The sequence below is a fragment of the Brachypodium distachyon genome, chromosome 2, assembly GCF_000005505.3.
Source record: "Brachypodium distachyon strain Bd21 chromosome 2, Brachypodium_distachyon_v3.0, whole genome shotgun sequence".
Taxonomy (NCBI): Eukaryota; Viridiplantae; Streptophyta; class Magnoliopsida; order Poales; family Poaceae; genus Brachypodium; species Brachypodium distachyon.
The window spans coordinates 26,890,604-26,962,226 of NC_016132.3; the positions used below are offsets into that span (position 1 = coordinate 26,890,604).

Here is a 71,623-nt window from a genome sequence, read left to right on the forward strand (position 1 = left end):
AGGAGTATGGCTTCTGAAAACTTGTGTTACATCATGACAATGATGAACAACTTAGAATATATGAACATGGGACAAGATATAATTTAGAGTTGTATATGTTGGTAGATTGTTCTATGAACTTGGTCAAACTTTAAAAGTTTGACTTAATTAGGACAAAACTAGAACATCTTACCCATTTAATTTAGAGTTGTATACGCCGCTGTCAGCTTAGATTGAACAATAACAAACTACCCTAGACAACAGCCAAATACAATCCAGGTCAATCCTTGTGATGTTTCTATAGCACAAGTTTCATGGACCACTGCTTAGTCTTATTCTGCTAATCCGATATATAGAAACAATCAAATTCTTAAATCACAGAAATCAAACCTGCGTTGTTTCAATGGAGCACGGGCAATTCACATCCAATCTACGATTGAGATAAATTTGACTGCCAAACCTACTCACCTGTACAGGGAACTTGAGAAACCATGGTGAGCACGCAAAGTTATGCACGTCTCAGCACAGGAGAACCCCAATGACGGCCACCGCCATAGACGTACTGTTCAAGCTGCGCCGCCGGCCCGCCGGGGTGAGGAGACGAAGTAGCGCAAGAGGATCATCCTCGGAGCACGGTGAGGAGGTGTTGATAGGAGCGCGAGGATCATCGGGCAGCTGAGTGCCTGGCGGCGGTGACCTGTGCGCCTCACGCAGATGGATAGAAAAAAAAGCAAATTACACATATGGCCTATTTTTTTTACGTGGCATTGGTGGGTAATTTTATCGAATCACACGCCAATTCTGTTTGGTGAAGATCTATTGGTTGTGATTTTATAGGACGTGGAATCGATGGTCAGATATTTTGCGTTTTTATGGGATTTTCTAACGGCTCTATCTTTTTTATGGTTGATCGTCATGTATTTTTTTTAGTATATAATAATAGATAGATTTTGGTTGTCAACATGAATCACCCCAACTCTCGCACATATTCTTGCCAAATAATGGACAAAACGAGGATCTGAAAATCCTTAACCAAAAAATTAGCCAGCCAATTCTTGACTTGTTTGGTGGGACTAAATGGAAATAGAACCAAGCACACCCTAACTTCCCTGTGGGATGGAAGGATAACGGGCCGGAGTAGTCCTAGGTGCTTGGGCCTGGAGCCTGCCCAACCTTTTTCCTTTAAGCTGCTTGGTGTGTGTGTGGCTAGATTGATGTTAAGTGTTCTGATCCGTCGATCATATGTATGATGCAACTACCAATTCAATTGGTTTCAGGTCACCTGATTTATTGTGATGTGGCTAAGAATGGTCACGTCTTTATTCTTCCATATAAATATAAGGGCCCAGGAAATTTTTGCTGCCACTTTGAAAAACCAGTTGTCGTGAAAGAAAGACTGCAACACACCACAACTTGTCATTCCATGTGCATTTCGCTGAGTCATGCATATTTGCAGACAGTCGACTTTTTTTGTCGGTGTATTAGCTCACCAGCAAACGTAGAGAATCAAGAGAGCACGTGGGCAATCAGATGCAGGAATAATCTTTGCACAAATCTATGTCCACGGTCTGAAAACCTGCGGGAGTTCACGGAAAGACGAAGGAGATGCAACATGGATGGGTCTTCTTTTTTTTTTGCCGTGAAGGACAGGAGCTCTGCCATGCAATATTAGAAAGGGAAAACCAAATATATGTACATGCGACCGAGGTCGAAAGAAGAAAAAAAGCCAAAGACGAAACAGAGAAAGACTATCCCAACAGACCAAACGCAGCTGGCCGGTAGGACGGACAGAAAAAACCGAAGAACCACAAGAAACGTCACGGCACGGTCACACAATGGAAAGCAAGCCTATGGGTATCAATTGCGTCATGGGCAAGCGACGCGACAACAAAAGCAGGAGCTGCCACGGTCTGGAAGATACGGCGGTTGCGCTCCTTCCAAATGTTCCACATGATGTAAATGACCACCCCATTGAAATATTGTCTTTTTTCTTTGTCAATCGTCTTGGAGGCTTGAATCCACCAGGCACAAGTGTCTCTATAGTCAGAAGGCTTGACCTGCTAAAAGATGTTGAAGTTGTAGTGGTCAAGGACTTTATCCCACACCTGGCGGGCAAAGGGGCATCGAAGGAAAAGGTGTGTCCCGGTCTCATGAGGATCAGTGCAAAGGGAACATCCAGGAGTGTGCAGCCAGCCCCTGACGGCGAGATTGTCGGCGGTGAGGATCTTGTTCTGCACAAGAAGCCAGGCGAAGAATTTCGGCCTTGGCTTTCCAGACAGTGTTTGCGTGTTGGGCATGGATGGAGCCGAGGAATTGAGCCTTATACGCCGAGCTGGAGGTATAGGAGCCATGTGAGGTCCAATGCCAAGTGATGGAATCGAGGGAGTCGGGGTTCAGAACCACACCTTGAAGTCTCAACCAAAGGGAGACAAACTCATCGAGTTGAACCGCATTAGAGATCTTGCCTCTTAAAGCACAGACCCAAACCCCCTCGGTAATATCATCGTGCACAGAACGGTTCTTCCTCCTAGTGATGACAAAAATGGTAGGTGCGATGACATTGGGAGCCAAACCGTCCAGCCAGGAGTCATGCCAAAATTTCGTCTTACGACCATCGCCAATCTGCACCGTGGTGGAGATGGATGGGTCTTCTTGCTGAACAGAAAACAATCTCGCAAGAACTACCTGTAATATTCTAAAATCACAACTGGGGTGATGGATGTAATTGTGGCAAATATGTTGATTGCAAGCTGGGGTAGGAGGGAGACAAACATAAGAAGTTCGTTCAACAGCAGGCTTGGGACAGAGGATCGCACAATGCTTGCAGGAAATACTCACGAGAACACCCAGCCACATCAAATGGAGCGACATTCAACTACAGCAGAGATGTTGAATCTGCCCAGTTGAAACTTTATTTCATTGAACTCGACAAGTAAGATCACACCATGTGTTTAAGCAGAAAGAAGATTCTCCGGTGAACAAATTCCGTTTTTAGTTCCCAAGCTCATCATGATGCTGATTACAGTGCTGGTACAAATGCCTTGTCGATTGTCTCTCCCTACATGCTGTCTGAGATTGACCTCAGCTTCCCGTCACGCCACCAGAAGGCGGTGTCCTTCTCCTAGGCCAGCAGCTCCTTAAATGAAATCTCAGGGAATTCGTCAGCGAGGCCTTGTTCCTGGGCTTCCGTCTCTGTCACATTGTTGAGCTAATGGCTCGAGTTGATGGTCTTTTTCGTGTGTTAAAAAAGGCTAATGATAAGCCTATAGGCTGGAACTTCCAGCAGATTTTGGAATAGCCCCACCTTTAATGTTGTAGATTTGAAGTCATATTTAAAAGCGAAGAAGAGATTGAGTCGTGGACGACTTCAATTTAAGAAGGGGAGGATGATGGGGACATGAATATTGTCGGTACAACCACCTTTCCATCGAAGCCACCGATCACCAAAGGCTACACACGAAGGGCTTACAACCTAGTCATGATAAGCAGCCAAGTCAACAAACAACCTATATCTTGATTTTTTTTTGTTGCAGCCATTTTTCTATCTTGGTTGACTATCCACGTTCATGGACAGGCACCGTTTCTACAGTTGCAATGTAATAATAATTATTGTACCATCTTGTTAGTATTGTAGCCACCGCCATTGTGGCCTATGAAAGGGAGGGATACCTGCATATGTAAAGGGAGTGTTTTTTAAGTTTAGTTTAGTATTCCATTGTGAAACTACTCCTTGAGTTGTCTCTTGTGTTGTCTAAACCAACATACCAACTTATAATTCAGAACTCCACCTTAAACTATACATTCATATCTGCAATTTCCAGATTGCTTGCACCATTCTTCTTGCCAGATTTCTTTCAATCTTGCAGGGACAGACCTTGGAGGTCAGGTCCGCTTAGCTTGGGCAAAGCGGATAAAATCTCGAGGCCGTGGTTTAGCGAATATTTGGCTAGTTGGTCCTAGTGGCTGATAGCCCGAATCGTGAGAGTCACATCACATTGGAAGATTTAGGAACTCATCGAAAGATCGGAAAAAAGTTTCCATCAAGTGGTATCAGAGCAAAGTTTATCCATGATGTTTTAGCTTTACTAATATAGGATCTTTTTCTACCTACTGTCCATCCTCTAAAACAGAAAAGTCACCCACAAAAAAACAGTTAGGTTAGTCATCCTCTACCTAAAACCTCAGAGCCTTGCATTTTTCACTCAGTTTTTGCATGGTTGTATTTTTGGTTTGTATTGTCATTGTTAAGTTGCTGGTCATAGTTCTTGGTTCTACTTTCTCCTGGTTACCGTGTGCCTTCTTGAGAAAGAAAGAAAAGAAACCAACTTGCTTTGGTTTATCTCAAAGTGTGAAAACTAGAAAAGGAATAGCAAGCTGTCCAGCAACAATTTTTGACCATATTCAATATTGCTGTAGTGTCAATATGTTGTGGAGTGCTACTGTAGCATTTTTTTTTTAAAACAAGAGACAGTCGGTTCCTTTCTGTCGAGATTTCTAGTTCTATTATATCATGTAGTATTTAGCAAGTTCCTCTTTGTTTGCAAACAAGTTTGCTGTTATTATTGTAACAAAGGGACATGCTCTTAAGAAAGAAAGGAAAAAAGAAAATCGCAATAAAAAGTCAAATCTGAAGTGGCACTTTTCCTTGTAGCTTTTTGTAGCGCGATTCCAACTTGTGTTAACTAGTTCTTATAGAGCCAGCAACCTTTATTTTTTGCGGGGAAAAATGGCGTTCTATTAGAATCACAGAATAGTTTGGTTACGCTTCGTGTTTAACACAGCCAACAATTCGACAGTACCCGAACTCAGCCAAACGACGGTCCTCACATCACTCCTAGCAACATTGGCGAGAGTATGACCTGCTATATTCTGAGACCTAGTAATCTTTTCGAACCTGAACGCCCTTCGGTCTTGCGTCAGATGCTTGATTTCCTGACCAAGGAACATATAAGGAGAACGATCCTCCTTGCTGCCGCAGGCCATCGTGAGAACCGACGCACAATCCAGCTGAACTAAAATGGGTTTGTCTGTCCAGAGCTATGCCCTCCATGCAGGCCACAAGTTCAGCCTCCACAGGATCGCCACTCTCCTAGAGCACCCTACAAGCAGAAAAGATGACGTGGCCCTGCTCATCCCGGAGGATCATACCTGCCCCTGCACCTTGCGTCTCCTGGGAAAAGGAGCCATCACAGCACAGGGAGGTCCAGCCCGTCGGCGGCTTTGTCCAGACTTTAAGCTGCTGAGGTTTGCTGCTTCGTCGTGTCACATCGTTAGGCTTACCAATCTGCACCAAGGGAGACTTCTCCTTCGACCAATCTGCTGCCGGGTCCTTCTCAATGAGCATCAGGGAGGTAAGATAGCTGTCGAGAAAGCGCCGAGATCCTGCAATTGCAGGCAAGGGTTTATCATGAATGACCTCATTGCGACAAAACCAGATACGCCACAGTAACATGATGACAGGTGCCCGCATGACCTCCTTTATCAAACTAATGAGATTCAGGAACCACTCCGTATCGGTCGGCTGAATATCGATGCGTTGGGGAAGCGGCCAGATCTCCTGCATAGCATTCCAAAGATTAACAGCATGCGGGCAGCGGCAGAAAGTATGAAACGAGGTCTCCGCCTCCATCCCACAAAGTTTGCAGGTATCAAAGTCATCCATGTTGCGGTGGTGGTGGTTGCTCCTTGTGGCCAGACCATTCATTGCAAGGCGCCAAGCAAACACTCTCATCTTAGCAGGGACAGAGCTTTGCCAAATCGCTTTCCAAGTAGCACTCATGCGGTGTTCAGAAGAACTGGACTGGCGGTCATGATGAGCGACTTGAGGCAGCCGGCGAGCTAGATGATATGCACTACGCACAGTAAAAACACTAGTCTTTTCCGGGAACCACGCAATGCAATCATCATTCCGGCGAGGAGACGGCCTTATCTTGAAAATCAAGTCACAATCCATTGGAAGGAAGTTTTGTCTCAGGATCTGGACGTTCCAATTTCCATTCTCGTCCAACAGCTCTGACACTCGCCTCAATCTGCTGCGAGCCTTCAGGGAGATAGGGCGCCTTGAGGGTCCTCGAGGTAACCATGGGTCACGCCACACTCTTATCTGCTCACCATTCCCAATTCGCCAAATTAGACCCAGCTTCAGAAGTTCCAGCCCATACGCTATAGCTGACCAAGAAGAAGACGGATTACCAGTGAATACCGTGTCAACTAGTTGGCCTAGTTGGCCTGACGGGTAGTATTTTGCCTTCAGAACACGCGCACATAAACTTTCAGGAAACTGAATGATACGCCAGGCCTGCCGAGCTAGAAGCGCTTGATCTCTAAATCCGACGCCCCCTTCAGCTTTCGCTTTCACCATTTTCTCCCACGCAGTCCAGTGTGTTCACCTCTTACCTTGTTCAGTTCCCCACCAATAGTTGCGGGTTAATTTGGTAAGATCTTCACAAACGGAGAACGGCAACTTAAAAACTCCCATCATGTAAGTGGGAAGCACTTGGGCCATTAATTTAATCATCACCTCCTTACCGCCTTGTGAGAGATGATTATCGCCCCACTCTAGTAACTGCTTGCACAACTTCTCTTGGAGGCCCTGGAATTTGCCAAGCTGCATACATCCTTTAGGGATCGGCAACCCCAAATATTTTGCTTCGAAGGATGCTTGAAAAATCTGCAGAATTCCTTTTATAGCTTCTTGCCGCGCAGGGGGGCATGCATCTCCAAAAAAGATGGAACACTTGCTAGGGTTAATCAATTGCCCTGTTCCCATAGCATACTGATTCAAGACATTCCTCACATTAACCGCCTCATTAACAGAAGCCTTGAAGAAAAGCAATGTGTCATCCGGAAAGAGCAAGTGTGAAACTCCAGGTGCCCGACGACAAACTTTCAAAGGGGAAATACCATCACTATTACATTCCCTTCTGAGAAGTGCAGACAAACCATCAGCCACAAAGAGGAATAAGAAGGGCGACAAAGGATCACCTTGCGGAAGACCGCGTGACGGAGTAAAAGCTTCCAACAGGGCTCCATTAAATTTTATGGAATGTCTCACAGTGGTAACACAAGTCATAATCCAGTTTACTCAATAGTGAGCGAAGCCCAACTTTTGCAAAACTCCTTCTAGGAAGATTCAGCCCACACGGTCACGGTACTACAAAACAGTGTATATGTGACGAGTTATCAGTGACAGACCTTTCGCGTCCGTTGATCAGTGGTCATCAGTGACGGTCTCGTGCTCAACCGTCACTGATGACCCCTTATCAGTGACGAGCGTGGTACGCCCCCACTGATGAGTGGTCATCAGTGACGGGCATACCACACCCGTCACTGATAAGGGGTCATCAGTACTGAAGCGACCGCCCCCGTACACGGGTTCGATCTCTGTGCTTTAGTGCTAGTCCCTGGATCGACTCACTAGCATACACAATTTCAAGACGTAATATCATAGAACAAAGGTCTCAATATTACAACGTATCATCCAGAATTTAAAAGTACTTACAACTCGCATAACCCCACGGGTTAGCTGGAAATAAAACAACTGTTTAGCAACGGAAAGCGAAAGATACAAGGGCTACATCAACACTATGGGGAGAGCGTGTTGGAATATAGGCCCGTAACCCAAACAAGCAGAACGTACATCTTACTCATGGTCGGAGCTTTCTGCATCATTAAAAGATGCAGCCACTAGGGTCAATACATTGAATGTATTGGCAAGATTCACTAGGAGTTATATCAGAACCTACCAAGTATATGCATAATGTGGTAAAGTGGGGTTCAAGACTATTTGCATAAAAGCTTAGTTGTTTAATCCTATCTTTTAATCAAATAGAATTTTATCACTATTGGACATGGGGTAAACACACCCATGCTCCTATTAAACTAAGGACATTGAGTAGACACATCAATGCTCCTAACCCAAGTTCAAACCATTCATTTTATTAAGAACTTAGAATGAGTGAGACTTTCCTTACAGCTCCATATCTAGTTGCTCAAATTGTCCATTGCCGGGGACACGGCTAAGTACTTAGTTTTGACGCTCTCGAGAGTTTGTACACATTCTCCACAAGAAACCGATGGGTTAATCCCTTACTGTCCTCAGGGTAGAGTAGCAACGGCATCGATTACGAGATTTTCAGAGGTAATTCCCTAAACCACGAGAGAATCACGCTCCCCCTACACATTCTACCTCAATACAATTTCTCGGGTCTAGGTTCATACAACTTACTCTTGTCTCGCTAGAGCCCATATAGCATTGTGGTTGTACTGGAAGCTACTAAATAGGATACTAGTCCAGTCTCAGTTACCCTAGGTGGCATTCCACATTTGCAACGCAGGCGCTCACATAGACACGGAGAGACGACTCATAGAGATGGACCCATAGAAATGGACCTGACGTCACATAACCTCAAAATCCTCAAAGCAGCCCACCCAGGACGGTTCATTTAGTTAATTGTTTTGCCTTAAACTAACAAAACATTTCATATCACCAAAGGCATAACAATATCATAATGTAGCCCACGATACTACCATAGCCTAGCATTTAATTACAAATGATGAAAATTTGGTAGCAAGGTAATGGCAAGGGTAAACTATACTACCTGGGATTGATAGCTAGCATAGAGGTACGAGTAATATTCCTAATGCATCTAATAAAACAACTAGTGCATAGTAAAAATATTTGGAAATTGATCAAAGTGAACTTGCCTTGTCCAAGGTTGTGGTAGTTCTCGCACTCTTCGCAACAACAAGGTTCACAATCCACACAATCTAAAATAAAAGAAAGCATACACACAATAAACACAACATTCAATACAAAAACATGCTATGATGCATATGCCATGACGATGCACACATAGGTTACTTCTAAATGTAACAAGTTTAGTTTCTATTTTGAAAAGCCTCACAAAAGATTTGGACAAATTACACTATAATAAAGAGGTAATTATTATGCGTGAAACAAAGATATACTTTAATTAAAAGCTTATATGATTTTTGCAAAACATAGAGCAAGATTAAATTTGTATGGCAACATCATTTATAAAATAATTTCTCCTCTGGTCCAAATGGACAGAGAGCATACTTAAATAATTTTACAGCAGGCTAACATGCTCAAAACTAATTTGAAATAATTCATTTGAAATTTAAACCATTTTCAATCATTCTGTAATTTGCTTCTGGCAAAGTTGTTCAAAATCTAAATTGGCCCTGTTGTGAGGATTCCAGAAAGGTGCGGATCATAATTTTTGGACAAACGGTTTAAAAGTTATGATGGTTTGAATAATCGGGGGCTTTTCTGCAAAATTACAGTTTAATTCGGCCGAAAGAAAAAGATTAAATTTGCTTTGCCACGTGTCAAGATTTCATTGGACAGTACCGGTTCGGAATTAGGGTTTCACTGTGGCCTTTTGATTGAGATCCAACGGTGGAGATTAGGGGGAGGGGCTCACCGGGCGGCGCAGCTGCCGGCTCGGGAGGAGAAGACGGCGGCGGCGGTGGGAGATGACGGCGTGGGGTCTTCGGGCGGTGGTTTGGCTCGGGGATGGGCGGGGCCGACGCGGCTCGAGGAGGCGGTTCCGGGCTTTGCTTGTGGGAGCTCGGGCGGCTCGAGCGCACGGAGACGGGCGACGGCGCGGCGGCGGACGGCAGCGAACACGTGCAGCTTCGCTGCGGCAGCCAAAAATCAAAAACAAACTGCGTCACGAGGTTCGCACGGAAGAGAGGAGTGAGGAGAGGAGGTTGGTGATGCGGGGACTTCACCGGAGCGGCGGCGGCAGAGACGAACTCCGGCGAGCAATTTCGGTGAGGTGAGAGCGAAATCGGACGAGGGAGTTTGGCGAAAAGAGAGAGGAGGTCATGGGCTCCGATGTGACGCGCTCGATTTCGAAGATGGGGTCTTGGGTGCAGAGAAAACGAGTGGAGACCTGTGCGGTTCGGACGCGAGTCGTGGCCGGATTCTTCGGGCTGGGCAGTTGGGGAAGAAGACCCTGACAGGTGGGTCCCACCTGTCAACGGCACGGGCGCACGGCCGGGCTGGCTCGGTCCGGTCGGGCTGGCTCGGTTCGGTGGTTCGGCCGGTTCGGCCCATTAGGCCGGGCCGGCCTTGGTTTTCTTTTCTTTTTTCTCTTCTTTCCTTTTTCTTTTTTTCTATTTTCTGTTTTTGAACCTCAAAATTGATTCAAAGCTCCAAATCACTCCAAATAAAATGCAACAAAATTTGTAAAATCATATTTTCATATGACCTAACTTTTGGGACAAGAATTCCATCAAAATAAAATATTTAAAATTACATTTGCCTAAAAATGGCTTTTAGGGCCTTTTAGTTTGGAAAATTGGGATGATGCTAAATGAAAGAGTGGCATGATGCTTATGAAATGCAATGCATATGATGAGTTTGGAAAATTGGGATGTTACAAGTAAGGGGCACGCAGAGGCCGTCACTAATGACCACTCATTAGTAACGGGCACGGGAGGCCCGTCACTAATGGTTCGATGTGAAAAATAACAAAATTCACAAAAACACACATTAGTGGCGGGCCTGAAATCTAGGCCCGCTACTGATGAGCCGTGAAGACATTTGAAGATTGAAAAAATCATAACTAATTCATAAAAAATCAGAAAATTTTGATTCTTTTTTGTAAAGTCTTATTTTTTATTGATTAACATATTGGAAAAATAATATCAGATGGTAACATTTGAAAAATGACCTGTGTAGTACGAGCTTGTTATTTCCCATAGTTGAACTTTAGGTTTTTAAGCCAAATGACCAAAGTTTTGTCCATTTCTATGCCCTAGTTCATGATAATGTACCTATTTTTTGCACAAATGTGATTCTTTTCACGACAAACAATATTTCGAAAGAGGTTTACAATTTTTTGGTTATAAAAAATGATTTTATTTTCCAAATGCAAAAAAGGGGGTATTTTGTGAAGCAAGTATACTTAATATGGTTCCAAATGATATCTATCCAATTTCCAAACAAAGTAGAACAATATTGTGAAAGATGTTTACAAATGTTTGGCTTAAATTTATTTTATTTTCAAAATGCAAAAGAATCATATTTAGTCCATCAGTGGCGGGTTTTTTGGCCAGACCCGCCACTGATGCTGCTCTGGGCCAATCCATATTCAGGCCCAACTGCCCAAGTGCCCAACCCACCACATTGCTATAAAAAGCAACTAACCATAACCCCCACCTCATTTCTCTCTTCCTGCCCTTCTCCCTCCACCGAGCCCTCTTTTCTCCTCTCCCTCTCTTTTGCTCTTCCACCGAGCGCCTCCCCTCCCCGAGGCCCGAGCGCCTCCCCCACTCGATCTCCACCTCCCCATCGCGGATCCGGTCTGGAGGCCACCAGATCCGGCCTCTCCTCTCCTCCCGCGCGCGTCCCCCACCCTCGAGCTCCTGCAGCAACGGCCTCGAAGGACCATAGAGCAGCGGTGCTTGGAGGCCTTCACCGGCGCCGCCGGATCCATGCCCCACCTCCACCCGCCAGTGCCAAGCGGTCGGATCCGGCGTCCCTTGGCCCAGCACCGGCCGGATCCGGCCTCAACCGCCGACAGCCGCCTGCTGCATGCGCCCCGTGGAGCCGCCCGAGCCCTCCCTTCTCACATCACGGTTCGTCTTTCCCTCTATCTCTTCTCTCGGATCTCTCTCTCTCAGAAGGCCCCTTTCTCTCCCTCTATCTCCTCTTGGATCTCTCTCTCTCTCATAAGGTCCCTTTCTCTCAGTCTACTGCAGGCCCTTTCCCCCGTCGGCACCGGCTCCGGCGCCATCGTTCACCCCCGCATGTGGAGGAGCAGCAGCACGGACGGCCTGGAGCACCGGCGGCGATGCGTGGAAGAGCACCGGTGGCGATTAGTTCGATTTGTTGTAACATTTGATTAATTTGTTTGATTTGTGATTTGGGGAATCAGGCATGTGGCCTGTTTTTTTAATTGAATGGAATGATATCCGGCCGTCGGCTTGAGGATTAGGGATTTGATATATGATTTGCGATCAGGGAACATGAGGGCTGGGAGGGCCATTTCTATTTATTTTTTATTTTTCCAAAAACAACATCAGTGTCGGTCATGTTTTGTTGCCCGCCACTGATGTGTTATACATCACTAACGGGCAGGCCGCAATGCTAAACACATCAGTGACAGGAAGTTAGTGACGGGCGGCCCGCCCATTACTGATATGCTTTTTTGACCGTTACTGATAACCGTTTTTGTAGTAGTGTCATAAGCTTTCGATAAATCCAACTTATAGGCACAGAAGGAATGATTAGGATTCTGATCATGCTCAATGAAATACATACACTCAAAAGCTACCAAAGCATTATCAGTTATCATATGCCTAGGAACAAAGGCACTTTGTTCTCCGATATAATGTCTCCCAGGATAGGCCGCAAACGATTAACCAAGCATTTGGAGACCACCTTGTACAGAACGTTGCACAAACTAATAGGCCGAAAGTCCTTCATAGAAGCTGAGTTGTCGATCTTAGGTATAAGTACAATAGCCGTATCATTGACCCCAGAGGGCATAATGCCAGAACAGAAAAATTCCTTGACCGCCAATATGATTTCTCCCTTCATAATTGCCCAATTGCGCTGAAAAAATCTGGCCGGGAAACCATCAACGCCCGGAGCCTTGAGCGGGCCGATCTGAAAAAGAGCTAGCGAAATTTCTTCGTCTGTGAAATCCTTGCAAAGATCATCGTTCATCAGATCCATGACAGCCGGTTCAAGCAAATCAATGATATGGTCCAGCTGCAGCGACAAATCTCTCATAAACAGCTCTTTAAAGTATGCTGTAGCCATGTTCTCCATGCAAGTACGATCGGTCTGAACCGTGCCCGACTCATCCACCAAGCTCGAGATTTTATTTTTCCTTGCACGCCACACAGCCTGGCTATGGAAATATTTGGTATTACGATCTCCTTCTTTCAGCCAACTTATTATTGAGCGTTGCAGCCATAACATCTCCTCACGATACAACAATTCATTCATCAGGTCTGTGATCTGACGGATCTCTCGGGCATCCGCATTACGGTCCTGAAGTTCCTGCAGATTAGTGCGCAGCCGTTCAAGTTCCTTCAGAATATTACCAACTTTTAGTTTCCCCCACCCATGCAATTTCAGCATCACTTTATTCAGAGAAGCACCAATTGCACCCAAGTCTCCTTTGGCCCCAGAATCAGCCCATGCATTTTTGATAATTTCCGGCAACGCTGCCTCCCGTTCCCAGACTATCTCATATTGCATGCATCAGCGATTCTCCCTCCTTCTCACTTCCTGGGCCAAGCAAAGCAAAAGAGGGTTGTGGTCAGAACATGGGGACACAAGATGGACTACCTGCATGTCAGTGAAAATATCCCTCCATCGATCATCTGCCAGAGCACGATCAAGCCGCACTTTAACGTTGGATCTGCCTGACCTTTTATTATCATAAGTGAAAGGGACTCCTGAAAACCCCATATCAGTAAGCTCACATAACTCAAGAACATCATGGAAAGCTTGCATCTATGGTTCAGCCCTAAGATTTTCTAAAAAATGCTCAAACTGCCATAAAGTTTCATTGAAGTCACCGAACACACACCATGGCAGATCAGAGGTAGCACGCAGATCACACAAGGCTTCCCACACAAGATGTCGATTTTCAACCCTTGGCTCCCCATACACACAGGTGATATGCAGCAAGGGGTTCGAGGGAGAAAAACGAACATGAGCATCAATGTAACGCGAATTAACTTCCTTTATTTCAACTTCGCAAGACTCTTTCCAAAACAAAGCTAAACCACCACTGAACCCAAGTGAATCAACACCTACAAAACCTCTCATACCCACACGACGCTTCAACCTACAACTCATACGGCCTTCTGACGGGTTTCACACAAAAATAGTAAACTAGGACGGTGGACCTGCACTAGGGCCGCGATCCCCCGAACTGTCACGGCATTGCCACCTCCATGACAGTTCCAACTCAGGCAATTCATTGCTGCTGACGGGCCGCACCGTGCGGTCCCGTCAGTTGACCCACAGCGCCAAGGCCGGTTGCTTCCATCTTCCCACGCTTCGATAGGTTGTCCTTCCTCTCCTTCGGATCAACAAGCATCAAAGCTTGATTAGTCCCAACCGGAACCTCCTCCTTCTCCTGCGTCGATCTCTTCCCAAGCACCGAATGATCCATCATCTAGACAGCAGAGGATTCACCTAAATTCTGAGATGAATTTGGGTGGCGTAATGGCGGAATCATATCTGAGTTTGTTGGTTGCTGACCGAGGACTGGTGTAATTCCCACATTGACATACTTCAGCTTGTTTGCCAACTCCTTATCATCCACATGTGACCCAGACTTCTCATTCACATCCTCCGCGTTTCTGGATTCCGCTTGCTCCATTGGATTAACAGGGCGATCTTTTGTTCTCCCTGACGCTGAGCTGGTGCTGCCCACCGTCCTAAAAAGCTCTTTCTTAACCGATGACTCAGCTCTAACGATCCCAGATCGATGTTCTGCTAATTTGAATGGAGAGTATCTAATTTGGCGAAAGTCCAAGTTCAGGGAGGGTAGCCCTTCCATTTCCCTCTCACATTCATCCTTGGTATGACCCACTAGAGACCACAGTGCTTGCAGAACCATGGGGCTCTTTCATATTTGATCTCATACCGACGAATTTCCTTCCCTTTTCCTCTACTTTCAATATGCGGATGCAGATGCTTAGCAACTGGCCACTCTAAGCGAACACGGAGGAACTTGTGCCTACTACGCCCATCGGCTCCCACGTCCACCTCTCTCACCTTGCCTAGCAATCCCCCCAGAGCATGGCCGACTTTCTCAGTTTGAAGACCAAATTGCAGATTAAAGATTTGCACCCACACAGGGAAGGAATTCAAGGTCACATCAGACATACGTGTATTGTTCCCCATCATCGCCACAATTACAGCATCATTACGATGTAGCCACGGTCCTCCACGAAGCACATGGCGAAAATCCTGCTCGGATCCAAATGAAAACAGGAACAGACGATCTTCGAGCTGCTGGAAATTCACATCTGATCGTAGCCGCCACATGAAGTTTAGATCATCAAGCATGGCACTAACAATAGGAACCTTCGTTGAGTAGTACCTCATGAATACTGACCACGGTTCACCAACATCCTCCTCAAACTCATCCATATCCAGATCAAAAACTCCATCTTCAATAATAGGGTTCCCACCATGCAAAAGCTCCTCTGGATCAACTTGCTTGTTCGTATCTCCACTATCATAATTCTTATCATACCCTCTTCACCAGTTGCCGCCATTTATATTGATTGCATTGATGCCCTTGAAGAGTTCGGGAAGGTTGTTATTGAACATTGTCCGAGAGAAGCAAACCAGGTTGCACATGAGCTAGCTAGAGTAGCTAGGGTTGATCCACCGCATGTTTGGCTGGACAATCCTCCAAGTTTTATTAATTCTCTTCTCATCGATGATGTTACTCTTGTTTAATTATTAATAAAGCTAGCCATGATGGGGCCGATGGATTTTCTAAACCGTTAAAAAGCATAGAAACCTGAAGTTGGCGGAATGGTTTGAGTTGCGCGTTAAAACCGTTCGTCGTGCGTCCAATTGACAAATTACACCGCCAGGGGGGTAAGTGCAATATTCCCCGTGGGCCAGTTCTTAACATCATCATCAACGGACCATTGTAATTAGAGTTTGGTTAGATAGCAATGGGTCCCACGAGAACTTGCCACGTGCCATATGCTGACATGCGGGCCATGAACTAGTTGCACAAGACGCCATTCTTCCTCTGTCTTCTTCCTCGTCGCAGAGCTCGAGCCCACCACGACAGTCCCAAAGGTGGCGGCGCAGTTATTCTGGAAGACACCGGCGGCGGTCCATTCGGGAGTGGCATTGTCATGGGCAAGAGAAGATCCGGTACCCCCAGCCCACGAGCATGATTTGGCTTGAATCGAGTCCAATGTCACTGATTTCATTCGTTCCCCTTTTCTAGGGTTTGGCTGGGGGGCTGGATTCTACCTTGATTTGAGAGATGGAGTCACCCGAGGAAGCTCGTACTGAGTAAGTTTATTTCTCTGATGCAGTAAATTCATTCAATTCTCGCCGATTTAATTTCTTTCGGGCATTTTTGGTTGCAGGGGGAGGAAATTGATTTGGTTCTGGTTGGGATGAATGACCCCGCGACGGCAAGGAGCCAGTGATAGTGAGGTTTCGTCCGTGCATTGCGAAGCTAGACGACGGCACTGTGAAGGTGATTCTGAGGAATATGCACCTTGAGTTGAGAATCAAGGTGGATGGCGTCAGTGTTCAAGATTTCATACGGGAGTTGGGTAAGAAGGTGTTTTGGGGCTCAAGGCAAGTGGTGGAATTATGTAGCTATGTGGAGAGGCAGAGGGGGCAGAAATACCGAAGAATCACGACAGTACCGCAGCTTGTTGAAGCGATCGTACATGGTCGGAGAGCAGACGGGGATCCAGAACAAACAATTTATGCAGAGCTAATTGATGGCAGCGAAGACTCACCTGTAGGATTTGCTCGGTCGCAAGCTGTAGATGCCCTCCTTGATGCATCATTTCTTGCAGAGAGTTATCCTGTTAGGAATGTTGCTGATTTCGGTCCGAACAGTACAAATGGGCCATCTGTTGATTATAGTCAAGTAGATATTGATGAGCCAACAGATTTTGCTCCGCAAATTTTCTCCGAGAGAAAATGGGCCAAACTTCTTGGCATTCCATTAGCTGATGAAGAAGAAACTTTGCCACCGCCCCCTCCTCAACTGCGTGTGCCCCCAGAGCAACGTGGTGCTGACGAAGATGAAGTTGCCAGGATGTTTGAAGAAGGGGGAGATGTAATAGATGACATACATGATGAAGAGATGGGCGCGGTGCATGACGAAGATAATCCTGATATATCAGTGGGCACGTTTTGGTCTAGTATGGAGGAATTGAAGATGGCTTTCAGGTCTTATGCTCTGAAGAAAGAGTTTCAAGGTAGGACTGCATGGACTGACAAGAACAGGTTCACTGCGAAATGCAGCGGTAAGGATGGCAATATGTTGCCTTGTCGATGGTATATGTCCGCGAGAAGGCAACTGGACGGGAGGCTCATCAGGGTCAATCAGATGCCACACAAACACACATTTATGTGATCCTCGAGGAAAGTTACAAAAATGACTTCTCAAGCCTGGGTTGCAGAAAAGGCTAAGCCCATTTTGAGGAAAAAACCATACACAGCTGCAAAAACACTTCAAGACAACTTGGAAAGAGATTACAAATGCACAATGAGCTATAGCACTATGTGGAAAGGGAAACAAAGAGCCATGAAGGAGTTGTTTGCTGACTGGGGCAATACATTCATAATGTTGTACAACTTTAGAGCCGAATTGCAATTGAGGTCACCTGGCAGTGTATGTGAGATAGACACCTATGTACAAGATGATGGAAATGTATTCTTTTCTAGGTTCTTCATGGCCATGAAGCCTTGTCTAGATGGTTTTAAAGCAGGGTGTCGTCCATACTTGAGCATAGACTCCACTACATTGAATGGGAAATGGAATGGGCAGTTGGCTGCGGCCATTGCTATAGATGGCAACAATTAGATGTTTCCAGTTGCCGTCGGCTTGTTTCAGTTTGAGACAGAGGTAAATTGGACTTGGTTCATGACTCAGTTGTATATGTCACTAGGACATATGAATCCTTTGGCAATATGCACTGATGCTTCTAAAGGTCTTGAGTATGCAGTGAAAATTGTATTTCCACATGCAGAGCGGAGGGAGTGCTTCGGCCATTTGTGGCTCAATTTGGTTAAAAAGTTTCAAGGAAAAGTGTTTGGAAGAATGTGGCCAGCAGCAAGAGCCTATAGGCATGACACTTTCAAGTACCATATGGATAAGATGTTGTTAGTCTCTGAGGGGGGTTTTCCTAAATTTGGTGTATATCTGAAGACCTATCATTCTTTGTTGTGGTACAGAAGTGGCTTTAATACAGATATCAAAGTTGATCATATCAACAACCACTTGGCAGAAAGTTTTAACAGTTGGATAAGAGATCTGAAGGACCTGCCGGTTCATGAGCTCGTTGACAAGATCAGGATAAGAATAATGAATCTGTTCAATGTCAGGAGACAAATAGGTCATAAATTGCATCATGACAAGCTACCAACAGTCGTTCAACAGCTTGTATGCAAGAGTAGAGGACTTGGACACTACCATGTTGTGAATGCCTCAACTAACTGGGCTGAGGTTCTGAACAAAACGAACACGAGGAGGCATGTGGTGCAGATTGATTTACACGAGTGCTCCTGTCTTGAGTGGCAAGCAACATGGAAACCTTGTGAGCATGCTATTGTTGTGTTGTCAGCGAGAGATCAGTTGATGATGGGGGATTTTCTGCATGAATATTACTCAGTGGCCAGGTTTAAAGCAGCATATGCAGGAATTGTGCCGCCATTTACAGATGCATCACAATGGCCTGAGGTGGAACTAGGAGTTGATATGCATGTCCCAAACATAACTAGAAAAGCTGGCAGGCCTAAACAAAAACGTTTCAAAAATTTCTTTGAGCGTGGTGGTAAACCTGGGACGAAAGGTCAAATGAAAGGAGGCAAAGGAGGCAAAAGGGACAATGAGAAAGAAGAGAAGGAAAAAGAGGAAGAGAGACTAAAAACAAAGGCAGCCATAGGCATCAAGCACAGATGGAAGAAATGTCTAGAAATAGAACATCGTGTGAAGTTCCCTCTCTGCGTTTTCACTCCACCAAAACCTAGAAGGCAAGTTTATGTCCATTTCACTTTGCTTTTATATTGTTGTCCCAATTTCAAATGATTTTGACATAACCTTTTACCAGGGGTCGTGGAAAAAATAAGACTAACCTGGGATGAAGATGCCCCTCATCTAGAGAAATGCAAGAGTTGTCTAGAACCTGGACATCGTGCTGGCTTTCCTTTCTGTATTTTGACTCCACCGAAACCTAAGGGGCAAGTTTTTGTCCATTTAATTATGTAAATTTCCTATTGTAATGTTTTGATTTCTGACATTCTAATTTTGCAGGGCTCGTGGAAGAAAGAAGAAGAGTGCAGCCCCAGCTGAAAATGCTGAAGCTTCAGCCCCACCTGAAAATGCTGAAGGATGGACAGATTCAGCCCCAGTTGATAATGCTGAAGATTGGCTAGAAGAATGGACAGCTCCAAATGCTGATGTTGCTGCTGAAAATGTTGATGTTGAAATTGAAGTTGCTGCTGGTGAAGTTGAAGTTGATGATGAAGTTGAAGCTGAAGTTGAAGTTGAAGTTGCTGCACAAAAGGTGAAGAGGGTGAAAAGGCTAGTCAGTAAAAAGTCTCCCGTTAAAAGGACCCTTAAAAGGAAGAGAGCAGCATCAAAACTTTATTCTAAAGATGTGTGGCAGATGTAATTGGTACCAAATTTGTATGAGAACTATTTGTGTGAGCTATATGTATTTGTAAGAGAACCATTTGGACCATTTGTAGGTAAATCTTGTGTGTGTTAAACATTCGGATTTGTTGTTATTCATGTTTGTTGATATTCATGTTTGTTGGTATTCGCTGTCAACTAACTTCATCTGCTCAGCCACTCAGGCACACTAGTTGGAGGTGAAGTGAGGTAAAAAATGGGGCTCAAGCCTACCAAAATGACCCATTTTGTAGCAACCCTCCAAAACTCGACATTCTCTAAAGTAAAAAGTGAATGACAAAATGGAATCTCGTTGCAAAGTTATCAGCACAGCCGAAATTTCAAAACATTTTGACAAAATTAACTTGCTCAAAAGCACATTTTAAATTCCTCAAAAGCACACTTAAACCGCCTCTTAAAACCACACCTTGACATGAAAATTGAAATGCGAATGCAAATATGGCGTCTACTAACAAAGTTATTGCCATCTGCCAATTTTCAAATCATTCAGAGCAAGTTGATTTTGAAATAATTTTCAAACAAATTCGACCGTTTTCAAAATTTCATACCTTTTGGCATATTCATTTTTGTTTTACATCCCACACATAAATCAGCACATAAATTACCCTACTCCATGCCAAATTTCAGATCATTTCACGAAGAATTTAGGTCTCTATTCAAATTTGGTGCTTTTCAATTGAATTTCAAAATGTTTAAAAATAATATTAAACCGAAAACTCAAATTTTATTTTATTTCTCATAAATACTATCCAAATGGAGGAAGCGTATCAAATTTGAAGTTATTTGGATAAAGTGATAAAATGGAAATTTGAAAATGTAACTGGATCCGGAAGAATCAAGTGAGTGTTTCTAAAACATCTTAGAGAGATGTGCTACTTTGAACACTAGCCATGTTCATACATATTCAAAACAACCTGAAAATTTGCATGATATCAGAACATGCCAAACAATGAACACATGCAAGTTTTCGGATTTTTCTGCTCATTTTTTCATATTATTGTTATTTTTCCAAAATCAATAAACCTAAAAAGTCCCAAAAACATGCCTGACAAGTCTCAAATCATGAATTTTGTCATGTATGAAACTTCTATCACCTTTCGATCAATCAAATGAAACTTTCATACCACTGGTAGAAGTGCATTTGACAAGTGTAGCAACCATTTTTGAATTTCCTACCGAAATCTTGATTAATTCAAAATATGTATGATATATAGTTTCCTGCATCCAGAAATTCTGAAATTTGTACACATGACCCAAGTATCACGCAAAATATTCTAGAAAAAGTTTCATTCCAAATATCATTTAACTTGTACACATAATTGCCTGCTGATGAATTTCTGCATCAAAAATTCCTTTCCTTATCAGTGGCGGGCCCTGCTTTCCTGACCGCCACTGGTAAGATAGCACCATTCTACTCCAAGTGGTGTGTCATGTTATCATTGGCGGGCGCCGCGTCACTGCCCGACACTGATAGCATCTATCCCCTGCTTCCCCCCCCCTCCCCCGCGACAGCGCATGGTTTATGAAGTGAAAGTTGTTATTTTTTTACTTTCTATTCCTCATCTCCGATTCCTCTCTCTTCTATTATTCACTGTCACTCCCCTTCTCCTTCCTTCACTGCCAAGCTTCCACTCTCTCTTCTCCACACCGAAATCCCCAAATCCCTAGCTCAAATCTCCCATTCCTCTCACCATTGCTCACCTCAAGCTCGGAATGGAAGCAATGCCGGCCGAAGAGGAGCTTGTTGCTGCTTTCGAGCTCCTCCACATCGGGGATGCTCCAAATCCGCCCCAAGCGCTGGCACCGACGGTCATTGGCATCGTCATTGCTGCGGCCGCCGATCCACAGCCCGGCCTAGCTGCGCCGGTGCTCGGTGGCCTGCCCCCAGGCTATGGAGATTATGCCCCCGTTGTCGGCCTTCTTGCCGGCCCGGTTGCAACACTAGCTATAGCGGCTAGGGTTTGTAGCCAGCTCCGCGGCCTAGCAGCGGCTGGCGGCCCGCTTGCCATTGCTCAGGGCGCGGATGGGCGAGGCGGCCCACTCGCCATTCTAGCTCAGAGCATGGATGGGCGAGGCGGTCCGCTTGCCAGTGCGGCTTCGGGTGCGGGGTCTCCTCCGGCCGCTGCCCGCCGTGGCCCACTCGCCCTTGAGGCTCCGGCCGGTGCCGCGCGTGCTGGGCCGCGTCACGCCTCGCCGACCGGGGGAGCGCGCCCGCCCGTGCGCCAAGGCCCAATCGGCGTCAGTGTATGAGCTATCATTCGCGGGTACCCAGTACGCTACGATGGCTTAGGATTGGCCGTGGTTGGCTGAGTCAGACAGTTGTTGCCACCATTGTAGCACTAGTTGGCTTACGATTGGCCGTGGTTGGCTCCATTGTGCGGCGCCGTATGCCTGCTTTCTACTGGATTTCTGCAGGTTCTGGAGTTCAACAGGTGGCCGGAGGAGGTGAAGCACGGCCACGAGGCACAATCGTCGCCGAGGACGAGGGCCTCTTGCTGCTTGCCATCACCGTGCGGCATGAAGTACGTATTTTTGTGATGGGAGGTGAGCTTGATATCTTCACTGCTGCTGTCATGATCACCACAGTGTTGAGTTTCATTGCTCTATTGTGCTATTTCTTCTGGCCCTACTTCGTCTGCCTCTACAACAGAGCATGAGCAGCGGTAGTGCTCGGCGCCAAAGGAGAATATGGCGACTACGGGATGCTCGATATAGTGCAAGCGTCGTCCCCCATTTTGTTTTGGATAAGCCCGACTACATATTTCGTTTGGTTTCAACCTTTTGTTAATTTCACCAAGTGAAATGGGTTGCAAATCAAACGCCTCTAATATTAGAAATGTAACAGTACTTAAGAACAGTACTTGAGCTAGAGATCAGTTATGACATGCACTTATTCAGATATTTCAGCTTCATGCATTACACCATTACGTGACATGAATCTCTTAATCTCAAATGCTAGACTAAACCATTAAGCCATCTCCTAACTACAGCAACATCCCCTCTACATGTAGGGGTTTCTCACAGTCAAAATAAGACCCAACATCACAACACAAACAATTTGTAAACATGAATCTCTTCTTTCTTCAATTCCACATTCTTGGTAAGCTTCTCATTCATGATCTTCACCTATTCCAAAAACGGCAAAAACTCATTTCCAGCACTTCCAGCACCTATGCCATCATGCCCTTGCTCTCCTATCTTCTTCACCTCTTCCTTCCTCTCACCCATCTCACGGGCTCTCCCCATCTCACACCCCTGCAACAATCCATCTACTTGAAGCTTCTCCACATAAGCATCCATCCACATGAAAAAGGTACACTTCCTCAAAACCTACAACAACAACAGAAAAGCAAATCAATTTGAGAGCCCCATCAATTTCGGCCCCAAACATTGCAAACCCTAGAATTCTCAGAATGCAAATTAGAGCAAAATTGAATCAAAAATCTGTGAAATTGAATCCCAAATCAGAGTAACAACCTCCTTGCTTGTGGGCCGCTCTCACATTTCACGAATTCGTGCCCGAAATTACCGTTCTCCCGTTTCTTGCACGTCAAGCGCACCACCGGCTCCACCCGTGGGCAATCGGGGCACCAAGTTAGGGGAACCGGGCCATACCTCGGCCACGGGCTGCTTGGAGAGGCGGAGCTCGTCCTAGACATCTTCTCGACCCAAGATTGACGGTGCCTTGACCTAGTGACGGCGACGCCCACGAGCGGCAAATGGCGGGTGCGGCGATCCTCCGCGGGCCGCTGGCTGGGGCCGGCACTGGGGGCGGCCACCTAGATAGCCGCGCTAGAGCAGCGATGGACGAGAAGGAAGGCGAACCAGCGGCGGGGATAGAGACACGACGGGCGCGGCGGTGGGTTGTCGGAACAGAGGAAGCAGAGGGGCTGAGCAGAGGGGGCTCTCGAGCAGAGGATGGCGTCAGGGGATGGGGACGAACACGCTGCCCCTTTTATTTTTCTCCACGTGGGACCACATAACAGTCAACAGCTGACAAGTCGGGACCACTAAAAATTCTCAAGTTCTTAAATGTCGGACCCCACACGCAACGGTTCAGTCCTGACATGTAGGGCCCGCAAACTAACTAACAATCTCCAGACTGCATCTTAGAACGCCCCGATTTGGTTTCTTGCACTTTAACCCAGATGGTGCAGATTGTGACCGCAGCCGTCGCCCAACGATTCAACATGTGCAGTGAGACGTTTGCGGTCATTGTTTTGTTCCTTCCACCTTTGACGGTTTTCAAAAGCAATTATATCAACCATGATGGCCTTCCCTCAAAAATAAAACTGCACTTGCTGAACTTAACCGAGAGATTCTTGGAGGCTAAACCCGCTGCAAGTTATGCCACTTGCCAGTTTGGATCAAAACTTGTAAACAAACAATCAGTAAAAGCTTGACTGAGAGTGCAAATAATTCCAGCATCCTAGTAGTTCACAGGAACCAACATCTTTCGTGCATTTTCCTCTATTTTCTGTTAACAATGGCAGACAATGAAAGTCAGAGGGATGAAGCTCTCTCACCAAGGAAATAGAAAACCAGAGATTTCTCTACACGTTTGTTGAATGCGTATTACAATAGTGGTGAACGAGACTAGAGAAGCCTTGAACAACACCATTCCTATTATTGAAGCCTTAGATGCTCGCCTTAAGCTGTTGAACAAGCTCAATCTCCTGTCTCATCTGCTCGCCCTGCGGCTACAACCAATGGACCACAACACCGTGCACTAGCTGGTCCTATTCTAGGAAAAACAACGTAGAGCGGACCTATGCTGCAGATGCAGAAGTAGAAGACCCTCTACGCCAACACCACAACCACCATGGTACGAAAAGAGAGCCACCACAGGAGGTGCGTGACCGTGATGATCCTTTAATGAAAATAAAATTTTCAATACCTCCTTTCGCTGGTAAATATGATCCGGATGCATATCTCACTTGGAAAATGGCCATAGGACAAAAATTTGATTGTTATGATATCCCTGATGATAAAGGAATACAAGCTGGCACTTGTTACTTTACTGATTTTGCATCTATCTAGTGGCAAGAATATCGACGTACTAACGTAGATGTACCTACTACTTGGGAGGGTATGATAAGAATTATGATAAGCCGTTTTGTACATTCATACTACTCTCGAGACTTATTAAATAAACTGCAATCTCTAAAACAAGGTAAACATTCAGTAGAAGATTATTTTCAGGAATTGCAAATTGGCATGCTACGATGTGGATTAGAAGAAACACCTCAAGCTAAAATGGCTAGGTTCTTTGGGGGGCTAAACAGGGAAATTCAGACCATACTTGACTATAAAGAATATAATTCTATCACCTGTTTGTCCCATCTTGCTTGTAAAGTTGCAAGGGAAGTGTAGGATAGGCAAAGGACAAGAGGCCTTTGTGGGGCTCCTTTTGCAGGTTGGCAACGACAAGACAAAACAACTCCACTGTCCTCCAACTCCAACTGCACAACTGCACCAAGCTCCTCCAACTATCGTGCACAATATGCACCCTCGACTACACCTACCCATGCACCTGAGGTGAGTAAATGTACAGCACCGGCCCCTGCACCAAGTGCATCTTCAGTTAATTCAACAAGAAGATCAAGAGATACACAGCGCCATCGCTGCAAGGGTGTTGGGCACATGATGAAAGAAACTCCAAACAAAGGCTCTTCTAGTCAAGGATGATGGAGAGTACACCTCGGCCAATAATGTGGAAGAAGAATATGCTATGCTTGCAAATGACGGTAACCATGATGATAATGAGGATGAGGAAGAACAATATGGAGTTTTTTTTTTACGGAAAGCTTTAGGCCATAAGGCCTATTGCATATATTAAAATAAAATGTTATTTACAAAATAGTGAAAAAAAGAGTTATCTAAATCTCTCAATCCAGGCATGAAGCCTCTTGTATTTCTTTCTTTTGGCTCTATGGAAGACTAAATTAAGATCTTCCTTGAAAGTTCTTCTGCATCTATAAAATGATGGAGTAATTCCATTAAAGATGAAGTCGTTTCTAGCTTTCCATATGCTCCAGGTTACCAGAGTACTGATCTCCATATGGGATGGGGCATTTAGCTCCTGTTTGATAGAACAAAGATTTTCATGCACATTGTCCCTTGGAGTGAAATCTGGACAAATGTATCTCCAGCATGAACAAGAGAATTGGAAGTGAAAAAAGAGATGATCCCTTGTTTCCATGTGAGATTGATTGCAAAGAACACAAGTGTAGTTTGGGAGGAAGAATTGCCTCTTGAGTAACATTCCCCTAGTATTCAGCCTATCAATCAGTAGAAGCCACATGAATACCTTGTGTTTGAGTTGATTGCAGGATGTCCAGCTCCACTTGAATGACTGGGAGATGTCAATATGAGTGATGACGAGTTTGTATGCTTTGGCAGTGGAGTATCCAGGAAGCTTCCATAGATATGTCCATATATCCTGATCTTCATTTTGGGGCAGGGATTCCATAAAATCAATGAGTTCAATGTATTGCTCATGTGCCTCCACAAAGAGAGGGGTGTGGAATTGCAATATAGCCTCTGGAAGTAGCCTCATATTTGAAAGGGAGACATGTGGATCTTTAGCAAAAGGAATGCAGCTGCGACCATGTATCCTTAAGGGGGGCGTTGTGCCATTTGTCCTGCCAGAAGATGACAGTGGTACCCTGGGCAACAGTACATTGTGCAAATTCTTTGAATTGATCATGAAGTTTCAATGTGTCTTTCCACCGGAATGATGCATCAACGTTTGTGTGTGGTGGGAGATTAATGGGATAGTGCTGCTCCCAAATGAAGTTGACCCATGGAAGGTCCATTTTATTGTAAAATTTGTGGAGGTTCTTCATAACGAGCGATTTATTTTGGAGCTCAAGATTAATGACTCCAAGTCCTCCTTCCTTCTTGGGCTTGCAAACCATTTCCCATGCCGCAAGTGGTGGATTTTTCTTGGTCAGGTCACTCCTCCTCCATAAGCAGTGTCTTACGTATTTGTCGATCTGGGAAATCACTTTTTTAGGTAGGACAAAGGTGCTCATTTGGAAAGTGGGGAGAGATGACAGCACAGAATTAACCATCTGCAATTTTCCATCATATGATAGCATTCTAGAGAAGCATGTTAGCCTTCTTTCAATCCTTTTGATCATGGGCATGAACTCTTCAATTTTTGGTTTTGTGGTACCCAAAGGCAGTCCTAGGTAAGTGAATGGAAGTGTTCCCATCATGCAATTGAGAATGTCAGCGAAGTATTGACCTCTTTCAGGTGTCATATTCAGTGGAATAAGGTTTGATTTCTGGAAGTTGACCTTGAGTCCAGTTGCAGTGTGGAATTGGTTTAGGATATCTTGCAGGGACTGCAACTGAGCTTCATCTGTCTTCATGATAATCAAGGTGTCATCGGCATATTAGATTATGGGGAAGTCCGGGCAGGCATTGGACTGGATGGGGCATGCTAAAAGGCCTTGGTGCATAGCAGCATTGAGTGGTCTGAAGTAGGTCCGCCACAATAACAAACAGAAGGGGTGATAGTGGGTCACCCTGTCTCACACCTCTTTTGCAGTGAATCAGTTTTCCTGGGACTCCATTGAGGAGAATTTGTGATGTAGCTGTGTGTAAAATCTTGGTAATCTACTAACACCATTTATTTCCAAAACACATGGCCTGCATAATTTGAATAATTGCCTTGTATTCCACTTTATCAAAGGCTTTTTCAAAGTCAAGTTTCAGAAGGACAGTCTCTTTTTTGGTTTTGTGACATGCATGAATATACTCAATGCCAGAGCAGTATGGAGTTGAAGTTGCAGATAAGTATATCGGTCTCATTGGGAAGCATGTGCTTAGGGCGCAAATGGAACAAGCAGAACAAAGTCAGCGCCAGAATCTGTTTCAAACTAAGTTTGTCATCAACAACCATTCATGTCGGGTGACCATTGATGGAGGGAGTTGCAACAATTTGGCCAGTATAGAGATGGTTGAAAAGCTTGGCTTGGTCACAAAACAACACCCAAGACCATACTATATCCAATGGTTTAAGAATTTTGGTAAGCTAAAGGTAACTCCCATTGTGAGGATCCATTTCTCGGTTGGTTCGTATCACAATGCAAGTTACCTTTAGCTTCCCACAATTGTTAAACCATTGGATCATCATGGTCACGTACCTCCCATTGGTGGCTGTCTTCTCATACCACGGTGGTGAGATAATTTATAAGGTAAAACTTCTTCCGTGGGAGGCATTAAGGTAAAACTGTGAGAAGAATTTATAAGGTAAAACTTACTTCTTCCGTGAGCCCTTTGTGATTGCAATTTTGAACTGCTGCAACCTTCTGCTCACTGACATGTTGGCATGCATAGCCCTTTCCTCCTTCTGTCGTCCCTCTTATCTGCATGAACAATCCCCTTCGCACCCTGCCTGCAAAGAAACCACATGGGTTTGAATTTGAATTTTGATATGTTTTTCAAAGACACGACCGATTCGATTTTAATAGCTAGGGTATCCTTACTATGCAAATAAATCATCGAAATAGAATCATAAGCATCAGGAAATCCACCAGCTGGGCATCGCGAGGGAGGGGGAGAGGATTGGCTATGAGGCGCTCCTGACCTACATTGAGCTCTTCAACAAGCCTCTCTCCACCGAGCACATCTCGGCGTTGTTGTCCCTGTTTGGCTGGGAGAGCGTGGCCTCGCCCCTGGAAGAGGGTGAGCGGGATGAGGTGCTGGTTTAGCCAGCATCTCCCCTGGTTCGTGGTGCTAGTGGGTGGAACTTCTCATGGCTGACCCAAGCATTAGTGTTTTAGTGTAGAACGTGCGTGGCTTAAACTCTCGAGCCAAACGCACCGCGGTTCGTCAGGTTGTGGCTTCTTCCGGAGCATGTATTGTGGGCCTGCAAGAATCTAAATTAAACTTGGTTTCGTGGTATGTTGTTGAGGAGTGCCTAGGGCCTGATTTTCACTCCTTTTTCTTCTTGCCGGCGGACGGCACTCGTGGCGGCATGATCCTTGCGTGCAAGGGGGCCGTAGTCCAATTAGCCAACCCCCATATTTCCGAGTTCTCTGTCTCGGCTAGCGTTTCTTCTAGCGCCGGTCCGACGTGGTGGATCACCGTGGTTTACGGTCCCCAAGAGGACGGGGATAAGTTTCGTTTTCTTCGGGAGATGCACGACGACCGGGATCTCATTGCTGGACCGTGGTTCATTGCGGGTCACTTCAATCTCATTGTGGATCCGTCAGACAAGAGCAATGAGTTGGTCAATAGGAGGCTTATGGGAAAATTCCGAAAAGTGTTGCGGGAGCTTGAGCTCAAGGAGCTTTACCTTAACGGGAGGCACTACACGTGGTCGAACGAGAGGGAGCGGGCCACACTTGAGAAACTCGATCGGGCCTTCTCCACGGTGGACTGGGAGACGGCCTTTCCCAATGCCTTCCTATCGGCCCTGGGCACGGCGACCTCGGACCACTGCCCCTTGCTTGTGGTTCTTGAGGCCCAACTTCTTAAAGGGCGTCGTTTCTACTTTGAGAGTTTCTGGCCCAAGGTGGACGGCTTCTTGGATGGGGTCAAGTCAGCGTGGGATGCGGCCGACTCCCCTCTAAACCTGTTCAAGCGGCTTGACGTCAAGCTTAGACGCACGGCGAAGAGGCTTAGGAGCTAGAGAGATCGCTCTATTGGCAATGTTAAGCTCCAGATTCTTGTGGCCACGGAGCTCATTCTTCGCTTCAATGTGGCTCTGGACACTCGTTGTCTGTCGTTGGAGGAGAGGGGCCTCCGCAGAACCCTCAAGCGAAAGTTGCTTGGCTTGGCCTCTTTGGAGCGTTCCATTGCCAGACAACATTCTTCGAGAACTCTTTGGCTCCGTGAGGACGACGCTTGCACGATATTCTTTCATCTACATGCGAGCCATAGGAGGAGGAAGAATTTCATATCTCACCTCCTCGTGGATGGGGTCCTTGTGACGGATCATGACGAGAAAGCCGTGGATGTGGATGATTTTTTCTTCGGCTTGTTGGGCTCGGCCCAAGACCGGGAATTTTCCCTCGATTTCAAATTTTTGGATATCCCGGGCTGCGATCTTGCGGAGCTTGAGAGGGATTTTTCCGAGGAGGAGATCTGGGAGGTGGTTAAGGCTCAAGAGCTTGACAAAGCTCCGGGGCCGGATGGATTCACTGGTCGTTTCTTTTTGTTATGCTGGGAGATCATCAAGCGTGACGTGGTGGAGGCTTTCGCATCCTTGGCTCGGCTGGATGCGAGGGGGATGGGGGCCATCAACTCAGCCCTCACCACCTTGCTTCCCAAGAAGCAGGATGTGCGTGAGGTGCGGGATTTCAAGCCGGTTAGCCTGATTCATAGCGTGGCCAAACTTTTCGCAAAGGTTTTGGCTACGAGGTTGGCCCCGGCCCTCCCTCGGTTGGTGGAGCCGCATCAGAGCGCCTTTGTGAAGGGTCGTTGCCTGCACGACAACTTCATGATGGTCCAAGGCACGGCAAGGAAGCTGCACCAGGCCAATTGATGCGGTTCTTCTTAAGCTCGACATCACCTAGGCCTTTGACACTGTGGATTGGGCCTTCCTGATGAGACTTTGGTTCGTCGTGGGTTTGGCCACCGCTTCCGGGCGTGGATTTGTGGCCTGCTTTCCTCGGCCTCGACGCAGGTTTTGCTCAACGGTATTCCTGGTGAGTCCATTGAGCATAGGAGGGGTCTCAGGCAGGGTGATCCCCTGTCGCCGATGCTCTTTATTCTGGTTATGGACGTGCTCCACTGTCTGATTGAGAAGGCCGCAGCGTGCGGGCTCTTGATTCCTCTGGCGGCGAGGGGTTTCTCCCATCGCACGTCCATTTTCGCGGACGACGTGGTCACGTTCCTTCGACCCTCCTAGAAAGACATTGTGGGCTGTTCGAGGTTAATCTCAGACTTTGGTGCTGCCTCGGGCCTTTGCACCAACTTCGCCAAGAGCTCGTCTCATCTCATTCGGTGCTCTGACGAACAGCGCTCAATGGTTGGGAATCTTCTTCAGTGTGCAACTCGGGACTTCCCCTGCACCTACTTGGGACTTCCTCTTGGGCTTCGCAAGCATATGGTCAATCAACTTCGGCCGGTGGTGGACAAGGTGAAAGGCCACCTGGCCTCGTGGAAGGGTGGCTGGCTGGTGCTCATCAAGTCCACGCTCTCGGCTATTCCGGTCTACCCCATGATGTCCCTCGATCTGCCGGCCAAGATTGTCAAGGGTGTGGATAAAATCTGCCGTGGGTTCCTTTGGAGGGGTCAGAAAGAGGCTCATGGGGGGCATTGTCTTGTGGCTTGGAAGTCGGTTTGCTCTCCCAAACCCTACGGTGGTCTCGGCATCCCCAACCCCCACTTGCTCAATCTGGCTTTGAGGGTCCGTTGGAGATGGCTGGAGCGTGTGGATGTCTCTAAACCTTGGAAGGGGTTATCCTTGGGCATTCCTAAGGAGGTGGATGAGATCTTTGAGGCGGCTACCTCTTCTAGGGTGGGGAATGGGAGTCGCACACTCTTCTGGACCGACCGATGGCTGCGCAACGTTCGTTTTGGTGATGCTTTCCCGGTGCTTGCGGGGTATGTCAGTGCGGGTTCACTGCGTCGTCGTACTGTCAGAGAGGCGATGAATGGCGTGTGGCTTGAGGACGTGGGCCCCGACCTGACTGCGATGGCCATTGCCGAGTTCCTAACTCTTTGGGAGTAGCTCCGGGACGTCCAATTGGAGGCCGGGGCGGACGATGTTTTGGTGTGGAATTGGGCCGACGATGGGGTCTATTCGGCCAAAACTGCCTATGCGAACCTCTTCGCAGGTCAATTGCGTGATCCAATGGCGTCTGTGGTATGGAACTCTAGGGCTCCTGCGCGTTGTCGGTTCTTCGCTTGGTTGGCGGCCTGGGGCTGATGCTGGACAGCGGACCGGCTTCGCAGGCGTGGTCTCCCACACCCGGCTAGGTGCCCCCTTTGCGACCAGGGTGATGAGACCATCTCTCACCTGTTGGTGGGTTGCGTCTTCTCTTGTCAGGTGTGGCAGTAGCTGTTGACCTGCTGGGGCCACGGGGATTGGTGCCCCGGTCCGAGGGCTGACTTGCGGGATTGGTGGACCTCCCAACCCCTTTCGCGGCGTGGGCGGAAAGACTTCCTGACGGCTTTCACTCTGGTCTTTTGGATCATTTGGCGCCATCGTAACGACATTGTCTTCAACGGGGTGTCTCCTTCGGTCCATTGGATCTTGTCTACCATCCGGGAGGAGTTGGATCGGTGGTGCTCTGCCGGCCTCATTAGGAATAGGGGTGTTGGTTCGGCCTTCGCGGTGAGTAGGTTGCTTGGTAGGCTGTAATTTCTCCTTTGTCTTTGCCCGGTGGGCGTTGTAGCTGTTTCTCGGCGTTGTACTAGCCTTCTGACTCTTCTCCTTTAATCGATGATGCATCCGCTGGGTTGCATTCTTGAAAAAAAACTAAAAGATAAATTCATTACCTTGACGGTGTGGCAGAGGAGTACGTCCTTCAAGTCCCTCCACAGAGCACACTCCAGCGTCCGAATTGGCCTCTACAGGACGTAATCCACCTCTATCCACACGACCTCAGATGCACCAAGACAAGAATTAACATGGTATAGTTGTATACCGATATGAGTTCAACTACAATATTTTGAGGATGTATGGACGCTCATTTCCGCATTTCACCTATAATAATTTGTATTACTGACTTTCTTTCTCTCAACAACTTACTTTTTTTTGTCATCCAGCTATTTATGTATTTGCGATGTTTCCTTGGATGCAGTAACTGCGTGTAAGAGCCCAACTGCAGCAAGCAGATGATGGTGAATGAACTGTTGCATCAAGGTTATCATCTCAAGATCAAGATTCAATGATGCACTGATGCATTTAATTAGAATGAGTTGTTCACATGTGCCACCTTTTTTTGACGAAAACCAGCAAAGAGCTGGTGGTCAATATATTAAGCAAGGAGAATGTACAGAGGTTTAACACTGCTCAAAGTACAAAGTTCATGGCGGGTGCCATTGTCTTCTAAGGGAAGTAGCCTTAATACAAAAACACCAAACAACAAGACCTATAGCCATGATAACAGAGCAACACTAGAGAAGTTCGCCATCTTCCAACCATGGAGGTCTTCTTTGATACGCTGTAAGAGGAAGAGAGAGGATGACCTTTTTGCTCGAAGACACCCGAGTTCCGCTCGGACCCGATGTGCCACCAAGTGAGCATAATTATTAGCGCACTCCAGCTCTTTCTCCGATCAATAGGAAGGAGCGATAGAGAGTATAACCACCAATCTTCCAAGGAGAGAAAAACAGTCGACGGGGCAAGCGAGAGAGGGAGAGCCAACCTTGGTAGAATTAAAGACCAATGAGCCGAGGAGAAGGAGCAATGAGCAAGAAGGTGGATACCAGTTTTCGGGTGGCAAGGGATGGCCTTGATGGCAAGCTGGTCCGCTGTGGGTGCTCTGTTTTGAATCATGATCCAAGCATTAAATTGAATTGAATTTTAGGCGGATCTTTCACTTTCCAAGTCAAGGACGGGAAGGAGGAGGCGGTTCTTCCAACGAACTGCAGAAGGTAAGCACTTTTCCCTGGGTAAGCACCATTAGCGGAGCGCGTCAAAGCGATGGAGTCATCACGGTCCGGCTGAAGACGCAGGTCTCTCAAAATGGCCCAAAGGCGCACAAATTGCAGCATCCATTCAAGATCCAGAGAGATTTTGCGAGTTTGAATCCAACCATTATCAAAGATCGCCTGGAAAACAGTGAGCTTCTTGCGCTTGCAGGAAAGGAAAATGAGCTCAAATCTGTCCTTAAGAGCTGTAGAGCCAAGCCATATGTCTAACTAGAAGGATGTCTTCTTTCCATTCCCAATAGTGACCGACGTGCAAGCTTGAAAGAGAGCAATGGAGGTTTGATCTTTTTGCAGTAGAATGCCATCAGAGATAAAAGAACTTGAGCCCCGATTCTTCCAAAGCCAACGAAGTCTAAGAGCACGACCCTGCAGAGCCAGGTTATGAATACCGAGACCACCATAATCAAATGGGGCACAGACCTTGCGCCAAGTGACCAGACATCGCGAACCAGAAGCCTCATCTGAACCAGTCCAAAGGAAAGAGCGTCTGAATTTATCCACTTGAGTGTCAAACCGGCTAAGCTGCTCGGAAGCAATTAATTGGTAGGTGGGGATAGCCGAGAGGACACCTTCACAAGGACCGATCTGCCCGCTTTAAAGATGAACTTGCATTGCCAATTTTGCAAGCGACGGGCGATCTTATCAAGCGTCGGTTGAAAGTCAGTCTTCTTCAGTCTAGTAGGCAAGAGGGGCAATCCGAGGTAAGCACAGGGGAAGGCGGCTTGCTGGCACGGGAACGCTAGCAGGCTGGCTGTGCCACTTTGTATTCTCGTTTTTTCCCTCAAATAAAACTTTGTATTCTCGTTCAAGCGAAGAACTCATTTTCTCCCGTTAGAAATGTCTTTGGATTTGTAACAATGGTGGACATTGTTTTCTTTTTTGCTCGCGGACCATGGCACATCCTATATGTTTCCTTGCCTCTTTGAAAAATCGTGCATGAATAACTCCTAAGCATCGATCCCTCGGTTTCTCAACCAAAAGAAGCCGCGGTTTACCAAAAAAAAATGAAACTATACTATTGTGAATAAAATTTGGTATATGGAAAAAAGAAGACGTCCAGGATATGATGAACCGAAATTCTGACTATTCTATGGACAAAACCAAAATTTTAAAACACTCACAAAAACTGAAATTCTGCATGGATCGAAGGCCAAAATCAATTTACTTGCTAATACGTGATCAATTCTAAGGTAACCAGCGAAAGATGTCATCTATAATCTTGATAGCTCCCGCCAATCTAGCAAGGGCTTCAGATTCTGAGATGGGATTTCTATCCTCGTAGCCACCGCAAGAGCCATGCATCAACTGGCAAGGTTACATAACCTTTGAGTCCATGTACTACAAAGCTATCGTCGATGTAGAGATCAGGCTTGGTTAGCTCAACTCCATTGATAACAACGGACTTGGACTTGGTGCTGGACGAAGTCGAAGAAGAGAAGGTAGAGTTCAAACAATAGTTAACCTTGGCAGTGGGAAGCGTTATTAACGAAGAACGGGACAGTTCGGAATAAAGGTAAGAGCTAAGTGCCATATGCTGAGCCATAAGGATTCTGCGGTCGCAGTGGGAGCACAAGGACAGGGCAGAGTCGATCTGGAACTGCGGACACGGTGAGAGAACCACGCCAAATCGCGAGCACATGTGAGTCCGCCATCAGTGGCGCCGCGGAAGCCATATCCTTGTAGCCGAGCAGTTGGAGCACCTTAGCCAGGTGCTCCAGCCTTTGGACCTGATCCATGGGTTGCGGATCCAGCAATCTGCGCCGTACGATCGACTTCGATCTGGATCCTGGAGCGTGCGATGGCCCAACAAGCAAGTACACACGGCAAAATCAATTGAATTGTACTAATTCTGATTTATTTCCTAATATGCTGCTTCCGTGGATCAATTTCACGCCGTGCAATCTGTTTCCATATACTACCGTGAAATGACGCCATAGAAATTGTGTGCTTCCATTGGCCTAGAAATTGCTTCAACGTGGTAAAAATTTGTATCCACAATTTTTGCGAGTATGGCTATATCTAAGTTGCCTGATTTTTAAGCAAAATGATTAAATCTAAGATGACGAATCAGATTCAATAGATTAGTATCTAGATCTCATTTTAAGTTTTTTTTTATGATTCGTTTTGAATTTTAAAGCACAAATCATATCCAGTGGGTGAGGAATCAATTTATCTCAAACTAAAAATAAGGCAACTTAGATATAGCAAAACACGTTTTGTTTTTAGGTCAGGAAATGTGCTTCGAACGATGATATAACTGTTTCCATAGTAAGTGAGGGTGTCATAGACTCTCTTTTTTTTTAACAGAAAGGTGTCATAGACTCACAGAGTCTATGAGGGTGTCATAGACTCTGTTAGACCATGCTGGGCTAACTAGGCCTAAACGAACAGAGGATTGAGCGAATATTCTAGAAGTTGTCCGGCCTTTCTTATGGTTTCAGCGGATAGAAGTGGAACAAAGAAAGCCTCAAGATATATTAGGGACACACTAGTCTTTTTTCCAATGAGGAATCTTCTCTTGTAATCCTAAGTTCCTAACCCGGCTGCAGTATATAAGCTTTCTACACGGATCTTTCCATAGAAACAACTTTAAAACTTTTACCTTCTACACAAATATCAAAGCAACCTCGGGAGATCTGTTCTACCGCTCGAGCATTTTGAAGTAAGACCAATACAACCACCAACACATCGTATGATATTACCTCGATCTAAGGGTCTGAACCTATCTAATTTTTTTTCTCTGGTGTTACCATTGGTGATCCACTGCCGTACACAACCTGGAAAAGGCAAAAAGTATGATATGTACGGAGAGGCTCACGCCCCATGTTACCACGATGATCTAGAGAGGCCTATCGACCGTCAAATTATTGTCGAATGCATTTTTGGCCATCTACAATTACTTGTAATTTGAGTACCGAGCTGATCTACCCTGTCGCGATAGCTTCTTTTGCTTTCCTTTTTTTCCCTCTGTTTTATACTCCCTCCGATCCATATTAGTTGTAGAAATAGTATATATATCTAGATACTTTTTAGCCATAAATGCATTCATATTTGGACAAATTTGAAACAATTAATATGGATAGGAGGGATTGCGTATCAAAAGTACATGTATATTTCTCTTTGCCCCAAGATTTCGACTCGACGGACATACACTTTCTGCCATATACCTCGAGCAAATTTGTGGTCAGCCTGATGTGGCGCCACCTTGCTATCCAGTAACATGGCAACTCCAATTTTAGCTTCAATACTACGATCTTCCGAAGTTTGATAATGGTTTTTTTTTTTCAAAAAGGCTTAGTTTAAGCATGTAGTGAGACATCGTTTTTCACGAGCCAACTAATTGCATGCGTTCTAGAATTACCATTGTAGCTATGCACAAGATAGATCGATTCGTATAAAAGGACAAAGCATGGCAAGAAAAATAAACAAGGTTCAGAACTCAGGGACACAACAATATAATAACGATAAATCTCTTGCATTGTCATTTATTCATCACAAATTTTGCATGCGTGCAACATTTTCACCCTGATCACTTCATACTACGTGCATACCCTATCACACATTCATGGTTAATTATGCACCGGGTCCGAACCACTTGTAACTTGTGTCTTCACGGGGTAACGCTCGTGAGGAGGAGAAGGAGATCCGTTATGCACCGGGTTCTCGCCGCTGGGAACTTCTGACTTCATGGGGCAGGTATCGTGAGAAGGAGTAGGAGAGCCGTTGTGCACCGGGTTCTCACCGCTGGGAACTTCGGACTTCACGGGGTAGCTCTCATGAGGATGAGAAGGAGAGCCGTTGTGCACCGGGTTCTCACCGCTGGGAACTTCGTACTTCACGGGGTAGGAGCTCTCATGAGGATGAGAAGGAGAGCCGTTGTGCACCGGGTTCTCGCCGCTGGGAACTTCCGACTTCATGGGGTAATAAATCACGTGTGGAACAGGCTTCACAATCTCATGGACATCTTCACTCGCCGTATGTCCGGGTGCAGGAGGGCCGTCGTTGTGTATCGGATCTTTGCCCTTGTGAACCGGTCGAGCCATCGCCGGCACCGAGGCAACTGCAAAGGCGATGGCGAGGAGGAGGACACACACGTGTGCAGAAGGAGCGGCCATCTTTGTTCTTCTCGTCGTGGCTAGCTATGCGTGCTTGCAAGCGTCGGTGGATGTTGCGATGGTGTCATGGGCTTGCTGTGCATATATATAGGCTGGTAGGACCGGCGGCTGATCTGCATAGGCATCCATGGATGGTAATCTTGTTTTTGGAATAAGCATGCATGGTATGTGTATTGCGTGCATATAACCATGATTGATTGGCCTCTTGCTGTCTTGCAAGCTAATTGCGATATTTTTCCTTCCATTTTACATTTCAGAATCGAATTTCCTTCGGAACGTCAAGCAGCTGATATGTTTCCTAGACAAGCCCAGTGTGCGTCCGCGGCTAAATTAGGAAAAAAAGATGTCGATTTGATTCCCTAAATTGCAAAAGGGGAGGAGTTTGCCATCTTGACTGCAAGTACTATAGATACCATTATCTCAAAATATTACAGGGCCGATTTTTTAGATCGGTTTTTTTTCAGAAACCGTGCGAAAATGCACGCCTATTTTCATTAAGAGAAAGACGGGAGAACCACCAACCACAATAGTATCAAAACAACACCACTCCCTAATAAGAAACTACTCTCTCAACAAGCCCACTTCTTTTCACCTACTTAGTCCAAGACGGATAACATCAAGCAAAATATGAACCTGCCTATCCAAATAACGAAAAACGAGAGTTACACTCAAGCCAAATCTCCGGCAGCAGCAAAAGGATGATAGAGCCCACCTTCTTACGAGCTGCGCCATGGAGCGAAGAGAGGAAACCGGCCCACCAGGCCTTGAGCAAATCCGAGGTGGACGGCGTCCAGAATCCCCAACCAAAGATGGATAAGACCTCAAACCAAAGGGACCTGGAAAAGGGGCACTGCAACAAAAGATGGTCAATGGTTTCAAGCTCTTGATCGCATAGCGGACAAGCAGCCTCGTCGCTGAGCCCCTTGCGCAACCGACGTTCACCTGTCCAACATCGGAGCAAACACCTTATGCTTTAGAGTGGCGCGTGGCCGCCGGATGAGCTCGAAGGAGATGCAAGAATTGGAACCCAGAAACATAGACTTGTAAGCAGAGCGCGAATCGAAACGACCGGATGAGGACCACTTCCACTTGTAAGAATCCACATCTGTGCTAAGAGGAGGCAGCACCAAGATGCATTCCAAGAGCACGAAGAATTGGGCAATCCCGGAAGCTGATAGACCCCAATGAATGTCCTGAACCTAAGCATGCAAGGGGATGGCCTGCGCCACGGAGCGTGACGAGGACAACTGCTTAGGAACGAGCAGTAAAACAAGAGGAGCAATATCTTGTACGCACTTGCACTAGATCCACCGATCTTCCCATAAAAGAGCCGAGTTGCTGTTACCGACCACAATAGAGAAGGAGGCGTGGAAGAACGCCGGACCGACCGGGCTGGTGAGATGCGGTGGCAACGAGAGGAAGGCACCCGACGACTTGGCAATCCACAAGCCCTTGCATCTCAACGCGGAGTTGAGAAGGAAGATGTTGTGGAGACCAAGCCCCCCGAGCCTCCTCAAATGACACACAACATCCCACGCAACCGGCAACAGCCCCCTTTAGCATTCGCCGCCCCAGCCCAAAGAAAACCGCGACAGATCTTGTCGATACCCTTGAGCACCCAGCCCAGCAAATCCAAGGCCATCCTATGATAAATTGGCAACACCGTAAGAACCGTCCGCACCAACACCAAACGACCCGTTGTGGACAACAACAAAGACGCCCTCCACGTGCAACGCATTAGATCGATTATTGTAGGGCCTATTTTTTAGATGGACTATGACCTATTATTTAGATCGCCTGTTGCCGGGCCTATTTTTTAGATCGACTATTGCGGTATTCGCATTTTCACTTTATGGCATGGCATCTGCATGCAACCATAGAAATTGCTTCGCCAGCAGACATACATAGTTGGCTTATTTTAAAGCAAAATGCTTAAATCTAATTAAATGAGGAACCAGAGAGCCATTTGATTAGCATGTAGATCTCAATTTATCCTTCTTTTTTCATCATCCCTTTCGAATCTTAAAGCACAATTCATGTTCAACGGTTGAGAAATCAAATTATCTCTAACCAAAAATCAAGCAACTTAGATATAACAAAACCGATATAACAATGTGTCAACAATGAGGGTCCAATAATATACTCAAAGAAATTCTAGTTCCTCGTTCGACCATTGCGATAAGTAGGTTGCATGCCTTCCACAATGTCGGATATTCACGGGTATCCCTGGCATTGTAGCTGCTTCGTGCGTTGTATTAGTCTTCTAGCTTTCTTCTTTTAATGGAATACACACTCATTGGGTTGCATTTTAGAAGGAAAACATATTGTCATCCTGAAAAAAAGACGCCTCTCCGACTCCAACTAAGTACATATGTGTTGAAGTAAAATAAAATCCTTATATGGGCTGGGCCGTAAATTCTACGTGGCGACGACCAAGTCAACATTTCCCAAGCACGAGTCAAGACGTCCACGTGACGCAGTCAATTCTACGTGGCAAAGAAAGACAAGTCAACAAGTCAAGCCTCTCATGCCATGGTCAAAGGGTCAAATGAGCTAAAGTAGTGGGTAAGAAAGGTGTGTGGATGAGACTTTTGGTCCATGGTGGACCATGGACCAACCCTCACTTCCCCCTCATGGTGCACACAAAAGTTATGGACCAAAGAGTTATTTTTATCATTTTGCCTTCATTTTTCTCTCTCCCTCAAGGGTAGTCATGGTCTTTTGTCATGGCCCCCTAGACTATAAATACCCCACCATGGGGGCATGTACCATTCACTCCCACTTGAATAAACTCAAGGGCAGAGGGCTAGAGTGCTCCCTCTAAGGTTCGCTCTAGCGCGCCGCTCTCGACTAAAAGTCGATCGGCCATGAGGAAGCCTTCTAGGGGCTTCTAGTTTCGAGGCTCCGAGGTAACATTTGTTGGCACGGGCTCGAAGGAGAAGGGGTTGGGTTAGAGTTCTGAGGGTATCCTAACCTCGATACTTGGAAAGACGCGTTCGGTCCAAGTACGAGGCGGCCCTGACGAATCTCTCACTAAAAAGTGTCTTGGGAAGATCCGCTCGGCCCAAACCCTTGGCTAACAACCCCCTCGAAGCCTTTCGTAACATAGGATTAAGTCGCACCCGCAGGGTCAACCGTACCTATTCAAAAAATATCGGCGTGTCAACTTGTCCAAGTGTACGACGACCTTCGCTATAAGGCCGGCGTACACGCCCTACTTTTATACCCGCACTTGTGCCATCGAGCGTTGGCACCCCTTACTCTAATTGTTGTCGAGAACAACAACAATATGAATTCCACAATGAATCATAATCACGAGTGCAATCTTTCTATATATTTTACAGTTTTTTTAAATCTGTCGTATTTCTGAAGGTCCTCTTTTTTTCTTCTGTGATGTAGGAATGCAGCTATAAAATATTACTCCCTACACTATGTTTTTAGATTAGAAGAAGGACCGCAGAGTTTATGAAACATGAGAATACACGCTTCCATGCCGCGGCAAGATTATCACCGTTTCGGCCCAGACAAGGCCGAAAGTTTCTCTGCGCCCCGGACCGGGTACAGATCACTTTGGACAGAAGCCGCAGAATATGTGGACAGCTTCATATTCGTCTTGTAGCGAGTATGTTCTCCTGCAGCAGCACGCATGCCGTGTGCCCTAGTTCGCCACTGTGGTGTCCCCTTGAACTATAAAAGGAGGCTCATGGCTTACACCCAAAAAAGGTTGGCATCAAGGTTAGTCCAGACATAGATGACTCGAGGTAGGAGAAGGATTGGGGTTCCGACCGACGAAGAGAAGAGCAGTGTCTGCTTCTCCCTCCTCCCCGGGTTGCCATAGTTTAGGCTAAAGCTCACCGCTCCTGCAAGCTCCTTGTAATCTTTCCTTGGTCCAGCCACCTCCATCAATACGCACTCAAAGTAGGACGTAGTGTATTACACTTCCGGATGGTCCGAACCTAGGTAAACGACCGGAGTTGAGGTCCTACCGTTGAAGTCCGGGGCACTCCTCGCGCCACTTTACCTAAACAAAAAAATGGATGCTTGCATATCTTTACTACTACTACTTAATTTGCAGTTTGGTTGGTCGTCGGTCCGTCCCCCCAAATTCATAGAAATTACATCCGTATGCCACCGCCGAACTCCCGATTCGTTTTTCTCTTTCCTTTTCTCGCATCTCGCCCAGCCCGCATGCCACCGCTGCTCCCCGCCCCGCGTGCCGCCGCCACCGCTCACCAGCCTCTCCTCTCCCGAAATCTCTCCTCTCCACCGGAACCCACTCAATCCCTTCGTCTCCCTCTCGATCCCTTCCTCTCTCTCACCATCCCTCCCGCGCCCGTCCCTCCATGTGCCGGTCCACGCGGCCGCCGCCACCATGGGGTGCGGCACTGCCGGTCCCCATGGACGCCGCCATGAGACGCAGATCCGCCGCAGGGTAAGTTCCACAAATTAAGTCCATAGCAGGGTAAGTTTCACAAATTAAGGAAACCATGCGTAATCTATATTTGAGAAAATTAAGCCCATGTGAAAGGTAAGTTCCACAAATTAAGGTAAGTTCTGTGTTTGTCAATTACGTTTTGGAAAGAAAAAAATTCGATCGGTCGATGGACATGCGTAATCTATATTTGAAACGTAAATCATTGAAATATTTGTATCTCCGTTACAACTCATGGGTATTTAGCTAGTATATATATACAGAGCCAAAAGTGCTAGTATGTCCAACGTCGTCCCCAGTGGCCGACTCCTCTACCGCTCGTCGATGCGTCGTGATTGGGATGGCGTGGCTATTTTCTCTCCCGTCTGATTTTCCATCCGGGCTCTATCTCGTTTAATCGATCGATAAAGCCAACCTCCCTCCTGCGCCTCTGCTCCGTCCAGAATACCACAGGTCTACATCGCCTAGGCACTAGGTTACCATTGGCCGGACGACGCCCGTGACCCTCCATTATAAGCCATGCCGGCGATAGCCCCCACTCACCACGCCCCCTTCCCCACACAGATAAGCCGCGCGCGACGGCGGCGCTCGAGACGCCGCGACGGCAGCGTGGAGACGGCCGTCGAGGTTGGAGCTTTTTTTTTTTTGCGGGTGAGGTTGGACCTGACAGGGGGTAGCGGCGCCGCAGCGAGGGTGTCCTCGTCGACCTTGGACCCACGTGCCCGTGGCTGACCTCGACGGCGGCAGTGATGGCTGCAGCTGCTTCCTGTCGTCACCGACGGCAGTCCGCACTCGCACCAGACGTCGCCAAGGCGTGAGGGCGCCACTAGAACGCGCGGCCCTCGAGCGGGACCTCTCACTGCCGCTTCCGCCACTGGCCACTGCAGCCACGGCCGTGTGCCGCCGACGACGTTTTGTCTTTCTCTTGCTTTTCATTTTTCAAGATTTTGTCACTTGGTGGTCAGTTCGTATCTTGGTCGCTGGATTGGTCTTTCTCTCTTCCCTCCCCTGTTTCTTGGTTATTCGTATCTCAATCAGTTCACAAGCGAAGTTGGTGCTCAGTTTGGATCTATCCCCTGTTCTGAAAATATTTTCTTTGATGAAGTTGCCTTGCACTTGTTTGATGGACTGACAGTCGCTGGTGTCCACACACGGTCCGCCGGCGGTTCTGCTCTTCTTCCTCCCTTGTCTTCATCCCATGAATCCACGAACAGCAGGCAAGAACAAGGGGAGGAACCAACGAAGTAACACCCTCGTTGGACTAATTGCAGTTTTACTTTTTCTTTTCTGTTTTTACCGTTTCTAGTTTTCTGAGATGGAATAAATGCAGGGCTGCGCAGCCACCGGCGAGGAGGATGGGGCTGGTTGCTGCTGTGTTCTTGTGCACACCAACTGTTTGTATAAATGTTTCTGAGGGGAGTTGCTAACTTGCTATACCAACGGGTTTTGTACTTTTGTTAATCAGGTTGCTATACCAACGGGTTTTGCTCAGATCTGATTAGTACTTTAGTATGATGAAGTCATTAGTAGCGCAGTGTTAAGTATGGTGCTTGATCTGTACTTGTTCTGAAATATGGAACTCTGAAATCTATTCTCTCTTGCTACAAGTTCAAGAGTGAAGTGTTAAGTAATTTTGTGCTCGTGTTTGAGTCAAAGATCTTGTACAATGCTGCTGTACAGGAAACTTTTTTGCCGATTAGATGCACCCGAGGTACCGATTTGTTGGACTGAACATTCTTAATGGGGTAATACATGTGTTTCGAATAATGGTTCGAATAATGGGACAGGTTCAAAACTTGAAATGTCCACTGGGTAATGGCATGCTTAATATACGTGGCTGACAGGTGATCCTTCTACCTACTGGATAATAGAGGTGTTGCACTTAGATGTCCACCAGATAATAGCATGCAGAGATTTTTCCATAAGACATATCCAGTGGATAATAGCATGCAAAGTGGATAATAGTATGCAAAGGTTCTTTCTATAAAACATACTGTACGTATCATCGTAATGAGCAGTAATATTCTTCTTTTTTTCTCTTCACAAGGTACCGAATGCATAATGAATTGATTTAATCATACCGAGACACGAATAATTATCCAAGCTCCACGGAGTGCACCTTAACCCTGTGTACCGAAATTCTTACTGTGCACGCCAATGGCTAGCATGTGCATGCGCTTGACCAGCTCCTTGCACTGGCAGAAAAAGGCAGTCTGACGATGCGGGCCCAGGCTCTGGAGAGTCACATGCAAAGACATTTTTATTCGGAAGTACCGCACGCGACTCAACTGGCGCATTTTCGTGTGCCCACTTCAGATCTAAGGATTACCACGTTCCTAAACAGGCTAGTCACATGGGTCATGGGAATCAAGGCCTATGATCAGTGGTCCATGGCCCAGACAAGGAAAGCACAATTTTTGAATTCATCTGTTCCCAGGGAACACCGACATTGCCAAAAGAAGAAACAATTTGAATCTTGGAATAAAGTTGTCATATGTGTGTAAGAGTAGTCATAAACTATCATTTCTCTTCTAATTACAAAAAGAACTAAAAGGAGAATAAAAGTTAGAATCCCAATGCAATCGGACGGTACTGATGCCGGGCACGAGGAAGGTTGGACATACTAAAACCATTTTGCTATATATATTTTGCTCAAACTTCAAAAAGTTTGACAGTCAAAAAAGTTATATGCTCTGTATTTATAAAGGATGGAGTATATGCATGGCCAGCTGTGTGCATGAATCGATGCACAGGTAGGGGTTATCCTCCTTTTCGAATATAAAAGCTATTTGTTTATTTTATGGAAAACAGTTGGTTAATTACCCTACTGTCTATATTCAAAAGTTCAACCCAAATGTAGAAAGACAAAAAGAGAAGCAAACCAAAAACAAGAGAATAGAAACTATCTAAATTTATCTATTCAGTCTTTGAAGCCAGCAAGGCTCTTTCTCTTAGCTCTATAAAAGACCAAGTTAAGCTCAGCTCTGAAGATCCTCCGACAGTTATATAAGGTGGGTTGTATCCCCTCAAAATTGCATCATTGTGACTTTTCCAAATGCTCCGGGTGGCCAGAATGACGAACTCCATACTAAATGGTCAGGTGACCATCATTGCGAAAAGATCAGTGTTTTTAATTTCTCACCTAATCCAGAAAAAAATAAGAAAGGGTGCCTATTAACAAGGTGTCATGCTGGTCCATAGAGTGCTGTTGAACCTCTACTTGGGGACGCGTGGATATTCGTGGAGGGATCGTCTACTTCGATCCTAGAACAGCCGGAGATATGTTCTAGCTGCGAGAATCAGCAACTCACTACATCAACTGTCTACTTCCCCTACGATTGTTGGTTTTTCTATCATGAACGAGTAATGCAGAATGTTTGAGCTGATCCCATGTTCTATTTTTGTAAGGTACAGTATGTATTAAAGGATGAATTTGTTAGTTATAAAACATAGCATACTCAATGTCTAGCGTGGCAGAGAGTATTCGTTTTAATTTTGGTTAATGAAAATCGAAACAACCATTACGTTTTGCTCTTGTTTTCCAATAATTGGATTTGCCCGAAGATCAATCACGTGCTTCCGCACGACAATCACCATATTATTGCCAAGGTCACTACCCTCTTTTCTTTATTTCTTATCACAATTCCAGGTTACAATCTAATCTCATGTTACAAAGGCTGCGCCTTGGTGCACATATATCTGCATCCAGAAATCCTAACACGACTAGAACACAACACCTACTCGGTCTAGTGTATCACATTGGACAATCCGAGAAGGACACAAACTAACCACACGTACTGGTACTCCCTGGCTAATAATACCACTTGTTAACTACTTCTTACAATTTTGTATTAAATTTGAGACACTTATTATGGAATGGCTGAAGTAATCAATAATAAGTGTCTCGAGCTAGACCCGGATTGACAAGCTAGACGTGAACAACTAGGACTCAAAAGATTATTTCCAGCATTTCCATCGCATGAAATTTTGAACAACGGCTGAAACTCAGGGAGAAGACGAGAATTAAACTTCGGGCAGGGGGTAAACATAGCGTCGCATCTAGGTTAGTTCTAGAAACAACAAAAATAGAGCAAAGTAGGAGGACACAGAACATTCTCTTTTATTACTAAGTGTTACAGCACACACGGTACACCTCTAGAATCATGCAGCACACGCATGCATAATTTTACATGATTTCACATAGAATCGAGAGGTATTCATGTTTTTTTTCCAAAAGAGGGGCCAAGGCATTTGACCTTCATAGATAACGCTCAGTATTAGCGTTAGGCTGAGGATACTGCTAATGTATGGGCTCATTATTGAGGGACGAAGCAAAACTGCCACCCTCATGTGGGTATACTTTGTAGGGAGGGGGAGAACCATTGTGTATCGGGTTCTCACCACTTGGAACATCATGCATGGTATGATAGCCCGGATTAGGAGGACGAAGGTCCGCCCCGCTGGGAACTTCTCGCGCCATAGCGACGGATCCTAGGCTAATAATCAAGAGGAGAATTATTCAGCGAAACTCCATTTGCGCTTGTATTATGGGATATATATGCGATGCAGAGGATGTTCGATACCAAGTTGGGTCGTGCAGGTATATATAGTACGGCATGCAGACTTAGAGTATGTATACTAGGACGATCACGAAGAAACTTACGAGTTACGCCCCATGAAAAAAAATTGTGTATCCTCCATCAATATTGGGATATGATATTACTAAGATATGATCTAACACGGCATATCAACCGCTTAATTGCATTGATATATGCATTTTTAGCAACTTGCACGAGGTATGATATATCCCACCTACAACTAAAGTTGGATTCTTATCGCGTGCATAACTACGGATTTGAGTTGATCTACTCAATTTCCCTAACAACCCGTTTGGCAACCATCGTTTCATTTCATTTGCTAGAATGAAATGAATTCCAATTTCTTGATAGGATTTCATTTGGTTGAATTTAAATTCCTTTTTCAAATATCATATTTGTCTATCACATGGATTTGTAGAGTGAGAGACAATTTCAGAGAAATGATGTCTTTTGGAGAGGATTTGAAGTTAGTTATAGTGCAATTCCAATGAATTTGAGAGTGAATTCCTGTGGCGAATTCCATACCAACCAGGCAATTTCGATTTTGAAGTTCAACATGATTTTCAGAATTCTAGGCCCAAATGATGGGTGCAAAGCGAGCTGTAATTTCTTTTATCTACTCCCTCCGTCCACAAATAAGTACTCCCTCCGTCCCATATTAAGTGACTTTTTATTACATGTATCTAAGCGTTTTTTAGGCATACATACATACATATTTGTATAAATTTGAGTCACTTAATATGGGATGGAGGGAGTATAGTTTTAGGTTTTGTCTTAAGTCAAATATACTAAAGTTTGACCGACTTTATTGAAAAACATATCAACATTTGTGAGATTAAAATAGTATCATTAGATCCGTTTTGAAATGTGGTTTCATAATTTATCAACTTGATCTCATGTGTGTTTCTACTCTTTTCAATAAAGTTGGTCAAATTTAAAAATGTTTGACTTAGGACAAAATTTAAAAATACACACTTCTTTGTGGACGGATGGAGTATGCAAGCTTTCTCGTGCATACTTAAGTTAAATGTCAAATATTTCAGTACGCACGAACATCTTGGGACAAAATTAACAGCTCGAGGGACATATTTTTCTGATACTGCATGCATGAACCAACTTTTGTACGTGCAACCACATCAGGTTGATGTAGCACTCATCTTTCATATGCAATAGCATTACGACTCCAATTTGAGCCTCCCGGGTTTAATAGTTCATGACATTCGAAATATGAAAATGCAGTATCGGTTTAGCCAACTATGCTCACTGTCAGAGGACTTTCAGGGGCAAGTACTAGATTATGACTTTCTTTCATCTATGAAGAATTAGAATTCATCACACATTTGGAGGGTGATTCTGTTTGGAAGAACATTACTAATAATTAACTAGTGCGAGTACTACCAGTATTATGAATTACTTTCATCTATCAAGAATTAGAATTTATCACAGATTTTGGAGGGTGATTCTGTTTGGAACAACAGTACTAACTAAAGGTTTTTTTCTTTTCTACGAAAAAGAGGTACTTCCTCCGACCGGTATTACTTGTCTCAAATTTGCCCAAATACGGATGTATCTATGTGTAAAAAGCGTTAGATACATGTAATATTTCGACAAGTAATTCCGGCTGGAGGGAGCAAAATATTTGCCGCAATTGCCTGGCTTCTTCTCATCGACAGGTTAAACACTAGAGACATGCTTCAAAACAAGAACTTTTTCATGCCATCTTACACCTGTGTCCTTTGCAATGGTTTGCATTTGGAAACGAGGGACCATCTTTTTTTCCACTGCCCATTTGCACTCACGTGTTTGATATATATATCTGCCCCAGGTTTACTCCACATAATAATGTTCATCTGAACTTTGTGGAGGGTCAAAGATAGCTCAAGCTGCCATTTCATATGGAAATCTCTGCCTTCGTCTGTTGGAGCATCTGGCGGTCAGAAATGAGTGCATCTTCAATAATGTCAGGCCCTCACTGTTCAGATGTAAAAAGGTCTTCAAAGATGAGCTGAATCTCATTTTCCACCGAGCTAGAAGAAAGAAATACTCTAGTTTGAGACCTGGATTGACTCTTTTAGATAGCCTCTTTTTCTAGCTTTTGTCTGATAATTGTTATCAGCTCTATAATTATTCCTTTTATTTAATAAAATTTGTGTTTTCCCTCAAAAAAAGATATTTGCTGCAGTTCATCAATTAAGGAGATCAGACAAGAGACAAACAGAGTAAAAACAGGGTGCCGCCCACTACGTGGTGGAGAGCAAAAAAAAAGCTAAACTCTAGGACTGTCATCTAGGAATTTTGTACCGGCCAGGACCGAATTTGTGGCCTAGGTCTTGATTCTCCCCCATAATGATGAGTAGAGTGGTCGACTGATTTTTGAATACCAGGTCGGGCTCGATCCATTTGTTCCACATAACAAGCACAAGGAGTGAAGCGGTCGTTTTCGTTGGGTCCTGACTCTAGAGATATTGTATAGCCACCACTCTTTGAGCTAGGAATGCTGGTCCAAGAGCTCAGCAGGAGAGGAAACAGCCCCGGCCAGTCTTTGATCTTGCACCAGATCCGAAATGCGAAACAACATTTGAAAAGGATGTGTGAAGCCGATTCTTGCTCGTCCTTGAACAGTGGGCATAATCCACTGTTTTGCCAATCCCAACGCTCCAGATGGTCAGCTGCCCATACTCTATTCTACTCCTCTGTCGTTCGACGACCCCAGCACCTCCAAGTCTCTCTCCAGGGCTCTCCGTCGCGTGAACCTCCTCGAAGACCAGGAGCCGCCCTCCATCCTTGGCCTGCGTGCTCTGGCGCGTGAATCTCCGGGCAGCACGATAGGTGCCTCTGAGGATGAGATTGCGTCCATTGGCTCCACCCAGGTGCCTGGCCGTGCTCCATGATCTGCCTTCCAAGCTGCGCTGCCCATCGCCGTCTAGCGGCCTCCGGTGATCATAATGAATCGCCGCCCACTACCTATCGTGCTGCCCGGAGATCTCATGCTGTTGCCGTTAGTGTCCTTTTGTGTGCCTTCTGGGTGCTTGTCCGATCGGTGCATTTTGTGCCTCATTGTACGTGGCTTCGGGACCTCCTTCATGTTTACCGTTTAGTTGTAATATTTGAACCAAGTACTCAGCTACGCAGGTGCTATCATGCGTTTTATGGTTAGTTCCGTCTCGTTTACCTTCTGTTCTTGGAATGTTCGAGGATTAGGTGACAACAAGAAATGCGCAAATGTGCTCTCCGAGCTACTCTCACTTAATCCCTCTGCGGTTCTCATCCAAGAATCAAAACTCTCGGATATTACGCCTTTCAAAGCCTATTCTTTCCTCCCGCGATCTCTTGACCACTTCAATTTCAAAGCTGCTGTTGGATCGGCGGGTGGAATGGTCTCTGCTTTCTCCTCCTCGCATTTCAACATCTCCCAATCTACTCAACAGTCTTATTGTCTCTCAAACTTTGTCGATACTTTAGCTGACCCATCTCCAATTAAGATAACCAATGTGTACGTCCCAACCGATCACTCTCTCAAAGATGATTTCCTCCTTGCTCTTACAAATGACGCTCCCGATGCCCAAACCCCTTGGATAATAATGGGAGATTTTAACCTATTAAGATCACATGAAGATAAAAACTCGGGCTCCTTCAGACAGGCGGAGGCCGACAAGTTTAATGACACTATTAATGCCCTTGCCCTTTTAGAGCTTCCACTACTCGATAGACGCTTCACCTGGACAAATAATCGAGAGAGTCCGATTCTTGAAAAAATTGATAGGGTCTTCATAAATAATGCCTGGAACACTTGCTTCCCAAATTTCAATCTCTCTTCTCTCACACGTTTCACATCCGATCATGTCCCCCTCCTTATTAACATCTCCACGTCCATACCTTTCTCCCCTCTCTTCCGTTTCGAAAACTCTTGGACAAAGGTCCCGTCTTGTCAAAACTTAGTTGCTCAAAATTGGAATCCTCCCTTAACTCTACTTCTGCCGCTACAACGGTTGTAGTGGCCACAAAAAGGACCAGGTCAGCTTTCAAACGTTGGAAAAAAACCCTTAAACCACCCCATGTCAGGAAGGCAAATTGCAAATTGGTGATAAACCTCCTGGACCTCTCAGGGAGGAATTTGTTTCGCTCTCCCAACCTGAACGACAGCTACGATGTATAGCTATCATTGCCCTGCAAAGGGCGATCCAAGAAAAGGTCCACAAATGGAGACAAAGGGCGAAAATTAAATCTGTCATCCTTGGCGACCAAAACTCAAAATACTTCCATGCTTTGGCCACTCACAGGTCCCGTAAAAACAAAATCCCCCTGCTCAAAATTGGTAACTCCGAATTTAGAGATTACGACCTGAAATCCGCCATCTTGACCTCCTTCTTCCAGGAAATTATTGGAGTAGCTTCTCCCTGTTCCTGGAATCTCGATCTCCAAGCCCCTCAACTTGGATCTCTGCAGTCCCCTTTCTCTGACCAAGAAATTACGGATGCCTTCCTTCAGATGAATCCGAATGCTAGTCCCGGTCCGGATGGCTTTGGGCCCGAGTTTTACAGAAAATTTTGGCCCACGGTCAAATCAAAAATGTTTGACCTTTTCAGATCGTTCCACGCTCTCGATGTGGATTTGGAATGTCTAAATAGAGCCTTAACCGTCCTTCTGCCAAAACATGATAGCCCAACTTCTCTTGACGCCTTTCGCCCTGTCTCCCTTCAGAATTGCCCACCTAAAGCAATTGCAAAACTACTGACTAACCGGTTGAAGACTCTAATACCTCTACTCGTTCACCCCGACCAAACAGGCTTCATCTCAGGAAGATCAATTTCCGAAAATTTCGTGTACGCAGCTGATCTTCTCTCTGCTTGCCACAAAGGAAACATGCCAACCATGCTTATAAAAATTGACTTCAAAAAAGCTTTTAACTCTGTTAACTGGGCATCCTTACTGATGATCCTACGTGCGAGGGATTTCCCAGAACGGTGGTGTGACTGGATTACTGCCATTCTCCAGTCTGGAAAGGCGGCGGTCATGCTAAATGGCGTCCCCGGACCTTGGATTCAGTGCAGGAACGGCCTGCGCCAGGGGGACCCTCTATCACCATACCTTTTCATCATTGTCACAGACGTCCTGCAGCGCCTACTGTTGAGCGCTTCTTCCGAGGGGAATATTATCCACCCTATCCTCCCAAACCACCCCTGCGCCGTCCTTCAGTATGCAGCCGATACGATTATTTTAGCTAAAGCCTCCACCTCGGCTGCTGTCCAAATTAAACGTATTCTTGACGACTTTGCACAAGCTACTGGTCTCTCCATCAATTTCCAAAAAACTAGTTTTGTCCCTCTTCATGTGTCAGATGCCGAAGCCAACACTTTGGCCTCCTTGCTTGGCATGAACTTGCATTCCTTTCCACAAACATACCTCGGTCTGCCTCTCTCTCCCTGCAAACTTCCGTCCTCAGCTTTTCAACCTGTTATCTCGAGATGCGACAAATATTTGGCGGGATGGAAATCCTCCTTACTCTCAAAAGGAGGCATGATGATTCTTGTCTCCTCTGTTCTTGACTCTCTCCCAACCTATTTCATGTCATCTTTCAAAGTACCAAAATCGGTGCTCCTAAAAATTGATAAAATTAGGCGGGCTTTCTTCTGGGCCAGCAAGGATTCTTGCTCCGGGGCCCAATGTCTTATTGCTTGGGACAACGCCTGCTTACCTAAATTAGCGGGTGGTTTGGGAATTAAAAACCTGTCAGTGCAGAATGCGAGTGTACTTTTGAAATTTGCCTTCCGATTCCTACACTCAGAGCACCTGCCATGGAAGCAATGGCTCCTCAATTGTTGGCCAAATACTTTTTCACAAAATCCTCCCACCTCACACCTTACAAAAATTATTATGCAAAATATTGACCTCCTTAGGTCACTTACTTCTTGCAAGGTTAGATCAGGCTTATCTACTTTTTTTGGGTTAGATTCTTGGATCCTACCCTCAACCACTTGCTCAGATTTTCCCTGCCATTTTCTCACACCACCATAAGCCAAATGCTTTTGTTAGGCACATTTTGGATGAGGGGCTTGACGCTAGCTTGCGGAACAGACTAACCTTGGCTGCCCTGGCGGAGCTTGCTCTTTTGCGAAATGTTTTGCAGGTCGTGGTTCTCTCTGAAGCCCCGAACATTCGGTTGCTCAAAGATGGATCTCCACTGTCCACACCCGGGGAGCCTACCTGGCTATCACTGCGGCTCCGGAAGACAAGAACGCTAAGTGGATTTGGGATTCACATGTGCCCAACAAGGTGAAGATCTTCGCTTGGCTTCTCTTCCGGGATAGGCTAAACACAAGGGCTAATCTACCGCACAAAACCCTCCTTCCTTCTGCCTCCTGTGCTCGCTGCCATGCGCTGGTTGAGGGCCGGCAGGACCTCTTCTTCTGCTGCCCAATGGCGATGCATCTTTGGGATGCACTCCACATGAACCCAATGAACCTGGACTTTGAAGATCTTTGGTTCCTACACCCCCCCTACTGATCTGCCGAAGGAAATGTGGCCCTCCATGCTACTAGCAATACTTTGGCGCATTTGGAAATCAAGAAATGCAAAGGTTTTCTCTAATGAAGATCTCCCTCCTCCCGTTGCTATTGGATCACTAATCCAGGAGATCACTTTGTGGTTCTTTAGGCTAAGATGCCATGAAAAGAAAATAGCAGCCGGTCTGTGGCGTGACTATTTCTCATCCCTGCTGTAATTTCTACTCTCTTGAAGTAATATATTCAGGTGGGGACTCTCCCCCCCCCCCACCGGTGATTGCCTCAAAAAAATTCTACTCGCTTCGTCCCATATTAAGTTGTCGTAGCCTGGGGCTTAGACACCGGGGATGCGAGGCACCCCCTTTTTGGTTCGGCAATGGGCGTTGGGGATCGCTCCTGCGATCGCTGACGAGGCCAATGTCAAGCATAAAGATGCACACGACCGTTTACCCATGTTCGGACCACCCTGAGGTGTAAAACCCTATGTCCTGCTTCTGAGCTTGTATTAGCCAATGAACTAGGGTTTACAAGTTGCCGGGGGAGTCCCCGAGCGCTCTCCCCTTTCCTGCTAAGTGCTACTTGCTATTTCTGGGCTAAAACTAGTAAGAACCAAACCCTTTGACCGTTGGCGATGGTTCTCCTTTTATACTCAAGGGGATGCCACACGTGCCTCGGTGTATGGGTGACAAGTGTTGAGCAAAGACCCTAGGCAGCTTGCCCTTGCTGCGCTGGCTTGTATGCATGGTACGTAGCACTGCAACTAGGGCGGTACGTGCCCTAGATTCACTGTGGGCCAGTCACTGTGGGCTGACTGGACGGGGAATCACCTTTCTTTCAGAACCACACTCCTCGCCCTGACCAACGCTGCGCACAGGGAGCCTGCCGGGCGGCCACGTGGCGTCAATGCTCTGCCTGCTGGGTACTGTCCCTGTTGTAAGTGCCTGTGCCCGGGAACGCCCTCCCCGGAAAGTGACCTTCCCGGGGGGCGCCCAGGCGGGAATTCTCTCGTCGCCTTCCAGGGTAACCCCCGCAGCCCGGCTAGCCCTGCCGGGCTGGTGACTTGCCGGGCAGCTTGTGCGGTGCTGCTTAGGGTGCTATCCTTGCGGGGAGCAGGTGAGGCAACCCACGCGTCAAGCAGTTGTGGTACCCCGGGTGCCACTGGTGTGACAGTAGCCCCTGGATGTGGGCCGGCAACGCCTGTTCCCGGGCGAAATCACCCGTGGTCGGTTGCCGGGCTACGCCCTTATCCGACGCGTGGGTCCCGAGGCGTTTCAGGTTCCCGTTTATGCGTTACTCCAAGGATTCCGCCGTTACGGGCAGAGTGGTGGGGGCGAGATTTCCGCCCTAACCTCCCCTTAATCGCAGGTGGTTAAGGCCACGTCCCGCATTCCCCCTCTTTAAGCTTAGTTATCCCCAGTGCACCCGTAGGGTGCGGATGCGACTGTTGCTCAGCGCCGGGGTATTATAAAACCCCACCGCTGTGCTGAGGAGCAAACACTTAGCCCCCAGCCCTTCTTCCTCATCCCCATTCTTCCTTGCGCCCCTTAATCCTGCTAGTCTCCGCCCACATTACCAATGGTGCCCACAGCCCCCAAGAGAGGGAAAGGCTCCAAGAGTTCTTCGGCCGACAAAGGCGAGAAGGCTCCCAAGAAGCCTCTCTCGGAGAAGGACCAGAAGAACCGGGAGTTGAGGGTCACACGGGCCTTCTTCAAGCCCGGCTACAACGGCGAGGGGCTCGACAAGATCCGGCACGCCGTCGCTTCCCCATTCAATGCGTACGGCGAGACGCTCGTCTTCCCTGCCGGCGGCGACCACCAGGACAACAACTTCCGGGTGTTCGCCCGCTTCATCCTCGCCGGGCTGGTACCTCCGTACTCCCTCTTTCTCCACGTGCTCATGGCGGCGTACCAGCTCCGGGTTGCGCAGCTCCACCCCACCTCTCTCTTCTTTCTCGCCGTCTTCCAGTTCCTCTGCGAAGGGTTTGTCGGGGTGATGCCGTCAGTGGCATTATTCCGGCACTACTTCTACCCGCGCGTCGAGCAATCAGGCGCGATGTCGTCGGGGGTGGTGTTCCGGGCCCGCGATAAGATGAAGTCGGAGTTCTTCGTGCAGACGAAGAAGAAGATCGAGAAGGAGTGGCGCGCGGATTGGTGCTGGGTTCGTGTCGAGGAACCCGACGAGTTCATCTACGCGCCCACCGAGCTGCCGGTGAGCAACGACAGTCGGCGGGACCGCTACAGCCGCGATGCGGAGCTCCTCCCCATCGTCGAGAGGATCAAGGCCCTGCGACTAGCGGGGCTCACTGATCTTGATGTGGCACGCACGTACATCAGCCGGCACATCGCGCTGCTGCAGCTGTGGTCTCGCCCCGCGTGGATGTATACGGGTGGGGGCTGATGTCCGATTCCCCTACTCGAGCGGCGCAACCTCCGCCACCCGCAGCCTGTGGGAAGCGAGTGGCCGAGGAGAGCGAGGGGGAATCGGAGCTCAGCGAGTGCCGCCGACCCGACAAGTTGGCGGAGCAGCGGCGGAGGGAGACCGAGAAGCTGTACGAGATCGCCCAGGCCCTACGCGAGCTGCTGCTGAGGTTCGAGCTGCAGGCCGCGAAGGTGGACGACACGGACGTCAGCACCCTGATCCCATTCTTCTCCGACATGGTGGGGAAGCTCGGGGCGTTGGACATGTGGATCTCCAAGTTCTGCGACGGGGAGATAGCGTCGTGCGCCAAGGAGATTGCCGAGACGATCCTCCCCCGGGTGTACTACCACCACCCCGACTTCCCCTTCAAAACGCTGCTGGACGCGTGGTCGGACAGCGAGGACGGTGCCACCCACTCCAGGGCGGTAAGCCGGTTCGTCGATGAAGTGGTGGATCGGATGCAGAGGAAGCCGGAGCCGGGGCCGGAGCCCCCAGCGGAAGCCCTCAACAACTAGCCGTCTTAGTCCCCTACAAGCTTTTATTTTTCCTTTTGTTTCCTGCAAGTGGCGCGCTTAGCGCCGTTGAACAATTATCGTTTTATTAGTCCATATAATCATTCGCTACTCTTTTAGCAATTTCGCTTTCTGGTTCTACTTGGTACTTGTCCCTGAAATTGACTCGCGGGGTGGATCTTCTTGTCCTCGTGTGTTATGCTTTGTGTTGCCGGGGACTCGTGAGCTACCCACTTAACCAGACAAGGGACCCGGGACGGACCCACAGTGCCAACCTTGGGCCAAGTAGCAGCGGCGAGCCACTCCGCTTGCGGGTGAGATACTCCCAAGCACGCGCCCACAGGGCGGACCCGCAAGCCGCATGAGGAGCGCACTCCCCCCGCAAACGTCCTTCTAACACTCTAGCCACATGCAAGACCCGACCCACACCAACGAGCCAGCATTGAGTACTAGAAAAGCTAGGCGTCTAAGATAATGCACTTAGTTGTCTGTTCTCTTGCCGAACGCATCAGTTTTGCACTTGGAACGCCTGATGGAGGGGTGCGGCAGAGACGCTGTGGCAGTGCACCCATTGGCGCTGAGCACTAATAGCATGCACCCCCACAGCATTTCCGTGGCAACCCTTGCCTTGGAACTGCCTGCTGGAGGGATGCGGCAGGGGCACGGTGCAGTGCACCCATCGGTGCGGAGCTCGGATGGCATGCACCACCACCGTGTCTCTGCGCCCTCCCTTGCCTCTGTAGCAATCTCCTTAGCTTTGCTCCGAGTTGCTCCGTGGCCACCATGCCTTTTTGTACGCATGGCGAAGAATCTTGCCGCTGCGCACGCCGAGCTACCACGACACATGTGGCGACACCCTCCTGCGGTAGGAACCTTGAAGCGGTCACCATGCTCCAGTGGCTCCCCGCTAGATGACACGGCCCGTGAGTACTCCACGAGCATCACTGTGTGCCCGATCCCTATCCTCATCCTGCATGTCAGATTCTCACCAAGCCCGAGATGCTGCAATTTTTTTTCGAAATGCACAAAAAATGGGCACAGCACAGACAACCCTCCTGCCTCCCAGCCCCCGGGCACAGAAGGGTCGATAGAAAACGTGGGTGTGAGCACTCTTCCTTTCCCAAGACGTAGGTACTGCGTGGTGCGTGTTGCGGGGATCCCGGCAACGGCACGACCCCGTGCCAGAGTGATCCGGCGATGGGATTTACGTTTTTGAGCCTCCGGCAGCCCCCTGCTCATAGGCAAGGATAGAAAGAGCCTTCTGTGCACCTAGGGCAGGAGACTGAAGAAAGAACATACAAAAATCGAGACAACTTGAAATCCAGAGGAAAAAACTTATCTTTATTCATAGAAACTAGCGGATTACAATCGGGAGTTGCCCGGCTAGACTAGTTCGAGAGGCATGCAGCAGCAGCATCACCCGTGGGTCAGGCTCCGCCGCTTCACCGATAGAACTTGCGCAAGTGCTCAAAATTCCAACTGTTTTGCACCGGCAAGCCTTCTTCGGTTTTCAGCCGGACAACCCCCCGCCTGGTCACCTGCACTACCCGGAAGGGACCCTCCCGTTTCGGAGCAAACTATTCCCGACCTTCGTTCCTTGTATCCGACGTAGGACAAGGTCTCCGACCTCGAGCTCCCGGGTACGGACCCGCCTATCATAATAACGACGGAGTCCCTGCTGATAGCATGTAGCTCGTACAGCAGCCCGGCATCGAAGTTCTTTGATGAAGTTAAGATCGTCAACCCTCTGCTCGTGTTGGCTATGGTTGCCGTAGGCGTGTACCCGAGGGGATCCATGCTTGAGCTCGATGGGCAGCACCGCTTCTGCCCCGTAGACAAGGGCCCATTGCCCGGCTAGGTGTGGTCCTAATTGACCACAGCTCGGGCTAGAGTTCTTCGACCCAGTGCTCCCCGTGGGCTTTGAGCTTGTCAAAGGTTCTCGTCTTGATCCCCACAGCACCTCTGCGTTGGCTCGCTAAGCCTGTCAGTTGCTCCTCGGGTGAGCAATAGAAGCGAGGTGGATCTTGGTGCCCATGCCCTCGCAGTAGGCTTGGAACACGTTACTCGTAAATTGTGTGCCATTGTCGGTGATGATGCCCTTAGGCACACCAAACCGGCACACAATGCCCTTGAAGAATTTGATGGCTGCCTGAGCAGTCACCTTCCGCACTGGCTCCACTTCCACCCACTTGGAGAACTTGTCGATGGCCACGAGCAAGTACTCGTAGCCACCAACCGCTCTCGGCAACTTGCCGACGATGTCCAGCCCCCAAACCGCGAACGGCCAGGAGGATGGAATGACTTGCAGGGCTTGTGCCGGTTGGTTATTCTACTTTGCATGGAACTGGCACGCCTCGCACGCTTCACTAGTTGCTCGGCATCGGCTAGCGCTGTAGGCCATTAGAAGCCGTGCCGAAAAGCCTTGCCAGCTAGAGCCTAGGAGGCCACATGGTGCGAGCATGTGCCCCGGTGTATGTCTTCCAGAAGTGTGCGCCCTTCGTCTTGGGGCACGCAAAGGAGCTTTACTCCATTTGCACGCCTCCGGTAAAGATCGCCGTCTACCAGAGCATACATCTTGGCTTGCCGGGCAACGCGCTCCGCGGAAACGTCGTCTTCAGGGAGGGCTCCCTCCTTGAAGTAGCGGGCGATGTCCACTGCCCAAGGCGGGGTTTCCCTTCTCACGCATGCCGCCACATCGGCGGCATGGACCTCCGCTGTTGCGGGGTTTCCTTCGGTTGCGGGGGGGGGGGGGGGGGGCTTCCCCCAGTAGCCGGCCTGGGAGTGACTGAAGGCGCAGTCTGCTTGTGCCAGAACACGCTCACCAGGACCTTCCAACGCTCTGCTGCCCGCTTGGACAGTTCGTCAGCCGCGAAGTTATCCTTGCGCTTGACGTGCTCGAATCGCAAACCCTTGAACTTGTGTTCTAGCTTGCGGACTTCATCCACGTACGCTGCCATCTGCGGGCTGTCATAGTCCTTGTTGACCTGGTTGATCACGAGTTGGGAATCCCCGCGAACAACCAGGCGCTTGATATCAAGGGCAATCGCCGCCCGCTACCCGGCGAGCAACCCTTCGTACTCAACTGTGTTGTTGGTGGAGTTGGGGAAGTCGAGTTGGACGGCGAACTTCAGCTGGTCTCCCGTGGGTGACTCAATGATGACTCCGGCGCCAGCTCCCTGCAGGCTGAAAGTGTCGTCGAAGTACATGATCCAGTGGCCTTCGTCCAGCTTGCCGGGCAGGCTGGTCTTCGGCTCCTCTTCTTCTATGCCCGTCAAGGTCCACTCTGCAACGAAATCAGCCAGAGCAGCACTCTTGATACTCTTGGTGTTCGTGAAGTGAAGATCGAACTCCGACAACTCCATCCTCCACTCGGCCACCCTTCCGGTGGCTTCACGGTTGGTGAGGGCCCGCTTGAGGCAGAATCCTGACACCATCATGACGCGGTGCGCCTGGAAGTAGTGGCGCAGCTTGCGTGATGCAAGCAGAATCCCCAACAAGAGTTTCTGCACTTGCGGGTACCGCGTGCGGGCGTCGCGTAACATCGTGCTTACGAAGTACACCGGGTGCTGTATGAGCCGCTTGCGCGGTGCCGTTGCCGCCGGCTTGTTGGTGGTTCTCGGGTCCGAGGCGGTTGCCGGGGCTGATTCAGCCCCCTGCCCCGCAAGCTTAGCCCCCGGGAGATCTTCTTCTCTCTCGGCAACAAGTCCTGAGCTGACCACTTGGTTAGTCGCCGCTAGATATAGCAGCAGCGGCTCGCCCGACTTGGGGGCGACGAGGATTGGCGGCGACTTCAGGTACCGCTTGAGGTCCTGGAACGCCGCCTCAACCTCAGGGGTCCAATCAATTGGGCCCTTCTTCTTCATTACCCTGAAGAAAGGCAAGGCGTGTTCCCCCAGCCTTGAGATGAATCGGCCCAGCGCGGCTACACAGCCGTTGAGGCGCTGGACATCCTTCACCCTGCGGGGAGCCTCCATCTTCTCGATAGCTTCTATCTTTTTTGGGTTGGCCTGAATCCCACTGTGCGAAACCAAGAAGCCCAGAAGTTGCCCCGAGTCTACACCAAAAATGCATTTCTCAGGGTTCAACTTGAGCTTGATCTGCGGAGATTATCAAATGTCTCCCGCAAGTCATCAATAAGTGAGTCCCCCGCGTTTTGACTTGATGACGATATCATCCATGTAGGCCTCAACGTTTTGGCCTAGCTAAGTTTCCAAACACTCGTGCAACGCACGCTGGAATGTTGAGCCCGCGTTCTTCAACCCGAAATGCATGCACGTGTAACAGTAGCAGCCAACCGGGGTGATGAACGCTGTTTTTTCCTCGTCCTGGACTGGCATCTTGATCTAGTGGTAGCCGGAAAAAGTATCCAAAAAACACAACAAATCGCAACCAGCAGTGGAATCTACTATTTGATCAATGCGAGGTACAGGAAAAGGGTCTTTTGGACATGCATGATTAAGATCTGTAAAGTCTACACACATGCGTAATTTATTCTCCCCCTTGGGTACTACAACTAGATTCGCTAACCAAGTGGGGTACAGTACTTCCTTGATAGCTCCCGCAGCCTTCAGCTTGTCCACTTCTTGCTTGATGAAGTCTTTGCGCTCCTATGCTTGCCGGCGGATTTTCTGCTTGACGGGGTGGGTGTCTGGACGCATCGCAAGTCGATGCTCGATCACCTCCCTAGGGACTCCGGGAAGATCCGACGGTTCCCAAGCGAACACGTCGTCATTCTCCCGGAGGAAAGTGATGAGGGCGCTTTCCTATTTGGCATTGAGGTTCGCACCAATGGTGACGGTGCGCTCCTCGTTGCCGGCCTGGAGGGGCAGCTTCTTCACCTTGGCGGCCTCCTCCTTGAGCTTCTGGCCCTTGCCGAGGCGTGAGATCGAGCTTGTGCCTCCCCCCGCAAGTTCCTGCGGGGCGACATGAGCCTTCTTCGCTGCGGGGCTGTCGCTCGGCAGCGACCCTTCACTTCCGGCAACGCCTTCATCGCTAGAATAAGCTGCGGCGGCGGCCTTGACGACCTCGCCAACCCACCAAGCCGCATCCTTGAGGTCGCACTTGATGGAGAGAACTCCATACATGGACGGCATCTTCATCACGCCGTAGGCGCAATGAGTTGCCGACATGAACTTGATCAGCACCGGCCGACCAAGGATCCCGTTGTACGGCAACGGGGTATGAGCCACATCAAACACGAGGTGCTTGGTCTGAAACGCTTCCCGTGGCCCGAAGGTAACCGGCAGCGTGATGCACCCCAAGGGGCGCACGATCCCGGGGTTCACTCCCCGGAACGGGTCAGTAGGCTTCATCTGCTCTAGCGGCAGCTGAAGCTTCTCCCCCAACCTGGCGGACAGGAGGTTCAACCCCGCTCCGTTGTCCACCAGCACCTTGGTCACCGTCATGTTGTTGATGATTGGCGAGACCACGAAGGGAAAAACCCCTGACCCCAGCTGCCGTCCTGGGTGATCGTCGGGGTTGAAAGTGATCGGCATGTGCGACCACTTCAGCGGCTGCTGCGGCTCCTTGTCCGGTAATAGCGCACACACTTCCCGGGTGAGGCGCTTCACCGCGCTATGGAATGAGAGACCATAAGCCTCCCCATGAATGCTGGCGATGCCGCGAGGCTCCTGGAAGCTAGGCTCGTCGCCCTCACTGTAGTCGGACCCGAGCTGCTCCTCAGCGCGAGCCTTGTCTCGTCCCCAGGGAGGCCGCTTCCTGCCGGCGCAGGCCTGGGCTCGACCCCCCTGGGCTTCCTCTCTGCCGGCATCCCCGCCGGCAGGCTTCGCTCCAACTCTGGGGTCATTCGGGCAGTCGCGGGAGAGATGCCCGATGTCCCTGCAATTGAAGCAGGCGCCAGCTGCTCGGCGCTCCTTGTGGCGGTGCTCGCGCCTCTGCTTGATACCCTGAAGGATACGGCAATCCTACGCGTCATGGGTGGCGTTGGCGTGGATGGGGCAGCGGGACGCGTCGCCCGGCTTGCCCCCAGTTCTGCAGCAAGCATTGCTCCCCGCTGCGCTTCCGGGAGCCCTTCTTCTGCAAGCCCTCAGCAGGACTCGCGGCTGTCTTGGCTGCAAGTTCGGGCGCCAAGTGCCCTTCCTCGGCCATGGCGCACTTGTGTGCCAAGGCGTAGAGCTCTTGCCTCGTCCAAATCCGGTGCGTGCTCAGCTTCTCACGCTTCTTCGGGTCACGGACGTTGATGGCGAAGGTGTTGATGATGGCGGCAGCCTCCGCCTCAGGAATAGAGTAGGAGAGACTGGAGAAGCGGTTGACGAAGCTCCGCAACGTCTCCCCTGGCTTCTGCACAACGGTGTGCAGCTCCGCCATGGTTCCCGGGCGCTTGTAGCCGCCTTGGAACGCGCTCACAAACTGCTCGCGCAGGTCAGCCCACGAGGCTATGGACCCGGCGGGCAGGTTGAGCAACCAGGTCCTCGCTGATCGTTTAAGGACCATCGGGAACCAGTTGGCCCTGACCTTGTCGTCGGCGCCAATGGCATGCATCCCCAACGTGTAGGTCAGAAGAAATCCTTGGGGTTCACAGTCCCGTCATACGTTCCAAGCGCCGGTGCTCGAAACTTGCGGGGCCATGTCACCCGGCGTAGCTCGCGGGTGAACGCGGTGCAGCCGTCCTCGGTGCCCACGGGAGCATCCTCCTGCTCCTCTGGGCGTTGACGTTCCGCCTCACGCCGGCGTCGGCGCTGCAAGCGCTTGAGGAGGTCTTCTTGCTGGCAGCCGTTCAAGACGGCCCGCGCATCACCCCGTGTGACGGTCGGTGACGAATGCGAGGACCCATCAGGATCCTCGCCTCCTTGCCCTCCCTGCGGGAGAGGGTTTTCTACCTTCCCCGAGACGCGGGGCGCGTCTTCGTGTCCCGGGTTCTGCCCTTGGCCTGAACCGGCCGGGGCGCCCTCGCCTTGCGGCGAGCGCAAGGCACGCGTCTAACTCTGCACTCCATGCCTCGTGCGCCGGCACGCCTTGCGGTGGCTCGTAGCGCACCATGACACGCACGGCGATGATGGCCTCCGCCGAGGTTTGAGCGGGAGGCTGCCGATTCTCCGACCGGCTGCCCTCCGCCCTATCCCTCGGTGCCCCTGGGTGAGTAGGGCTCGTGGCGCAACTGCCGCTACGTGTCTTCCGCCCGAAGTGGAATTGCTGGCTTGCGCGGGCAGCGTCGTGGCCACTCGCGCGACTAGCTCTGGCGCTGGGAGCCGCTGGCCCTCTTAGCCGGTTGTCCGCCGATGGCCGAGGAGGTGGGGGTGGCAGCTGCGAGTGCTGCTGCTGCACCCAAGTGGGCTCAGGGTTCTCCTGACCCTGCGACACTGGTTGCACGTCGTGTGACTGCGTGTGCGCCACTGGGGCACCACGCGGGTCGATCCAAGAGTCGCTAGCCCGCTTGGGAGGCGTGGCAATGGGTTCCGTAGTTGGAGAAGACGAAGCTGATGTAGCTCCAAATGACGACGCTGGCGGTCACCGGCGAGCTCTCCATACGCGCCCCCAACCTGGCGCGCCAGATGTCGTAGCCTAGGGCTTAGACACGGGGGATGCGAGGCACCCCCTTTTTGGTTCGGCAGTGGGCGTTGGGGATCGCTTCGGTGATCGTCGGCGAGGCCAATGTCAAGCGTAAAGATGCACATGACCGTTTACCCAGGTTCGGGCCACCCTGAGGTGTAAAACACTATGTCCTGCTTCTAAGCTTGTATTAGCCAATGAACTAGGGTTTACAAGTAGCCAGGGGAGTCCCCAGGCGCTCTCCCCTTTCCTGCTAAGTGCTACTTGCTATTTTTGGGCTAAAACTAGTAAGAACCAAACCCTTTGACCGTTGGCAATGGTTCTCCTTTTATACTCAAGGGGATGCCACACGTGCCCCGGTGCATGGGTGACAAGTGTTGAGCAAAGACCCCAGGCAGCTTGCCCTTACTGTTCTGGCTTGCATGCACGGTACGTAGCGCTACAACTAGGGCGGTACGTGCCCTAGATTCACTGCGGGCTAGTCACTGTGGGCTGACTGGACAGGGAATCACCTTTCTGTTGAAACATTAAATGCTTGCTTGTGCCACACTCCTCGCCCTGACCAACGGTGCGCACAGGGAGCCTGCCGGGCGGCCATGTGGCATCAATGCTCTGTCTGCTGGGTACCGTCCCTGTTGTAAGTGCGTGCGCCCGGGAACGCCCTCCCCGGCAAGTGACCTTCCCGGGGGGGCGCCCAGGCGGGAATTCTCTCGTCGCCTTCCAGGGTAACCCCCGCAGCCCGGCTACCTAGGGTGCTATCCTTGCGGGGAGCAGGTGAGGCGACCCACGCGTCAAGCAGCGGTAGTACCCCGGGTGCCACTGGTGTGACATAAGTAGCGAAATATTACATGTATATAGACGTTTTTGAGTATAGATGCATTCATATTTGGACAAATTTGAGTCACTTAATATGACACGGAGGGAGTAGATGATAGCTATGTTTAGATGATAAGTTCATCTTGTTGATCAACCGGATTCCGCTTCCTGGAAATTATCGCCATTCGGGAAATATTCAGTAAAATCGCTTTATAGAAAGCTCAAATTCGGAATGTAAGTTTCATCATAAGATTATTTAGAAACTTTAAAATTAAAATCTTTGCTTGGTACCTTAGTCTGGGTCTTGTTCTGACGAAAGATTTGGCTAAAAGAAATTGGTAAGGATGCAAAAAATTTGTTTTATGTGATCAGGACGAATCTATTTAACACCTGTTTTTCTTTCAATGCCCTATGGCGCGTCTGGTTTGGTACATAGTCTTTGTGCCATTTAATTCACCCCCGCCGTCTTGCATTGCTAATATGTTGGGCCCTGGCTTCGGAGGATGAGCAAGTCTAAAACACATATCCTTGTGGGGGGTTGTTCCGTACTTGGTCTCTACTGCTTCCAATGAAGAGTCACGGTGTGGACTCTGGGTGAAACGTTTGGAGATGATCGATGATATTACGGGGGTTCTTCAGCCAGTTTGGGTGACGCACCGACCTTCAACTTGGGAGTGTGTGATGTTCTCTTCTTGGTCTATTTTTGTTTTAGCTTATTGGAGGCTTGTACGTTGATTGTTTGATACTTTAATAATATAATGCTTGTGTGCATCGGTGGATGCAAGACGGGGGGATTCTCTCTTTTTCAAGAAAAAAGATCATAAGCCATGCAAAGAATCTTCAGTTTGGGGTGCCCATGCCTCACACACGAACGGTTGCGTCATGGTAGTGACCACGCCCGTGAACTGCATCTTGTTGGCTGAAACAGCCAAGAATTCTCCGGTTGGCGAAAACTTCCAGAGGATCGAGTCTCCGGTATCTAGAGTAACATGGCTCTAACTATTCGGAGTAAAATGGGAGGTGAACACCTTTATAATCTTGAAGTTAACCCTGGACAGGGTGTTAATCTGCTGGATCCATGAATAATCTTGTAAGGCACTCTTGACACACCGTTTTTTTCCGAGTAAAATGCACCATAGGTCCTAAAACTATTCGGAGTGTGCCAAGTGAATCCTAATTCTATTAAAGTGCATATTTGGATCCTAATTCTTTGTAAGTTGTTCACGCGTGGTCCTAATCGAGCCCGAGCCACTGCTGACCGGCCAGGTGTCAAGTTGACCGCCACGTTGGCTAACTGCAGGGTCGCTGGAAATTGCAAATAGGCCCAACCTTTCCATTTTACTCATCCAGAGGTCCTTTCCCCGATTCTTCCGACCATCCAGAGGTCCTTTCCCCGATTCTTCCAACCCCGCTTGAAATTGCAAAGTGGAAAGGTTGGGCCTATTTGCAATTTTCAGCAACTCGGCAGTTAGCCAACGTGGCAGTCAACTTGCCACCTGGCCGGTCAGCAGCTTATCAGGCTCCATTAGGATCACGCGTGAACAACTTACAAAGAATTAGGATCCAAATATGTATTTTGATACAATTAGGACTCACTTAACACACACCGAATAGTTTTAGGACCTACGGTGCATTTTTTTCCTTTTGGAGCACTGAAAAATTACGAGGGCAATACCTAAAGCCTATCTGCCTAGAACTCTACAGAGTCTCAAAGGACACTATTGGTTTGAGTCCATATTTGCCTTGCCAAAAATTGTTGTCAAAATATTGGTTAAGGTTTTGCTTGTACATGATTTTGCCAACTTTGACGAAAAAACTGAACTAGAGTTGGTAGTGTCATATTAGCTTGCCAAAAAATTTGACTCTCATCTAAACAAGGATCAAATTTTGATCAATGACCAAAAATTTGGGAGGATAAAGCTTGATCACAATTCAAACATACCGTTCGGCTCTAATCATGACGACGAAAGTGGCGGTGGAGAAAAAGTCCATGTCAACACTATTTTGAGTAGAACATGCAAATGTATACCACAAGTTGTTGGATATTCTAGGATCTTGGATAACATGTCTTTGCACATCTCGGAGTAACTACAGACGAAATGGGTTCTCGCAGAAGAAAGAACATACGAAAATTCCCTAAAAAAGAACATACAAAAATGATGGCTTTTCCTTCGGCTGTGAGGTTAACGTTGTCTGTGGTTAAACATGGTGTCAGAATTTCTTGTTAATTGCCACCAGCTTGATTGGTTGTAATCCTAGGAGGAAGTGGTGGGCACGGCCGCGGCCGGAAGGACACAGGAAGCTGGAGGCGGCGGCCGGACGGAGACGGAGGAAGTAGCTCGATCGGGAAGAAAGGGAGGAAAGATAGCGCTGTTTAGTACTGGTGGTGGGGTTAATACTTAATAGAACACACATAAGGATGGGCCATTTCATAGCGGGATGCCAGGATGACAAGATGTGGGCTAACGGAGTGGGTTGTATGCACGAGCTTTGGGCTCGACGAGTAACTGAGGCTGAGCCTGGGATCGGCTCAGTGGCCCAACGAGCCTAAAAATCTTGCGAGCCGAGCTCGAGCTTGAACGCTCGGCTTGGGCATCCAAGTTGACTTGCTTACCATCATACAAAGGTTCATCGATGTGTGTGTATAAAAAACGAGGCATGTGTGGCAAGTAAAACAGAATTGAGAACTCAAATACATAGCCATAAGATGCCAGACAGTAACAATAATATTCTCTTGCATTCTCATTTATTTTATTTAGCACAAATCTTGCGTGTGTGTGTGACATGTAACCTAGTATAGCTATATATTTAGCCATGGTGAGAAGGGGAAATGGCTTCATGTACGAAGGTATTGCCCGTCGGAGGAGGGGAACGGACCCTTATCAGGGTATTTCCAATCGGAGTGGCCAGGTACGACGGAGGATAAAGGTTATGGATCGGATTGCTTCTGCTCGGGACCTTTCGAGCCATCGCTGGCGCCAGGGCGAACCCTAGAGTTGTGATTGCGAGGAGGATGAGGGCCATTTGCTTCATTGTGGCTATGCCTGCACCGCACAAAGGGTCGTGGGTGTTGTGATGGATCGAGCTAATGGGGCTCCTGTCTTATATAGGCATGTATCAGGCAACACCTGTCAGAAAATTATTAGTGTTTGGTAGAAGAGCAAGGTGGAATGGAATGGGCTGTCAAAAAAAGATGAAAGTATGGAATGGTTCTATTCCAATTAATGGAATGAAATGGAATGGTTTTAGTTTTATATATTTTAGGAACCAAAGACTTGGACCACTTGTTCCACTTGAAACCAAATGATTCCTCCATTTTTAAGTTATCATATGATTCAACATATTGAGAGAATTTTTCTCTTCTGAGAAACCATATGGTTCCATTCCAGTTTTCTCCCTTGCTTAAACTTGCGACATTTAATTTGGATTTCAGTAAAAGAAAGATATTAATTTGGATCAGAGAGAGTATATTCTAAAAACCAAACACAAGAATCATATAAAAAATCTGTAATGGTTCCATTACGTTCTATCATATTCTATCAACCAAATACCAGATAAGCGCACGCACGTGCATGCGACTGGCGGCTGATCAGGCAGCATCCATATACAAAATTCTTTGTAATGGTACGTTTATTGCATGCATTGATCCATTATTGATAGCGTATTTCAAGGCGAATCCTTTTTGAATCGGATCGGAATACATGTGGTACAATAACAAATCATCGAATTAATTGAGTCAATTTGGATGGAAAACGTGGTAGAATCACATTATGGAATAGCGAGAAAACAATTATTTTTTATTTTTGGACTCGGTCAGAATAGCGATTATGACCTTTCGGAGAAAATAAATAAAAAAAGAATAGCGATTATGATTACTTGCTAATTGTGTTTTGACGATCAAAAGGCGCCTATTTTTGGAAATATGCCAAGTAGTATAATCTTGAGTTAATTTCTATTTGGAATATTCACCATAAATCCTACCCTTTTCTAATTTACGAAAAGTCAAATTTATGTCGTAAATAAATGTTTGAATGGAGACTTGGTCTCTAACATAAGGGAGTGAGCCCAATCAACAATAAAAATAATAATATCCTAGGAATTCAAAATGTTGGAAAATAAAAGAACAACAGGAAAATCAAGAGGGGGAAGATAAATAGGAAACTTTTTTTTAAAATCATACCATGTAGAGAAGTCTCAAAGAATTCACTGGACATTTTTAGAAAAATAAATAAATTTTTCCATAAAAAGGAGAAATTGTAGAAAGGACAAATTGTGAAATTGAAGTGCTACAAAGAAGAAAAATAAACCTGAAGTATTCTAGAGATAGAAAATTCAAAAAACAAAAAACTCACACCTAAGAAATGTGTTAAATGTTGTTAAACAAAATAAAGCACCTTACATTCAAATTTTTTTCTTTGGCGGTTCTTTGTAAATTAAATTTGAGTTCTTATTTAGTATTTCTTTGGTTTAAAGAGTACAATTGATATGTCCAATTTTTATTTAAATGACCTAATCTTTAGTACTAATTTGGTTCCTTTTTTCTAAGCTTCAAGTTTATATTTTAAAATTTCCTAATATTTAGTAATAACTTTTATTCGATGAGATTAATTTCTACTAGTTTTATCAAATTTCCTCCTTATTTTTGTCAGTTTTGTGACAAGTTTTTGGGAAAACTTCAATTTATACTTGTTTATGGTCCTTCTAAATTTTATGTATTCTTGTAGAATTTATACTTTGTTTCTCCAAACCTCATGAAATACTTTTGAAAACAACTTTGATTATCTTTTGCCTGTAAGGAAATAAAAACATTGATTATATTTGTACCCCCGAAGGAAAAATATACGTGATTATTTGTTACCTCTAAAGAAAAACATCAACGTTACATAGTTGTTTTTTGTCCTTTGTTGCATAGATAGATGCTATGTGAATGATCGCAATGTCCCTGGGCCAATGTCTTCTCAATGTTGTCAATGGGATTGGGTGGTAGGAATGTCCCATGAGGCTGGATCTGAACAACACGACCTCCGGCATTGGTATCCTGCCCTTGTGAAAGTGGTCATTGGCATCAATGTGATAGGGTGGCGGTGGCGTCCAAGGAGGCCGGATCTATGTAGCATGGCCTTCGAGACCAGCAGCCGGCTGCACTTGTGAGAAGGGTCAGGAGCTAGGCCTAGGGAGGTGCTTGGAGGGAGTGGACGACGTGGTGTACAGGGTACAATTATTAGGTAGGCACTAGTAGTCGAGACTTGGAGTGTTTGGCCGATGTGAGGGTGAGAAGTAGAGCCGAGCCGGTAGCTCACAGGGTATCTACCACATATTGCATAGAGAAAGAGAAAGAGAGAGAGAATTAGAGAAAGTTGATTAACAAGCAAAAGTAGTATTTGTGTCAGGCTTCTTTCTTTGACTCTCTTGTGTCAGTCCTCTCTCTCTTGGATGTGAGCATTGATAACTTTTTGTATATTTCCTTGCTTCTCTCTCTGCTCTCTTATTTTCTTGCAGAAATTTCAAAAGAGTACATTGGGCATTCATCAAACCCATGGTACCAACAAGAGTACATGATGTTACTCAAATTACAGTATAAATATCTGCCAAAACAAAACGAGTACCACCTCAATACTTAGTTGTACGTGATGATACTCAAATCATAGTACATCAACTCATAGTTGTACGTCATGTACCATGAAAAAAACACAAACATTCATCAAGACTTAGTACATCGTCATATACCCATTTATCAGAACTTAGTATCTCGTTTATATATACTGTGTACACCAACTCATAATTGTACGTCATGTACCAGAAATTTTTTACAGCATGGGTGTAGGGTTTTTAGGGTTTAGAGAGAGGGATTGTAACATCCTAAATTTTCAAAACCTTGCATCATACGTTGCACTCATGAGCATCATGTCACTTGTGCATTTTAACTATGTTTAAAACCTTGGAATTAAACTCTAAATGCCAATGACAAAGTTTTCCTTTATTTGAACCTTGCTATTTTCTCTTCCATTTGCAAATTGGATTTCAATCCAAGAGGGTGTTGTGAATAAAAAGGGTTTATTGCAGTGGTTATGGTACCCCATATTTTTAGTATTTGATTTGAAGTTGAAAAATATTATTTTATTAAATATAAAACCCTAAAATCAAGATTACAGGCAAAATTATTTTTATATATTTTATTTTAAAAGAAAATTCAGTCCCGACACTTGGATCAGAGGACAGTAATACAATCTACAGACAGTCTATTTGTAGACATCCCTGAATCTGTTTATCCATTTATTTTGGATCAGAGGGTCCTGAATCTGTTTATTTAGCCAGCCTCACGCTAGCAGTGACAGCACCAGGGGCTGAACTGCAGACTTGAGACTCCGCGACAGTCAAGGCTACAAGAGACTACGGAAATTCCAGAGACTACCGGTCCAATGGAAGCGTCTACAGTCTACTCGAACATGAGGTCGACATCTTCGCCGACTCCAGCGGGGTTCTCCAGCTCCAGGAACGCCTCCAGCCCGGACATGCACTCCCGAAGCCTTTCAGCTCCGCCGCCGCCGCCGCCCGTAGACGTTGCCGGAAGGGGAGACGAAGAGCACGAGCTCTCCACGGCCGCGGCCTTCGTCCTGCGCTTCTTTGCCTCCTCCACGGCCGCGTGGTCGACCGCCGGAGGGAAGTTGAGCTTGGCCTTGGCCCCGCGGATGTCGCGCGCCGCCACGTCGTAGGCTAGCGCGGCCTCCTCGGCGGTGGCGTAGGTGCCCAGCCAGACGCGCGTCCCCTTCCTCGGGTCGCGGATCTCCGCTGCCCAGCGGCCCCATGGCCGGCGCCGGATCCCGCGGTACGCCGTCTTCCGCCCAGGCGCCGGCGGCTTCTCCGTTGTCAACTCCTCCCCTGACACATAAACCAGCAGCACATATTAACTGCCATCGGTCCACTGTAACCATGCTTATAGATTTGATAAGAGAATCATCTGCAGAAAATAAGACCAGACAAGTTGCATATATATGAGATAGGACTAGCATTAAGTACTGAGGCCTGCAAGTTTGTACTGACAAGTTGATTATATAAAATGGAATCGCCGCATCAAGTCGGCCTGGCTAAGTGGCTAGTGTAGTATTTACCGGTGAGGCTCGATGAGGAGGATCCCTCGGGGACGAAGCCGGCGATGACCGCTCCTCCGCACATTGTGTCGTTTCTCAACTTATTCGCTTTGACAACTAACGCGAGATACAGGAGGCTAAAGCAATTGCTAGTTATTTGCTTCGTTTTAGAACACCCACTTTGCTCCTTTATATATATAACACGAGCTTGAAGAACTGACTAAAGAGAGGAGTGGAGCGTGCAGAGGAGCACAGTGGCACAAGTACTGGGGTATGACTAGTCGATGTCCGTGGTACTGTACTGTACAATGCTGCGGGCTGACATATAGACTGATACCGTGATGATACTGGAGAAAGCTGTGGAAAGCGATTGAGAGGGCGCAGCGTTGGACAAAGAGGCCGGTAGGGGTGCGGAGCCGTGCACCCCGTACCTTGAGTAGAAAGAAGACGAGAGCACACCTGTTGCGCGCCGCAAGCCTCGGCTTTAACACGCAAGTCGGGTCTCCATGTTGGGGACACGCGTTCAACAGGTCAGCGCGCGATTCCAAGAAAGGACCGGGAAAAGCAAGATCGCGCCAACAGAATTCCGCCTGTTTCTGCCGTCGGTTTGACGGAAAA

At 47.5% G+C, this 71,623-nt stretch overlaps 3 protein-coding genes and 2 long non-coding RNA genes across 5 annotated transcripts in view; 3 read left to right on the plus strand and 2 right to left on the minus strand.

Annotated features, from left to right (window-relative positions):
• Positions 1-940, plus strand: part of LOC104582698 — a 3,246-nt gene extending 2,306 nt beyond the window's left edge. The window contains exon 2 of the long non-coding RNA XR_730595.2: positions 456-940. This is a non-coding gene — a long non-coding RNA (uncharacterized LOC104582698). The remainder of the gene's footprint in view (positions 1-455) is intronic.
• A 15,018-nt stretch (positions 941-15,958) lies between these two features.
• LOC112270992 lies at positions 15,959-18,721 on the plus strand. Its single transcript, XM_024459803.1, has 2 exons — positions 15,959-16,027; positions 16,105-18,721. Exon 2 carries the CDS (start codon positions 16,233-16,235, stop codon positions 17,112-17,114), a length of 882 nt encoding a protein of 293 aa, XP_024315571.1. The 5' UTR covers positions 15,959-16,027; positions 16,105-16,232; the 3' UTR covers positions 17,115-18,721.
• Positions 18,722-36,583: 17,862 nt separating this feature from the next.
• LOC104583179 (apidaecins type 14-like) lies at positions 36,584-37,129 on the minus strand. Its single transcript, XM_010234958.1, has one exon. It carries the CDS (start codon positions 37,127-37,129, stop codon positions 36,584-36,586), a length of 546 nt encoding a protein of 181 aa, XP_010233260.1.
• Positions 37,130-41,934: 4,805 nt separating this feature from the next.
• LOC104582699 lies at positions 41,935-43,255 on the plus strand. Its single transcript, XR_730596.3, has 2 exons — positions 41,935-42,805; positions 42,892-43,255. It is a non-coding gene; the product is annotated as an uncharacterized LOC104582699 (long non-coding RNA).
• Positions 43,256-70,136: 26,881 nt separating this feature from the next.
• LOC100834608 (ethylene-responsive transcription factor RAP2-3) lies at positions 70,137-71,419 on the minus strand. Its single transcript, XM_003568573.4, has 2 exons — positions 71,027-71,419; positions 70,137-70,796 (listed from the first exon to the last, which is right to left on the minus strand). The coding sequence occupies exons 1-2, from the start codon at positions 71,088-71,090 to the stop codon at positions 70,354-70,356; spliced, it is 507 nt and encodes a 168-aa protein (XP_003568621.1). The 5' UTR covers positions 71,091-71,419; the 3' UTR covers positions 70,137-70,353.
• Between the last annotated feature and the right edge of the window lie 204 nt (positions 71,420-71,623).

Bases quoted from the DNA above. Each gene is read 5' to 3' on its own strand.
- LOC112270992 (XM_024459803.1), top strand. From the start codon at position 16,233: ATGCACCTTGAGTTGAGAATCAAGGTGGATGGCGTCAGTGTTCAAGAT.
- LOC104583179 (XM_010234958.1), bottom strand. From the start codon at position 37,129: ATGGCCGCTCCTTCTGCACACGTGTGTGTCCTCCTCCTCGCCATCGCC.
- LOC100834608 (XM_003568573.4), bottom strand. From the start codon at position 71,090: ATGTGCGGAGGAGCGGTCATCGCCGGCTTCGTCCCCGAGGGATCCTCC. The intron at 70,797-71,026 runs GTAAATACTACA...TTTATGTGTCAG, and splicing joins CTCCTCATCGAGCCTCACCG to GGGAGGAGTTGACAACGGAG.